This window comes from Melitaea cinxia, chromosome 10, assembly GCF_905220565.1.
Source record: "Melitaea cinxia chromosome 10, ilMelCinx1.1, whole genome shotgun sequence".
Taxonomy (NCBI): domain Eukaryota; kingdom Metazoa; phylum Arthropoda; class Insecta; order Lepidoptera; family Nymphalidae; genus Melitaea; species Melitaea cinxia.
Window position 1 is genome coordinate 8327070 of NC_059403.1, and position 62098 is coordinate 8389167.

At 35.2% G+C, this 62098-nt stretch overlaps 1 protein-coding gene across 1 annotated transcript; it reads left to right on the plus strand.

The window, feature by feature from the left end:
- The first annotated feature begins 26019 nt into the window (after nt 1-26019).
- LOC123657236 (transcription initiation factor TFIID subunit 1) lies at nt 26020-60564 on the plus strand. The gene is made up of 35 exons (XM_045592812.1): nt 26020-26404; nt 27209-27276; nt 28414-28550; nt 29569-29683; nt 31933-32111; nt 32257-32431; nt 32994-33179; nt 33426-33553; nt 34255-34499; nt 42191-42350; nt 43351-43585; nt 44274-44459; nt 46286-46458; nt 46927-47047; nt 47350-47507; nt 47940-48135; nt 48462-48725; nt 48932-49065; nt 49272-49440; nt 49749-49860; nt 50365-50567; nt 50942-51026; nt 51313-51449; nt 51736-51906; nt 52538-52774; nt 53859-54003; nt 54495-54625; nt 55073-55235; nt 55981-56123; nt 57271-57433; nt 57873-57929; nt 58067-58159; nt 58948-59093; nt 59511-59612; nt 60368-60564. The coding sequence occupies exons 1-35, from the start codon at nt 26185-26187 to the stop codon at nt 60440-60442; spliced, it is 5412 nt and encodes a 1803-aa protein (XP_045448768.1). The 5' UTR covers nt 26020-26184; the 3' UTR covers nt 60443-60564.
- Nucleotides 60565-62098: the final 1534 nt, after the last annotated feature.

Consider the following 62098-nt stretch of genomic DNA (forward strand, 5'->3'; position numbering starts at 1 on the left):
AAGAATGAAAAAAACTTCAAAAGGATGAATTAACGGAGCTTTGTGATACCTAAATCATTTTGTAATAAATTCATAATATCCGCGAATAGAATGAGATAAACCTGTTTCAATGCAAAGGGCCCTTTTTCGTAAAGAACAGTAAATTGGATGCTCAAAAACACCCTTGATACCGAGTCGCGATGAAACTGTAAGTTATTCACGAAGTCACGACAGACGTAGGTTTTTGTACCCTTAATAATTTACTGTTCGTTCCCCTAATGTGAATTACTGAAAATTATTCTACCGCCAGTCATTCAAAAACGTTAATATTTTAGTCCTTGATAATGAGAGTACTCTTGAGGGTATTTTGTATCACCACTTTAATTGTTTTAGCTTTAGTTACTGTTTATCGTTCTTGGGAGGAATAAAAAATTTACATTTTCACTCATATAATTTTTAATTCTAATTGTATTTATATTAAAAAAAAGTTGTGTATTAAGAAAAATCTTACAAAACTCTACAAAAAAATATTAGATTGAATTAAATCTTTGTTACAAAAACATACTTAGCCAACTACATCTGATAAATTGGTTTATTCGAACAAGAGAAAGTATAAGGAATATTGTAAAACTTATCTCAAATGCCTGCGAAGATAGTTTAGCCGCACATTAGATTAACTAAAGAGCATCATTTGGACCTTCGCCGCATGTGCTGAGTGTGAAGTTGGTGATAATAGCCCATGTGGGACCCATGTCATTTTGACTGAGGGCTCGGAAATTTCATCGCTTATTTCATAATATGTTTACTTTTCAACAGTGGAAACATTATTCGTATTAAATTGTTCAATATATTATAATCATTTTTTATTGAAATAAAATGTAATGAATATATTTAATCGTTATAATGTAATTAACTGGTCACTGAGTGGTTCACGATATTGTGAATATTTTCATATTTAATACGAGCTATAAATACGCTAATAGAACAAAAGGTTTATTTACGCAGTATGAAAGGACATTTGATGGAGATTAATTTATAACTCCCTATTATATAAGCACGATGACAATTTTTTGAATCTTTATACATTTTATATAGTGTACTGTACTTTTCGTTTCTAGTTTTTATACAAAATAATTGTTGTTAATTATATTTTTCTTCAATATTTCGCGATTAAGGACTTGATGACTTCTTAAACAAAGTAAGCTATTAAAAATTTAAAAACCGCTCTGGTGCGCCATGTACACGTCTTAAACCCACCTGTTTGCGAGTTATATTCTGGCTCGGGATAGATTTCTATTTGTACAGCCTTCTCCTACATAGAGAAAGAGGCCTATGTCCAGCAGTAGAATTTAACAGGCTGGATCGTGTTAAAAATACCCCATATATTTCATCATCATCATCACTTCAGCCTATCGCAGTCCACTACTGGACATAGGCCTCCCCAAGTTCGCGCCAGACATCCCGGTCTTCCGCAATTCTCATCCAGCCTACACCGGCAATCTTACGTAGATCGTCGGTCCAACGGGCCGGAGGACGTCCCACACTGCGTTTGCCAAGACGCGGTCTCCACTCTAGGACCCGTCTACTCCAACGGCTATCGATCCTGTGACACAGATGACCAGCCCACTCCCACTTCAACTTGCTAATTCTGTGGGCTATGTCGGTTACTTTCGTTCTCTCGGGGATAGTCTCATTTCTAATCCTATCTTTAAGAGAAACCCCAAGCATAGCCCGTTCCATTGCACGTTGAGCGACCCTAAACTTGTGGACCAGTCCCTTCGTCAGTGTCCACATCTTGACTGTGTTAGTTAACAAAGGCAGGACGCATTGGTCGAAGACTTTTGTCTTCAAGCATTGCGGAATCTTCGAAGTGAAGACTCGACGAAGCCTGCTAAACGCCGCCCAGCCCAACCGAATCCTCCTGTCGGCCTCCTTCTCGAAGTTGTTACGGCCTAGTTATATATTTACCCATAGTTAAACCACCATATGGATGAAATTCACGGGTTCTGTTCACTGGAGCATCCTTCTATTTTATGTATATGGCTACTCGAACTATAATCTCTGACCTTCAATTAAGTTGTTACAAATATTATACTCCGTGTTTAATTTTGGAAGCCCGCATTCGATCTCTATAGTTAGTCTCACTGACGATTGTTCCTCTTTAATTAAAATCCGATATAATCAATTAAGCACGAAGCACATAAGTAAATGTAATCTAAAATATTTGTGGATTAAGTACAGCTTGTATTTGACGCAAGTATGACTAAATTAATTATGATGACTGACAGTTTCTTTAAAAGTTTATCTCCATGTTCTCTGTATAATCGTTTTTTCCAAATCAGGCAGTAGTTCAACGTTAATCATAAATAAGTTATTAAGAACTTTTTTTTTATAAAATGACGTTCCATTTTCTTAATTTTTCTTAACGTCTCCAATTATTATTTAAATAAAATTATACTGTCTCCAGTTTTGTTACATATAATAAATCATTGAACTATTTCATTTCATTAGGATTTGTAGTTTGAGATCTGGGGGCACGGTAGTGCCCCCGCCAAGACGAGCGAAAAAAAAAAAAAAAAAAAAAAAAAAAACGAAAAGCACTACCTATCTTTTCTCGAAGCGCTTCGTCGTTTTTTTGAACCCTCATAACTTGGGTTTGGATTATACCAGATAAACAAAATTCTGGGGATATGATGTGAATAGCGGACTTATTAAACATATAAAGTTTCAATTGCATAGCTCTTATACTTTAGATTTTATTGATACCTACAAAAACCCCGATTTCGTCACTCACTGATGATCATCAAAATTCATAGAGTACTTCCTGAAGTCCCAGAAAGCTGAAATTTGGTACGTAAGCTAGTATTAGTACATAAACAACAAAAAAATTCTAAAACTTGGAACTTTTACCCCCCAACCCCTTAAACTAGGAGATGGAAGTTTGTATGAGACTTCCGCAAATTTTGATGCTAGAGGTCTGAAAATTGATATAGGGACTCCTTGTTATTAATAATAATAATAAAATACATAAAAAATAAAAATCGGTTATTAGTTTATGTCGAAAATTTACATTTTGTAATTTTGGTATTTAAGTTTTGGCGGAGGTCACCGTTTGCATATCAGTTCAACATAAAATCAAAAACAGCGTGCTTAAACCGAATATTGTGAAGATTGGATGATATTTATGGTATAAAATGTGTCGGAGGTAAAATGCAGCTATAATATTGTCATAAGCAACTTACAAAAAGAAGTGAAATCCCACCAAAAACATTTTCATGTAAAATGTTGCCAAGACGAGATCATATGGCTCGCACTGTCAAAAAGTTATCAGATCTCACGTAGAGCCAAGCTTCTAACTCTACACGCCCTAACTCTACAAGCCCTAATTTCACAAACTCTACACCTTAGTCAAAATATGTGGCTTGGCCGTTACCAACTTACCATCCATGCTGTCCCGCGACGGGGCCAAAATGAAGAGGCAGGGGGCAGAATTGCCAGCAGCAGTAGTCCACCTTACCAGCAGTTGTAATCTACAACAGCGGCCGGTAGTAACGAAATATATAATATACCAACAGTAAAAAACATAACCCCACTTTTGTGTTTCATCGCAGTCGGGTAATAATGTACAACAATGTACGTACCGTAACTGTGGCACAGTGGCAGTGGTAATTACATTAATTCCTAGCACGGGTGTACACGTAAATATTGTACAGTTGTCAGTTCGTTAGAAGTTGAGGCTATATATGGTGTTGTTTAAACTGTTGTAAATTGATATTATCCTTGAATGTTCGAAATAATTTAAACAACCTTCTTCTTAATTTACACAATCTTCTCTGGACGACCGCATCTAATACATTTTTTATATTATATTAAAAAAGTTGTGTAGTTACGGCAGTAAAGAGTAAAGTCGCCCCCTCTCTTCCCGTGGGTGTCGTAAGAGGCGACAAAAGAATAACATAGTTCCACTACCACCTTGGAACTTAAAAGGCCGACCGATGGCGGGATAGCTGTCCAACTGCTGGCTTTGAAATACACATGCCGAAGACGGGCAGCAGCGTCTTCGGTGCGACAAAGCCAGCCCTGCGGGCACCAACCCGCCTGCCCAACGTGGTAACTATGGGCAACACACTCATGTGTGTGGCGCTACAAGTTCGAACTTATGTTCACGCCATTTTTGGCGCGAACTTGTGAGGCTGTAGTGAGTGAGTGAGTGATATATGTTACTTTGGGGATCTATAAAAAAAATGTTACTTCAATAGCCGGACACTTATAACGGTTTTTACATCTTGTCAAACACATTGAAATTCCGCTGAAAGTAGCCTTCTTACTTATGGAGGCCTATGTCCAGCAGTTAACTGCGCTAGGCTGAAGGGATGAAAAATGTTAAAAAAGTAAACAATACGGTGTTCCTTTGATTTTTAAGTTATGTTTTCAATTATGTGTTCTAATGTTTTCACTTTTGTAATTTTTCATTTTGTAAGATTGAAAATAAAAATAAAAAACTTTTTGTCATTACACTAATACCAAACTTATAAAATATTTGAATGACAAACAAGGTATGTAGTATAATGAAAGGATTTTGAAAATTTATTCCCATAGAATTTTTAATAGGGGAATTTTGTATGAAAGCATAACATTTTCTATAATGGAGGCGTTACCTACGCTTACATCAAGTAATCCCATAGGGTTCATTACCTGCACCATGCGTACAGAAATTTTACAGCATAATTTTTGTTTAGTTTTACCTTTAAAATTTCTTAGCTATATAATTTGTAAAGTAAAGAACTTTTTTTAATTATTCTAATAAAATTTCTAATAAGCTACACGGTAACTAACAATCTCATTAGGAATGCGTTTTGAAGCTTAGGTATCTTGTAGGCTATAGAGTGTTAAAGATGATAATGTGAAGATTTTTCCTGCGTTAAGTAGGTCTTCTTCTCATGGTAAGTTAAAAATGTTGTAAAAATAATTAAAATAAATATAAACAAAAAAAAAAATCAATACTAATTTCAGTTTGAGAATATGAATTGTTCGGGAGTAATAAATATAATAAACTGTTTTTAAATCGCACTGCACACGATACATCTTTCACTTTCACGTGTTATATCAGTTACAACAATTACAAAGATAAACAATAAGTACAAAGATATTTATGAAAAACGGATTTTCTTTAACATACAACCTCCGGAGTAGAAATCAGGGTCACTGCGAACTGCGCCGACGGACTAAGCTAAAAATTCATTTTTAGAATTATTGTTGCTCTGTCTTTTTTTTTGGTGTATGTTTATTTCTGCACTACGCAGTTTGCTGCAGAAAATTGGATGCAACTTTCAAAGTTGAAATCCCTTAGATTAGATTGTATTTTTAAAACACGTGCTAGAAAAAAAAATGAGAAATTAAACTACGTTTTCTTTTTGGTCCTTACAGACTTATACAAGAACTTAACTTAGACAAGGAAAAGTTATTTCGTAAATTTTAAAATATTGCCTTACTAAATCATCAAGTATCAATTACAAGGCCTACAAAAGTGTGTAATAAGTTAGAAACAATCCCGATTTTGCGATTGTTCGAACGTCCCTCAAATAGCCAACTTCATTTATAATCGTTAAAGTCTATTGGATAAGCTTGTCTAAATTGAGACAGTAAATACGCATTTGATTTTACGATGTCGTTACCATTTTGCAATGACGGCACATTCAAAACGATTGTCGGCCACGAACATTGTTCTTGCGGGTCAATATTAATTAGTTCCAGTACTCGTTACTTTAAGCTTTAAGTTTTTTAAGTTTAGCTTTTAAAAAAAAAAGGATTTTCAAGAAAAAATATTTTTGTATAAATCCGTATAATTATATAATAAAACTTTAAGCAAATAAATAAAATACCTACATTAAAATCAACGGTTATAAATAAAAATGTATCATTGACATGCGTGTATGCCTAACAAATGCACCAAATTGCATGGTTCTTATTTTGTGTTCTTTATTGTCAGGATAGGGATTGTATAAAAAAATGAACTAGAAAATTTGAAAAAAAAAATAACAGTTAAAAGAACAGTGCTACGAGTACTCACACTTGGAAAATGATAAAATGTGACAGTTAAATAATGTAACTAGGTACTTAAGCCCTCAAAGAAGCAACGTGAAAAATAAAATAACAGTACAAAAGTAAATAATAACAATAGATAGCGTTACTAAAAATGTCAGACAAGTAGGTAACAATTCGTCTGTAAGCCTTGAACGTCTCCCGGACTCGACGCAGGAACTATTTATCGCCTAGTAGGGCTATAAAAATGTTGAAAACACGTATTAGTAAGACTGAAACAGAAACACGTGATCACATACTATATTTTAGTTCGTAAGTTGAGAAAATAAGCTTGTTTTCCAAAAAATTGAAATTTATTTTACAATATGGTAGTTTAAAAATAAAAACGCATCTGTAAATCGCGCTACCTGATATGATAAAACATACATACAGATCGAATATAAACTTTTCACTTATCTGTTGATTAAAATTAAAGATATTCCATTCTATGTTATTTAGCCAGATTTAAATATTTTATCCCATAATTTTTACAAAATATGTAATAACTATAAGTACTGTGTGGCTACGGTACTAAAGAATATAGCCACCCCCTCTCTTCCCGTGGGTGTCGTAAGAGGCGACTAAGGGATAACACAATTCCGCTACCACCTTGGAACTTAAAAAGCCGACTGGTGGCGGGATAACCATCTAGCTGCTGGCTTTGAAATACACAGGCCGAAGACGGGCAGCAGCGTCTTTGGTGCGACAAAGCCAGTACTGCGGTTACCAACCCCCCTGCCCAGCGTAGTGACTATAGGCAAAACACACGAGTTCACGTTATTTTTGGCGTAAACTTGCGGAGGCCTATGTCCAGCAGTGGACTGTATAGGCTGTATGATAATTTAAAATGTAATAATAATAAAAATAGTGCTATAAAATTTCATTAATTTTACTGAAAATAAAACAATTATTACAACGTAAGTTTTAATCTTACTCCTTTTATACTCATTCTGTTGCGCGTAAACGCGTAATTTATATTCGTGATTACGGCAATTCAAAGCTATTCTTAAAGGCTGAGTTTATACTTATATTGTAAATGTATTCTTTGTAGAGAAACTAAATCTGATTTTTTTTATGAATAAGACAATGATCTTCTTCAATAAATCATAAAAAAAAACTTTAAATTGAATATTTTAGTAAGTATCTTTACATAAAATAAATTAACAAAAAAAATAGCCTAAATTAACTCTGAGGTCTCGATGAAACACACTATGAGATAATACCTAAACCCATTTTGACATCATGTTACCCGACATACATACGAATAGATATTTAATATTGGGGACTACGGTTAAGGCACTCTCTCAATCTGCGGTCCACCAAATTACCTAACTAAATATATAACGCAATATACATATTATACAAGATAGGATAACGAACGAATTAATCTATTAACGTAACCGTAATGTAATAAGACTGTATAGTGAGTTGTAATTTATTTTTTAGGGAACACAAATCGAAAAGCGATGATACAATTCCCTTGATGTACCTACTTAATAGATGTGTATGAGCATAATTAAATGTGATTCTCAACTACAACTTTAAAAAAAAATGTAATAAGTAAAATTCTTGAATGCCTTGAACTATATTTATATGTGAATAAACTCTTAAAATTAATCTGGGCTGAATCCAGTGTAACCTACTTGAGTAAGTCTAAGAGTTCTCCATGTGAAAAGACAAACAATGCTAAAAAATTATCAAACCAACTTTCGTTTTAAATGTTCTAGCGAAACTAGAAAAACTAGGCTTTAGTGAAAGAGAAGTTTGTGAGCGAATATTTGTTGATAATACAAATGAAAAGCGAAATACATCGCGATGGATTTTAATTATAAGTCTTTCGTTTGATATAGAAAAAAAATTCTTATAACGAAAAACGTGGAAAGATTATTTGAATTACGTTATGTTAATAACGATGAATAAATTGCTTTTGTATACATTCCGTTGACCAGATGATGAAGATTCGCCCGGCCCTTCAAATTTTGTTTATTAAAAATATCCATATATTTATGTAAATGTTACAAAATTAACACAATATTATTTACAGCTTATATTAGTGTGCGTATTTCTAAGACACAAAAAGTGCGAAGTGTGGGAACTAATTTAATGCGCAAGTTACTAATGAGCTCTTCTCCCAATTGTCGATTTGATTGTTTAAATAGTTGTATGTGGATTTGTAGCTGAATAATATTTAATCTATTTTTATATAAATCAAACAAAAAATATAGTAAAATTCATACGAAATCACAATGAATTAATAATGTTGTCTGGTAACTGCTATAACGACCTTTCGTGAGCAGTACGTGATTAGATTGATGGTTTCGTAAAATAACAATGTGTAAACACGCTCGCATTAGGAAGTATATTGATGCTAGTCCAATGGTTTATTAGCGAATGGTTCAAATGGACAACATACACATAAAAAGCAACTTAAAACATTTAAAATTAAAATTGTAAGTCGCTTATATTCTGGTTATCTAACACATTAGTTATTATTTTAAAATTAGACAAGTCGTGTTATTCTCGAGCGAAAAAAAAACACATTTATATTTTTACACGAGAACAATACTTGTAATATATTTATTTAATACAATACTTGGCCGTAATTAATGCTTTGACCTTTGGCAGCTAATTTCGTCTTCGTAACGCGTTATAGTCCAAGATCTTTGAAATACACAGGCCAAAGACGGGCAGCAGCGTCTTCGGTGCGACAAAGCTAGCCCTGCGGTCACCAACCCGTCTGCCCAGCGTGGTGACTATGAGCAAAACACATGAGTTTACTTCATTTTTGGCGCGAACTTGTGAAAGCCCATGTCCAGCGGTGGACTGTAATAGGCTAAAATGATAAAAGAGTTGCTAAAATTTTTATACGGATTTTAAAATATAGTCTAATTAATTTCTGGCAATAAATGCTACCGACTGTACGTTCATTGAAAACTATAATAGTCTTAACAAATTCATTACCGAACTTCATATCACTAATTAACAAGAAAATGAACAAAGACACTTTTAAATTTTAAAAATAATAATTGTAATCATAAACGCTTCACACTCAATGGCCCCCAGTAAAATTTTTACTTGTGTCGGGGATCCGGAAACACACAATAAACACGTACAAACGCTGATATCTATATGACAATACAATACAAATGTTTGTCGTGAGAGAGGATCGAACCCGTAACTGCGAGAACAACAGCCAGTTGTTTTGCTTTTAAAACATTTATCTACCATCCACTTAATATAACGCCACAATTTGTACGACAAAAGCTTGTCTCTAGATTAATTTGTAATAAACAATACAATTAAATAATTCATCTGATTGAATATCATATCAAAAATTGACCGCTCCAGCGGGGATCAAACCCGCGTCTCCGACTGACCGTGTCGGCGCTCTAGCCAATTAAGCTATGGAACGATGTACCCGCTAGATCGAAATTTTTGATATGATAATTTTTATATTCGGTTTAAGCGAACCGTGGCGCCGTCTATAGTGTGATGTCTTTACAGAAACTTTAACTATTCAAAGTTTCATATTACAATGAAAATCTTTGACAGGAGACGACACCGTGCTCAAAAATGTTAAGAATTCCTAATGTGTGCGTAACACAAAAATAAAGTCGTAGGTATCATCTGATTGATTTTAATTTTTTAATTTTTTAAAACTAACTACTTAATCTCGATCTTATCAGTTATTTGTGACATAAGCCGGCACCAGTGACATTACTCTCTAAGGCAAAATGATAAAATCCACTACAGTAAAATGGAACAAAGAAAAGGAAAAAGATAGATATACGTTCAACTTCATTCAAAAAGAACCTAACATTTCTGAACATTATCAAAATATTTATACAGGAAATACGATGTTTTGCTTACATCGTTTATATTGTGATCTAACCTTTCGCTCATAAAAATATTTTCATAAAAGTCGTGAATAAATTTAAATATATTTAATATAGGTGCTATTTATTTCCCCTTCGGTGCTAAAATAAATTAGCGTGTACTATAACTATATAGTTATTTTAAGAGCGTGCCAAATAAACTTTTCGTGTTATTTTTACGGCAGTTCTATACAACTTTCTTGTTTATTAAAGTGTACTTTTCAACGGTATCTTTACAGTATATGTGCATCTGTGAATAATGGGTGGTGTTTTTAATACAAATATAATAGTAGTAAACTTTAGGTAGTTATTACAAAATTGTAAGAAAGTTTCTCGTTCCATTCTATACATACTTCTAAATATTGAAACATTGCTCCCATACTTGGTATTAATACAAATATCAAATCAACTTATTATTAGGTAACGACAGAAAAGAAACTTTGTATATCATATTTGCTTACTTACATTTTTATGGTGGTACATTGTACTGACCCTTCTGAAAAATCCAAATAATAATTGTGTTTGCAGGCAAACGAAAAAAACCGACTTCAATTACATCGACAAGTAATACAACATAGGTAGACGGAAAAATAGTCAAGTAAATATGCATTATCAAAGATTACTCCAAAAGTTGTAATCAGATATATCGATGAAATTTAAATGTGACCACATGATAAACATCGGCTTTCGATTAAATTAAAAATCATTTAAATCGGTACACCCAGTAAAAAGTTATGCGGATTTTCGAGAGTTTCCCTCGATTTCTCTGGGATCCCATTATCAGATCCTGGTTTCCTTATCATGGTACCAAACTAGGGATATCTCCTTTCCAACAAAAAGAGAATTATCAATATCGTTCATAAATGACGGAGTTATCCCCGAACATACATAAAAAAATATATATACAGTCGAATTGAGTAATCTCCTCTTTTTTTTTTGAAGTCAGTTAAAAAACGATGGATCCAGATAGCCCAGACAAAAAAAGATAGAAATTTTGTGAAAATTGTATGAAAATTACGAATCATCGTTTCTTATTTCGAATTTTCAGCAGGGAAGCAACATGTCTCATAAGATAAAACTCATGTACAAATAAAAATAAAAAATATTTATTTCAAGTACTTTAGATGATGAAATATGTTTTATTTTTCGATCGACGTTGAAAAAATATAAAATAACGAAACAATAAAATGAAAAAAAGTACACATAAAACATGTTCACGTGGCCCAATAACTTTGCTGATTTTGTTTGCTTGAAATTGTAGATTATATTTTGTATCAAAATATATTTACTCATACATACTTTTACAGAATTATTCATAACGAAAATATTTATCTCGACCGGAAATTAAATGCGTGACCTCTCGTAGTGACGGAATATTTACCGATGGACTTAAAATAACAGTAAAAAAGTATTTATTTTTACGTACGATGTTTTCACGTTAAATCAGAAAAACATGCATTTAAACCATTCATACTCATAATTTTCATTTTGTTGTTTTCTTTTTTAAAAAAACAATCAATGTGAAATTTTCGCACTCACTTTTCACGACAGAGGGCAAGAAGATAAATTAATTCTAGGAAAAGTTAACGTAAAATTGTCGGAGCGTTGGGAATAATTAAAAGAGTTAAGCTTAACAGATTCAGAGCCTATTTAGCTCTGTATATATTTTGTGAATTTGTAAGTAGTTAGATTATTCAGATGAGTTAAAATGTCGTGAAATTTACTTTCGTTAAAATTGCTTAAATCAAGTTATTTTGAAAGAGCAGCGACATGTTACATTCTATCATAGGAAGTTTTAGCCACTTTCTGTAATGTGATGTACTATTATCTTGAGCCTTAGAAGTTAGTAATAGTGTGTATTGGACCAAATACGTAATGTAATAAAATAGTCTTCATCACAATGTACTACGTTCCTATACATATAAAAGACGCATATGTTCATTCACTTACGAAAATACTATTTTTATGAATCTTTTAATGTCACAGTGACCAGTTTAATACATGGAATGGTTAGATAAGATTCCAGCAATTTTTCAGTGCTATATAATTAATAGTCAATGATGTAAAGACGAAATTTTTTTTTATCACGAACGTTTTATTAATGTCTAAAAACACATCTAAAAACAGATCAGCCAGTTGCTACGGCCACTGAAGGTACCAAAAGATTATAAGTGACTTTTTGAAGCGTAACATTGTTTATTATTGTTAGACCTCTATAAATAAACTGTATTATGCTTAAGTGATAAAAACAAGCAGGTTTTAGCTGAAATAAGCGCTTAATGATTTTGCCACAAAATTAAGCGACTGGGCTGAGTTTATCCTGTCAAACAAGTAAATTGCTGACGTCAACTTGATTTATTCGCGGATGGGAAACTTTTAGCTTTCAAAAGCATAATAGTAACGAGTCGCTATTGGATCGACTGATTTTGTTCCGTTGCTTATAAATTTTTTGTCTTTTTATTTGATTATGTTGTTAAAATTTTGTTTACGAAAATCTGTATGACAATTATTGTTTGTACAGGCCATTCGAATCCTAGTCGAGATTTAGGCGATTGTGATTGCTTGTTTTGTATGTTTTCGGACCCGTGAAACGACACACCGTAGGACATTAAATGTTATGTCATTAATATGAAACACCTGTAATATTTTGTCTTAGTAAATAAATATTTTTATTAAAAATGCTTAATAAAATTAAAAGAAAAATATTTTACACAAAAATCGCAATCCGACGTAAACCAGTCATCTCGTTTGTTTATCTGAAACTGTGAACCTCGCGTTAATTAAGACTAAGAACTTTAGACGAATTTGCTTAAGGATTTTGAAATAATTTCTTGTAAAATAATATTATTTATTTTAATTTTTTATTATTTTTTTTTTTTACATTATTTATTTGTCTAAATATAATGTATATGTTTAGGTAAAAGTGTCACCTAAACTGTCTACATATATACCATTTCCTTTACCCAAAGGTTGCCTGGAAGAGATCGCTCATTAGCGATAAGGCCGCCTTTTGTACTTACCTCCTGTTTTTATTTTTGTAATTTTGCTCACTCTTGGTGTACAAAAAAGAGTTTTTATTATTATTATTATCATGCCTTAAGAGTTACGTCACGAAATGCAAAATTTGAAACTAAGTTTAATATTATATATGTATTTGAAATCATTTCACAGTTTGGTTTATAATAGTTATCCATATTATATCCACAACACACACGACATATTATTACAGGCTGAAGCGTATTCGTACATGTGAACTAAACTTTATTATTTTTTTTATATTTAAATATGTATAGCAGTCGGCTGCTACTTTAAACATATGAATTGAGTTGCTAAACCTTATAAAGATAAAGAACGTATCTAGGTATAAAATAAAAACCAAAATAGCTTTGTCAAATAGGCTTCAAATAGCACCTTAGAATCGTCAATTTACAAATTAATCTTGATGTATCCCTAACAAAACTGTAGTATATCTGACTGAGAAGACTTTTTATATGTATGTTAACATATTTGTTATTTATTTTGCTTCATCGCATATAAATAAATTAGTAGATAAGAATAAATTTAAGATTTGAAATTTTATAAGTTGAAATGTAATCGCTTTTGTATAAAAGAACATTTTATACAAAATTAAATAAAACGTAATTTCAGACTGTTCCATATAGACAGGAAAATTATTTCATTCAGAAAATCACAAGAACTCTAATTTCCTGTAGATAAATGCTCAAAGCGACAAAGTTCTTTACGTAGTTCTGCATTTCAATACTGCAGTATTAAATATAAAGTATTTTCAATGAGTCGAAGGATTCTTACACATTCTTTAAAAATACAGGTAACTAATTTTTGTTTCATTGTACGTATAATGTTAAGATGCCACAAAAACCCATTCGAGTTTAACCGGACATCAGTAATGTCGACATTATCACTGGGTAATTACGTACATAATATATTCGACTTAATGTCGAAGTACATCATAATTAATGATGAAGTACATTTGAATTTTTAAAGTAACTAAACTTTAATTAAGACTTTGTTTCAATTTGAACACATATTCTGGTGGAGAATACTTTAGAAGTAATGACATTTTTTAAAATATTTCTAGTATGTACGCTTGTGAAAGAAAAAGCAAAAACAAATTTTCATCACACTAACTAATCAAACTTTAAGTTTTAATACGTCATAAGGTAATAATATCTTTCTTTTCTTTCTATTCATCCGTGAAATCTTTTTTTCCATACATACAACAAAAAGAGAATACTGCCTTTTTATTCTCGATTTCAATAACATATTCGAACCTCTTATCAACGGTTTCTTATGAACCTGTATAGGTAACAATCGTGATGATGCAATTGGTAGGTTCGTTGGCCGAGTGCTGGATGTCTCTACAACAGGGGCATAGCCTAATGGCCTGTGTTCGAAATGTTGGAGACAAAAGACAGAAGCAAGGTACATGAAGAAACAAAGGATTACGACATATTAAATGATAATAGTGTAGTAAATGTAATGACCATGTAAATAACTATATACATCCCTACCATAAAATTGTTAAGGTATGGAATGTTGTAACGTAGAAAGAGAAATAAATAAAAAAGGAAGGATGAAAAAATATATACGGTAGACTTATTTCTAGTCTGAAGTTCCACAATATTAAAAAAGATACGCGGATGAGCAATAAATTGCAAGATGTTGCAAAAAAGGGCAACTACGAACATGTGGATGTTGTGTAATTAAATAAAGAAAAAAAAAATATTTATGCGAGGGTATTTAACAGGATAAAGCTTTTAAGACCAGTTTACTTATTGTGATTAAATCATCACTTAGCACCATGTTTTCCTTCAGGTTTTAACTTGAGCTGAATTGTTTTTCTTCAGCATAATATCTATGTTATAGTCTTGTTTATGATTACTATAATTCTAGGACCTTTAGTCAAATTTTTTATAGATCTAGATGAAACGAAACTACGGTAGAAGGTGTATACGCGTTAATTCTGATAGATAAATTGATCTTCTATGAATTATGAACCAGCAAATACCATGCGAATAATTCGCACTAAATAAGTAAAAAATTTACCGACCGTCAATCATGTCGAAGTTGTTTCAAAATGAAAGCCGTCATATATGTAATTTTGGTAATGAATTAATTTACAAAAACAAAAGCAATAATAGTTTTTTTAGTTGTGCAAGAAATTATCTATAAAATAATATATAATTTATGTGGATTAATTGTGAGGGTTTTTCTAAAAAAGGAGGCAAACATCTTAACCTTATAGTGGTCGCCCAAAGGTCGAAATTCGACCATAATTAAAATTTTAAACTAAATAAAACCAAAAAATAATGATTTTTTTTAATTTTTCAATTTGCCTACAGACATTGACAATCAACAAAAAATAATATCTAATAAGCGTGTGTGAGTCAAATACGTGGTAGTTGTGTGTAATGTTTTTTTTATTGATTTAATCACAGACCATAGATACTTATACTACTCCGTGGAATTAATGTACTTTTTATGCATAATTTTAAAAAAGTATGAGCATTCTGCACTTCTCTATATAAACTATAAGTGTGCGAAACTTCATACTTGTCCGTCCGCGTAATTTTCGTAAAAAGAGGTACAAAGTTTTTGCTTCACGTATTAATATATATATATTTTTTTTATATGATGTTATCATCATATATATTAATATTGAAATGTAAATGTAAACGAGATGGTTTCACTGCACTAGTTAGTGCAACGAAATAGATTATTACTTGTCTTGAAATCGATAGGTACCTACCTATGTGCAATGGCTTGAGATGATTGGCATCGATTCTCAGTCTAGCTATGGTTACAGTTTATACCTATACAAGAATAATAAGACGACTATTAGCAGGATTGCCATGGTATTGGCGATTATTTTAGCTAATGTCTATAAAGAATCTACGTCATATTTATAACACTTAAGTAGTTTAACTGTCCGATGGTATCAGTTTTATTCTATGTGATGTAGTGTATTTGTAATTAATTTTATAAAACGTGTTCCTAATAGGTATGGACTGAAAGTGGCTTATTGATAGTCCAATTGATTTAAATTGGTTTAGTTTGATTGGTTTGATCTGATTGATTATAACGTTATTAGACTAAATTTAATTTATTTTTGTTTTGGTTTCGACTTAGCGGGTTTTTGGAGTTTACTCCTTAAAGCTGGCCATTGACGATCAGTTTTTCGTGTCAGTTTAACTGATCAGTTTTTCGCACTCTCCAAAATTTGATCGTTAGTGTAGAACCATCGCTCCAGAGTTTTAACTAACAACGCGCCACGAAAATCCAAACCGCGGCGTTGCACCGAACTGCCCGCGTCGTAGACAGAGTAAAACTATACTCTTTCTACGGCCCGCGTGTGTTTAATCGTCGTTCCAACCAATCGCGTCATTTTGCTCGCAGCGTCCGCGGTGATTGAGAGTGCACTATATAGTGTAGTTTTTGTTTAACCTTAAGAATCAGAAAAAATATAAAGAGTAAAATCTACTGAATGAATGATCTCGTTGCGTTTCTCGTAACTCCATCATCAGCGTTATTTGATTCAATTATCTACTATTTGATATGGTATAAATCTTTTCTTAGACTAGCAAGCCTTTTTTGTGCCTATTTAGACAGACGATTTGAAGGAGCAAACTCCTGTCATGCGTCGGAGCTGATACCACGGAATTATTATGCACTGCGTACAACTGGAAGGTTCACTCAGATTATAAACGCGAGCCGAAAGAGAGCTTTCAAAACTTCACCCGTCCTTGTCAAAGTAGGATAACCATATTTTATGTAATTTATGGGTACATCGGATTTTACTGGGCCACCTTATATAATTATCTATACACGCTCGTCGATCCTTGATGCTCTTTATGTTTACATGCCTTTCATCAGCACCTAGTAGCAGACATGTTCAATCGTAAAGGTATATTTTTAAAATTATGAAATATATATGCGATAGGTGATGGACCCAACTACCTATAGTATCTAACCCCAGATTCGCACCGGCAACAACACATGTTATAAACAGCTATCTATATCTATCACTCTTTGAGGGTTTGATTGCGCTAGGAACGTGTTTTACTAGCATGTTAGGAACGGAAGCATGTTGTAGGCATGTTGCAAGAATGTTTGTACGTTTTCAAATAAAATAATAGACAATATATAATACAATAATACACACGTATTATTTATTGAATGACAGAATTCAATATTAGGAGTACACACAATTAAATTTAATAATAAAGTTTACGGAAATAACTACGGAAATAAGAATTATTAATATTTGTAAGCAAAAATGTAACAATTTTGAAGAGGTGGTGTCTGTAATAAGCAATTGCCTATCAAATATGTACGAAAAGTTAAATACAAAAAAATCTGACAAAGGTGTGAGATTAAATGATGATGTAAAATCTTTTGCTCTCACTTTGTATTTTTATTCTGCAAAAGCATATAGACATCTAAGGAATTATGTGTGCATTCCTCATCCTTCTACATTGAGAAGGCAAAGAAGAAAATTATAAAGTATATTGTTTATTGGACCCACTCCACATGATCAAGCTAGCTCGAAATGTTTTTGCGGAAACTAAAATGAGTTCTGAAAAAGAAGATATTAATAAGAATAAGATCAAACCATTTGCTTCTTATTTCGGCATTCAAAGGCAATCTAGAAAAAAACTGTTTTGTTAGGTCCTGATTTTACATTTAGTGTGTTCACCCTATTTTTAAAGCTTATCACACATTTGACACACTTGACAACCATATTTACCGGTATTGCTAGTAATAAATTTATAATATTTACTAACTAGCTGCTGCCCGCGACGTCGTCTGCGTGAACGCTATACAGCACCAAAAATACCTACGAATATACCTTTTAAAATAACATTCATTTACCCGTTTCTTCTTTACATTTCATATCTACAGAAAAATCACATAGATGGCGCTGGTTTAAAATTGTCTTGTCTACTTATATTCATTTAATTATGTTTATCGGCTTAGTTACTTATATTGCGTGATTTTTATAGTGTGAAGCTAGCTTATATAGCATGGTTATTAACATAATAACAACAACATTCAAATATGCGTCGTTAGATTTCACGTTGTTACAGAATGCCTTGAAAAAATAAAGGTTCTCTGCTCGTTTCCCGTAGGTGATAGCGTGATAATATGTAGCCTATAATGTTGACCCGACTTCTTAATAATATTCGTGCCAAATTTAAAGTAAATCTATGCAGTACTTTTTGAGTTTATCCCGGACATACGTACAGACAAACAGACAAAAATTCTAAAAGCTATATTTTTGGTTTCGGTATCGATTGTAGATAACACCCCAAGTAAAATATATATATAATACTTGGGGTATATAGTTTAACTGAGGTAGGGCACAGCAGGAATTTCCTGCTCAAAATATGGAGCAGCCCGACTGGGGTAGTACCTCGACCTTACAGAAGATCACAGCAAAATAATACTGTTTTCAAGCAGTATTGTTTTCCTGTTGGTGAGTAAGGTGACCAGAGCTCCTGGGGAGATTGAGGATTGGGTCGGCAACGCGCTTGCGATGCTTCTGGTGTTTCAGGTGTCTATAAGCTACGGTAATCGCTTACCATCAGGTGAGCCGTACGCTTGTTTGCCGACCTAGTGACATAAAAAAAGTATTCTTTAAAAAAAAAAATATTCAATGTACAGTTTTGACTTTCCTACCATTTTATTATATGTATAGATTACCTACGGTGCTATTGTGAGAAATATCTTTGTTTTTAATAAGTAAGGTTTACTACTAAATTTCCTAAATACTTTTATGTACTTAATAAAAACCAATCAACAAAATAAAAAAAAAAAATCAAGAACTAGAAAATATATATAAAATTCAACATTTTTTTTTTCAAAATGTGTTGCTTCTATACTATCCGAAGGAACTTCGTTCCTACCTGGTGTCCCATGATACCACATAATTTTCGTTTTGCTCATTTTGGTCTATTATATTGATTATTTGATATTCATTAAAACTTTTTTAGGCAGAATATTTTTATTGTTATTATTTTGCTTAGGTGCCTTGTTTTAATTTATGGTAAATTTATATAATTTAATTTGATTTGGTTGACGTTGTGGGCAAATAATGACTTAATTTTGATTGACTGTGTTTAATTATTAATAATCTGCTGTGTGGTTACGCCAGTAAAGAATATAGTACCCCCCCCCCCCCTCCTCGTGTCGGATAACTCAGTTCCACTACTACCATTTGGAACTTAAAAAGCCTACCGATGGCGGGATAACCATCTAACTGCTGGCTTTGTTTTTGATTCGATGTTATTTAAGGTTTGTATATTAATTGGTATTATTTTTTTTTACGTTTTGTTTCAATTTACGACCATTTAATTCGATCTCGTTAATATAATGTGAGTTGGTTAGATTTTGTATGACTTAATATTTTCATTTATGTATATTTGTCGTGAATTTAATTTACATTTGACTTGTCTCCATGACAAACAATGTAATGTAATTGATTCATGACAATTTGGTCTTATTTGTATTAATTTATTTGGTAATATTATTCAATTTGTTTTTGATCATTGTTTGGTTGGATTAATTAATTCATATTAATATAATTTGTCTAGGCTTAGTTTGGTTTAATTTGAATTTATTGTATAAATTAAGTTTTATTAATGAATGCTATAGGTAGGTACTTTTATGGATTTGGTTTGGTAAAATACTAGCATAATTTAATTTCTGAATATTAATGTTGATATTATTTTATTTTTAATGTTATCTTTTGACAAAGTTTGATAAAGTTTTCTTATATTGTTTCCATCACAGGATAAACGACGTTGCATGTCGTGTTTTCACATTTTCACATTTTTTCATTTCATATTTGACGACGCGTTGGCGCAGCGGTCACAGTACTGATTGCTGCGCGGGCGGTCGCGGGCTAGATACCCTGTTCACGACAGATATTTGTATTGGCCATATAGATGTTTGTCGTGGTCTGGACGTTTGTGCATGTGTATTGTGTGTGTTTGTGTTTCCGGACCCCCAGGACACCCCCAGGGACAGGAGAAAATCCTACTGGGGACCGTTCAGTGTGAAGCGTTTATTTATTATTATTTATAATTGTCACTTCTATGTGTACACTTCCCTACCGCTTATCACTATGTTGTGTCCTATATGACCAAAGGTTGTCTGGAAGAGATCGCACTTCTAGCGATAAGACCGCCTTTGTACACTCTTCTTTATTTGTAATATGTTATTGTGTTGATTGTTGTTGTGTACAATAACGAATATTATTATTATTATTGGTAATTTTTCTCAGCCTTTGGCTGGTTTGTCTGTATTTACGGGTCAAAACCAAGTAAATGCCGCGTGTGGTCTGTTAAAATTATGTGTTGTGTGGAATTTCGTGTTCGTCAATTTGCAAGAACTTTCTTACAATTCGGCATGTATTTTAAATGGCGGCTTTTTGTAAGGTGATGTAAAGAGTTTCGTTTAATTCTAGTAGTTTGAGACTATGTACCTAACAGATTAGGATAACACCTGTGGTGGAAAGAGCTATTGGGATTATGTATACCTACTTTATTTTGGTTCCAAATTGTTGATTTTTTCAGAAACTGTTTTTGTAGGTTATGGGTGTTGGGAACAGCAATATCTATGAGATAGGTTATTTTATTTAATTTATCTTGGAGCGTTTTATCCGGTCTATTGTAGTGGATGGTTCTGTCTGTCAGTATTGCGCGATCATAATAGAACTTATGTGTATCATTTTTTATTATCATTTTCTTTCTTTTCAAGCCTGTTTGCGGCTTATATTTGTAATAAGGTGTGTTTGTGTTCTGTATGAGTTTGTGTTTGAGTGCTAATTTTGGTGAACGATGTTGACTACTTTGTTATGTCTATGTGTGTAATCTGTTTGTGTGAGTGTTGTACATGCCCCGGTAATGTGTTGGATGGTCTCTGGTTGAACGTTGCATTTGCGGCATTTATTGTTTGGTATTGAGGGGTTTTTGATTATGAATTTTCTGTAGTTTTTAGTGTTGACTATTTGATCCTGTATCGCTATTATAAATCCTTCGGTCTCTGGGAATAGGTTTCCTATTTTAAGCCATTTGTTTGAGGCGGCGGTGTTTATGTGGGGTTGTTCTAGATCGTGAGGATGACAGCCGTGTAATAATACTTTTGTTTCCAGCTATTTAGTTTTTGTATTTGAGGATCGTTACTTTGGGTATGTGGAGAGCTTATGTCTTCGTGTAAATTTAATGGAGTATAGTTAATTATTATTATGATTACTAAGCAAGCGGTTTCCTAATGTTATTTGAATAAAGACAAAACATTTTTACGGTGGTAAAAATAATAAAAAATATGAAAAACCTATTAGTCTCGCAGGTGAATATACTGAAAGTGAAAAATAATTATTGTTTTTGTTATTACTCGATATCCTCTATTCCGCGACTATGAAAACGCGCACTCGTAATTACGTTCCTTTAATTTTCAAAGCGAATAATAAACTAAATTTAAACAATAAGTATTTCTAATTTACACGAACAGTGAGTTTAGTTAATAAATTACGATTAGATAAAATAACTTTGGTCCTTGTTGTCTGTGATAACTGTTACACTAAAATGTCGGACTATAAATTGATTAGGATCTAATTTATGTAGGAGCTGTTTGTGGGTAGGTGACATATCGTGTCTAGTTCACATGTAGGTCGGATTTGACGAAGGGTTGTTACAGCTTTCGCACAACAAAATTAGGAACTTTGTTGCCTGCCAGTTAATTATGATGTCATTGATTTAACATTATGCAATCAATGATTTATTTTTTTATTTTGAAATATCAACGGAAAGTACATTAGACTTACTCAAAAATCAATAAAAAATATTTAAAGTGCCTTCCTAATAGATAATAATGAACAACTACAAGTTAATAATGTAAATTTTTGACCGACTGCCATAATGAAGGAGGTTCTCAATTCGACAGTATTTTATGTGTAACAAAACGATGTGTAACTAAATACATATCTTTTTACTAGGTGTACAGACTTTGATGATTATTTTTATATTCGGTAGGTAGCTAGCGCTTGTCATTTTTTTTTATTTAGAGCTTTTGGCTAGTATTTGACTTATCCCTAATAATTTAATAGACTTCAACTACGTCGATGATCTTTTCGTTTCAATACTTAGTTGTCGATTTAAATTAAAATCGTTTTTTTTAGAATAAACAGAATGATTTTTAATTTTTGACGTTAAGCGCAGTTTTTTTCTTTTCATTTTAAGTACTAAAAATTGTGATACTCTATAAAATTTGTTACTAAGAATAAATAAAGGTTTTTACGTGTTTTACTATACCCAAGAGCCCGAAAGGGCCAGACCTTCGTTATTTTATAAAGGCTGAAAGTAGTAGACGTAATGGCCAAATATGAAGTTAAACTGTCCCGTAAACGCTACTTTTGCTAGAAAAAACATTTAAAGCTTATATTAAAACCATTTGAAGCCTACGGCATATTATTCAGGCTTAGTTGCGCTGTAATTTATAAAGATGTTCTGGTTAGTGATGCTGTTTTAGTGTAAATTACAAAAGAATACAATGGGTTTGTGAAAACTTAAAAGTGTTTCTTATACTTTCGATTGAATTTTACTTATATATCTAGAAAACTAATAAGTGTTAAAATAATTATTATCACTTGCCAACAATAACTATTAAAAGAATAACGACAATTTTTACGTACTAGCTTTTACCCGCGGCTTCGCTTCCATTGAATTTTTTTATAAAAACGCATCCTGTGTTACTTCTAATACCTCCAAAAATATATGTACAAAGTTTCATGATGATCGGTTAAGTAGTATTCGCGTGAAAGCGTAGCAAACAAAGTTATATTCACATTTATAATATACATATATAATGACAGAAATAATTGTGTTTGCTCGCAAACGAAAAAAAAACCGACTTCAATTACATCGACAAGTAATACAACGTAGATCGACGAAAAAATAGTCAAGCAACTACGCGTTATCAAAGATTACTCAAAAAGTAGTTATCAGATCTCGCTAAAATTTATATGTGACCACATGATAAACATCAGCTTTCGATTAAATTAAAAATTATCAAAATCGGTACACCCAGTAAAAAGTTATTACGGATTTTCGAAAGTTTCCCTCGATTTATCTGGGATCCCATCATCAGATCCTTTCGAGAGTTTCCTTATCACGGTACCAAACTAGAGTTATCCCCTTTCCAACAAAAAAAGAATTATCAAAATCGGTACATCCAGTAGAAAGTTATGCGGTATAATACAACGTAGGTCGACGAAAAAAGCGTCGAGTAAAAACGCATTATTAGATATAACTCGAAAAGTAGTTGTTAGATCTCAAATAAATTTAAATGGGACCAATTGGCACACACCACCTTTCGATTAAAACAAAATTTGTCGAAATCGGTCTACCCGGTCAAAAGTTCTGATGTAACATACATTAAAAAAAAAAAAAAAAAAATACAGTCGAATTGAGAACCTCCTCCTTTTTTGGAAGTCGGTTAAAAATAACAATAAATATAGAAAAATCCCAAATAACTGAAATGATAGTCAATTGGATTGAATATTGACGTGACCGTCGATAATACAGTGCAACGGTATTACAGTATTCAGGGTTGGAACTTCATTACTGGACTGCTAGATGGCGTTGAAGTGGCTAGATCTTGAGATTTTTTTACAATTTTTTTTTTATTTTTAGTAAAAAATAAATATTTTTTTTCCTATAAAGTATCCTATGCTACTTCTAATACCTCCGAGAATATGTGTACAAAGTTTCATGATGACCGGTTGAGTAGTTTTTGCGTGAAAGCGTAACAAACAAACTTACATCGCATTTATAATATCAGTAGGGATTCATTGAATATACTAATCACAGCCACCACAGAGCCTTAGCCTTAGAGTTAGTTTAGAGCCTTAAAGTTCTGGAAGACGAAGTCCTTGTTATGAGATATTTAACTGAGGGGAATCCTACTGAGGGGAATTACCTTCCGTCTGACGCACGTTTTCAACGGGCACGGCTGCTTTGCTGACAACTTGTGTTGGACAGCCCGCAGGGAGCCCACGACTGGATGATACGATTGTGGCGCGGCAGTGGACTTGGCCCAGCACACCCTTGAGGTGTGCTCGAGATGGGCGGCGCTGTGTCGTGATTTGACGACATTCCTTGGAGTTGACTTGTCACTCCCGAGCGTCATCACCGCGATGCTTGGCGACGACGAGTCCTGGAAGGCGGTGGTCTCCTTCTGCGAGACAGTAATGTTCCAGAAGGAGAATGACGAGCGGGTGAGAGAGGAGGTCGCCGACGAGGCCTCCCTCCTCTGGTGACGAAAGAGGTGCGTAGGAGGCACTACTTAATGCGCCTCGAGTAATGCCCACGTGCCCATGTCGGGCCAGGGTGGGAACCCGGTCCTGCGGTCCGGTACGGCGTCATCGGGATTGTTCAGAGGTGAGCCGGACAGTCCCCATGGAGGAGAAGTCTGGCCTTTTCGCCAAGGCCAGCCTGTCGCTGGAGGGATCCTGTTACCTGCAGATCCGGGACCCTCCAATTAAAACGGTTGAACGCTCCCTGCAGGAATTTGGTGGTTATTGCATTATCAATTGCTGAAGCCGACATACGGCCTAGGTCTGCCTACCCGGGTGTTCTGGATATCAACCCTAAATGGATTCCCCTGCGATACCAAAAAAAGGATACAACAAGTGTACCATGCCAAGCCAGAGCCGAGACTGTTATTGCTCCTGACGTTTTATACACGTCAGAATGACTCGAGTAATAGAATTAGTGAGGGTAGGTGAGTATCGAACGATGTGCTAAGTGGCGTGATCGGTGCATCTGTTATTTATAAATCTATTGCTAATTTACCTACGACAGCACAAGTGCCGACATATACAAATCTTTTCTTTTTATACTATTATTATAGTTTCACTCACTCACTCACTTCAGCCTATCGCAGTCTACTGTTGGACATAGACCTCCACAAGTTTGCGCCAAAAAAATGGCGTAAATTAATGTGTGTTGCCCATTACCTACTAATGTATGTTACCACGTTGGGCAGACGGGTTGGTGACCGCAGGGCTGGCTTTTTCACACCGAAGACGCTGCTGTCCGTCCTTAGCCTGTGTATTCCAAAGTCAGTAGTTGGATGGTTATCCCGCCATCGGTCGGCTTTATAAGTTCCAAGGTGATAGTGGAACTGTGTTATCCCTTAGTCGCCTCATACGACACCCACGTTATCAAGTTAAGTAGTTATCATAGGCTATGAAAGCTTGCAACATTAGGATTACAAGGGTGTTGCACCACAGGAACACATAACAAACACTACTTGAAGTTAATTTATTTCTTTTCTTCATTTACAGATATACAAAATTCTCGAACACAAACTCATCAAAGCAAACAGTACCGGGGCCGGTTCTACTCAAAGCATTCGAACATTTACAAGATCCAGAAATAATAATGTCAGTAAAAAACACCAACTCCACATGCAATACAGATACAATAACCGGTCGGGGTACAGAAAGAATATAAGTTAATTACTTTAGCGGCCCCGGTTGAAGATATCAAGGAAGCAGTGAAAGGGTTTAAGTTTCTGCCGACTGAAATCAATCATTGGTTCAATAATTCTGTTTTGTAAATAAATTTTTGTTTGGTATTTGTGTTTTTTTTAGAGTGCATTGTCATAAAAGATGAGGGTGTATAGAGAAAGAGATGAGTGAGTGATAGCAAATAGAGAGAGAAAATATGAAGAGTAGATAATGAATGAACTGAGAAAGTGGATAGAATGAATATTATTTCGTGAGTTTTTGAGTAATTAACCCATAATTAACCGGTTAAAACTGGTAGCACCGTAATATTATGAGTACATTTAGCTAATTGTAAATAATTGTATGGTTTTTACCGAAACAGAAACAAATCGAATGTCGATTTTTAAAGGTAAAATATCGATTAACTCAAACGATTAGGTACAACATATCGATTTATTTGGTCTCGAAAATCGATTCTTCGATTAATCGATTTCAGATCGCAATGGCCCATGTCTATATGACAATTGATACCATAGATACTATACTCTGTAATTGATATTGATACTGTTACTGTGACACAATCATGGTTCAGACACAATCAAAACGACGCTTTACTGAAAGAAAGGTTATTTAGTACTAATGTTTATAGTTTCTTTTAGAAATAAATAATAGCATGAACTTTTTATTAATTGTGTTCAGCATATAAATTACAATATGTGTGATAGTGATGACCCTAATGACCATAGTCGTTCTGGTATGGATTTGACTGGTTTCTTGTTTGGGAACATCGACGAAACGGGTCAACTGGAAGACGATGGTCTCCTCGATGGAGACTCAAAGCGTATGTTATCATCACTCAACCGGTTGGGTCTTGGATCAATGTTATCAGAAGTATTGGAAGAAGAAGAAACGGTAAAAGACGACGAAGAAAAGGGTAACGCTGCTCATATGTTTAGAATTAGTTGTATCTTGGGCTATTATGAACAATATAGGTAGATTTTTTTATCGGAGGTTAAATTTTTGTTATTTCTGACTTTACCTTAATTCCGGTGCTGCGGTAAGTGTACTCATGCTCCGATCTGCGACTATCACGCGTTATTTTCGAAAAAATTTACGTAAAAACGATCTTTACTGCAAGATCAAAATACGATACGAACTTACCTTTAACGACTGACAAATCGACACTTTTAAACAAAAAAACAAAATAACGCGTCAGACATAATATTCTAATAAAAATTAGTAACATTGCGTGCTAGAATATAGGTTTAGAAATTCGAAAAATACCCAAAACCGAATCGGAGCACCCCACTGTCCACGTGGTCTTAGTCTGCCCTACCCCTAAAGTGTTTTTTTAAGCCGAAAGCGCGGAGGGAGGGCAGCCCTCGCCCGCCGTGCGAAAGCGCGCAAACGAATGCGGAACGGAGCATAAATGAGCGTTCTTTCGCACGCAAGGGTGGAAGGGCTGCACTTCCCGCAAGCGCTGGAGCCAAGCGTTACTCTAACCTTAAAGGTTACAGCGGGGTTTAACAAAAATTTAACCTCCGATAAAAAAAAAACTACTTATATGTACATCATAACCGTATCTTGTGTAATTTCAACAGTCTTTTTTTACTTGACTAAAGTTTTCTTGATATCTGGAAATCTTCACATTAAGTTTGAATACTAAACAACAACTGTCCATAACTTTTGTATTTGTAATTATGGATAGGCTGTAATCTATTCATATATATTTTTTCAGATTACACTCAGAAAAGTCCTTCTGCAGTAGATTTTTTTGATATTGACGATGCTGCAGAGGAAGAGAAGGTAAAAAAATAATGTGATTAAGTTATTACAGTTTTTTACACTTATTTGTGTCTTTTATTTATAAAAACCAACCATATAACCAATCAAATTTATTTTCTGTTCTCGTTTCTGTTATCCAATTCTAATTTACATATAGTTTTAATTTAAACATATGAAAATATGAATAATTTGCTTTGGCTTTGCACAGAATTCATGATTTTTTGTGTTCTCTTTTCTTCCATTTTAATATACCTTATGTCGCTCAGAGCTAAATTTAGCAGTCTTCCAGTGAAAGAATTTTTAAATTGGTCTGATAGTTCTAAAATATCCATTACTTACCAATAATGAAACTTTTCCTCTATATAATACTATAGCCAGTTTTTATGTCTCAATTTACTGGTCAGATTAAAATAAATCTTTTTGAGTTAAAAAAGATACAAATAATGTGCTACAGATAACATTATAGAAGCACAGTAAAAATAAAACTTAAAAGAACATACTAAAGTAATTAAAGTTCTCTGATTGGTACTAAATTCTATCTAAAAGTAATTTTTAAATAAAAAATGAATCTTGACTGATATTTTACATTTATTTCTACTGTTATTAAACAATTATTTTATGATTGATAAACTGATTGAATTAAAATTGTAAAAGTTAGTTGATCTTATAAGTTTTGTTAATGTAAAATGCTTATAAATAGGTAATTGCAATTTTAAAATATAAAATAGATAGTATAAAAAGAAATAATATTTTTCATAAGTATAGATGATTAACATTAGAAAAGTTATTTCATTAATTATCATCGATTTCATTGAGCTATCTTTTTAACTACATTGTTGACATGGTTTCACCCACATTAATTGTTGCTGTTCTGCATTTTAAAATAATGTTTAAGAGACGAGAGTTTTTTTTAAAATGTTTTCTAACACAAAGGTAATTCAAAGAATTGGCAGTTTGATCAATGATTGTATTTCTTTTTGACGTTTAATGTTTAGATAAGTTCATGTTATGTAAGAGTTAATGTTTAATTTTTTGTGTATTTAATTCATCATTAATTCATGGAAAAATTTAGTATTCCCTGTAAAATGATTAAACATTTTAGTATATGAACAAACATGTACTGTTTTATGATATTAATTTAGATTTTCCATAAAACAGAATGAGATTAAGGAGGAATCTGAAAAATGGAAAGTTGAAGGAAGCGAGAATGAGTCAGAACAACGAAATAACGATGAAGGATATGAAGGCGACATGGAGGGGGATGGTGGACTTATGCCGCCTCCATCAACTGTCCCGTATGTTTTAATATTCTATTAATGATTTTTCTATTGTATACCTAATTGTGCCATATAGTACGAGCATAGTTCCAGGTCCCATTATTATTATTATATAAGCTTTTTTTCATATCCATGACTTCATATATGTATATATATAGAAATCATGTATAGAAAACTAAGGTCAGGTCCCATAGGAATATTAAAGTAGCCTATGTACTTATATGGGTCTAATATTATGAGTTGTGATTTGTTTACTGGATATGTGTCAAGGAATAACAACAAACCATTTATGTATATTTTATTATTATTATTATTTTTTATCTGCCACCCCGCATTGGAGCAGCGTGGTGGATTAAGCTCTGATCATTCTCCTACATGGCGAAAGAGGCCTATAGGCCCAGCAGTGGGATATTACAGGCTAAAGCGATTTTTTTATTCAGGCATGCAGTTGAATAACTGATAAGTGCATCTATTCAAACACATCTATTAGTGTTTACAAGACAAATATTTTATTTTTTCATAAAGGCATCAAATTTGTTCTTGAGTTGATTTTTGTTTTTGGCTGTCACAATTTCCTCTAGTAGCTTATTCCACGTTTCCACCACTATTACTTAAGAAGTGCTTTGGTGGGTTATTATTTTTGTCTTTGTTATTTGTTATTTATATTGTATTGATCTTGTTTTTGTTATTTGTATAATAATGTATTAAAATTTATATGGTTCATATACCACAGTCTAATATTTTTTTACTTATAATCTAAAATATCTATTAATTATTTATTAGGTACATACATTATTAACAAATTTTAAATTTTCACTGACGTAAAATGGGATCATTACCATGTTTGTTGTTGGTCATTTTAAATTTTAGATATTTCGGCACTATTGCGCCTTAGTTAAATGTACATTAACATTGAGTGAAAATATCCTGTTTAACTCAGTATGATTATGCTGTAATTATGTTATAAAATAATCTGTTTTATTTGTATTATCAATAAAATATGTTTCATGCTTAATGTGATTTTATTTTGTTTTAGTAAACCAAAAACTGATAAACCTAAGAAATTGGAAACTCCATTAGCTGCAATGCTTCCATCTAAATACGCAAATGTGGACGTCACTGAGTTATTTCCTGATTTTAGACCTGATAAGGTAAAGAATTATTATATGTATATACTAGCTTGCCCGCGACTTCGCCCGCGTGGAATTTAACAAAAAAGTTGTTGTTCAATTGGCAGAGTTATAAAAGAAATAAATTTATGAAATAAAAGTAGCTCAAGTCACTCCTTATTAAGTACATCAGCTATCTGCCAGTTAAAGTCCCGTCAAAATTGGTCCAGCCGTTTCAGAGATTAGCCGGAACATACAGACAGACAGACAGACAAAAAACTGTAAAAAATGTTATTATTTTCATATTATAAACAGACAATCCAATTTTATTTATTTGTATCGATTTATGTTTTCTTTGTTTAGAAAGACTATTTCTATTTTTTTTTTTAATTTATACGAATAGAGGATTCAATTTCACTATGGGATTAAAAACCAGTTAATGTAAATTTTGCGTTGTTTGGTTCAGAAACAGTTGTTTAATTTTTTTAAATGTGATAACAAGTTTGTTGGTGCTATAGCGGTTGTAATATAGGCCGTATACCTATATGTTTATCTTGCTTGATATGATTCTTTGTATCGGTTATGTATTTGGATCTTTGGAAGTAGTGAGAAGTGTGAAGCATTTTATATTTAATAATAATAATAATAATTTACTCTTGATTGTACACATAAAAAGAAGTTTACAATTTATTAAACTATTCACAAAAAGAAATGTACAACAGGCGGTCTTATCACTAACAGCGATCTCTTCCAGACAACCAGCTTTGAGGAGATAATGTGAAAAAAGCGGAAAGGGTGAACAGACTTAAAATAAAAGAAAACAGGAAGAAAATCAAATATACACACATACATGCATATGCTATACTAAAAATTACAGAACATTTTACATAAAAATATATAAATACACTACACACATAAATACATATAAACATATACACATACAAACATACATACACATACAAACATATATACACATACAAACATACATACACATATACACATAATATTATATATAACTATTCCTCCTCTGGGTTTGTTCCTAGGCGATCAGTTGTCACCAACCTTCTTTCTTGCCTTGATAAATAGACATCAAACTGGAACAAAAACCATCCAACAGATACCATATACTTAGACTATGAGAAAGCTTTTGATCGGGTTCCTATTAAGATGTTGATAGCAAAACTGGAGCACTTCAGAATCTGAGGACAATTTCTCCAGTGGATATCAGACTTCTTGACAGAGAGAAAATTCAGGGTTAGAGTTGGAGATACTCTGTCAGAAACTCACAATGTTCATAGTGGCGTATCACAGGGGTCTGTGCTCGGACCAATCCTATTTGGAATTTTTATTACTGACCTAAAAAGTGTTGTCAAATCATATCTGTCTATTTTTGCTGATGATACTAAAATAATGGGAAACCCTCTCACCAGTCACAATGTTATACAGCAAGACCTAGACCACATTGTACAATGGACACAAGACTGGCTCATGTCATTAAATGCAGCAAAGTGTACAGTTTTACAAATAGTAGCAACAAACCCTAAAATGTCTTACAAAATAGGACCTGTACAACTAAAACCCGTGACCTACCAAAAAGATCTTGGGTTGAACATTACCCATAACCTAAAGTGGGATGTTCACTTCACAAATATAACAAAAAGGACTAACTCCATGCTCTATATAATAAGAAAAGTTTTTAACATTATTACAAAAGACTTGATTATCAAAATTTATAAAACTTACATCCGTCCACTTCTAGAATACGCTTTCCAAATCTGGAATCCATACTTTAAGAAAGACATAGAAATGCTGGAAAAAGTACAATGTAGAGCTACAAAAATGGTGACCTCACTAAGGCATAAGACAAATGATGAATGACTTTCTGAACTTCAATTAAGTACATTGGAACAACGTAGACAGAGGGGAAATCTCATTTAAAAATACAAAATTCTAACTGAACATTATAATGTCAAGAATATTGAAGACATGACTTTATATTATGAATCCAAATCCAAAATTGAGAGGACACTCTCAAAAACTTACAAGATCTCTTTGCCATAGCAACCCCAAATGGCACTTTTTGCCAAATCGCGACGTTACCCAATGGAACAAGCTGCCAGAATCAGTGATTGGTGTACCATCAGTAAACAAAAACAGACTGGATGAACATTTAAAAACTAAAGTAAAGAGAACATAAGTGCAGTGATATGCACGCATCAGCTCCAAGAGCTGCTAGTGCATTATATAATAATAATATTCAATTAATTAATTAATTTATTTTTATGTTATAGGTATTACTGTTTTCTCGGCTCTTTGGTCCTGGAAAATTGTCCAGCTTGCCGCAAATATGGCGTGGTGTGAAAAAACGTCGACGTCGTAAACGTAGTGGCAGTACCGGTAGCGACACCCCACCTCAACCCGAGTTGCAGGAAGTACAATATGCGAGTGACGATGAAGAAAAATTTCTTAAGTGAGTATTACTGATTGATTTGACTTGATTCTGCAAATTTGTCTAGTTTGCTGTAAAAATTGGTGTGTTCTTGGTGATGGAACATAACTTTGCTTTATGATATCCTATATTTATTTTAACAGACTATACTATTTCTATTCTATAGGCCAATGGAGGAAAGCCAACAAACTTCACAGCCAGAGAACAATTCTCAGTCATCAGGGGATAAGTCTCAGAAACCTACACCAGCTCACTGGCGGTTTGGTCCCGCTCAGGCATGGTACGATATGCTAAACGTGCCTGAAACAGGCGAGGGATTTGATTATGGTTTTAAAGTTAAGGTAAGATTTTAATTAAAAATTTGTAGCTAGGCATCACGGGGTCGCGGTAAATGTTAAATACCGAGACATTAAATGTATGAAATATACTTTATTTTACACCAATAAATACAACCACAAAAAAAAAAGAAATAACTGCTCTGGTGTAATGGTGTGTGTGCCGTGTCGGCGGCGCCTAAACACTGACGGTCGCGGGTTTAATTCCTGCTTGGAGTGGATATTTGTGTTTTTACAAATATTTATTTCCGGTCTGGTTGTAAGTCTTTGTGGGTCTCCCCATCGTGCCTCGGGATATCACAGGCTGAAGCGTAAATAAAACAAGAAATATATTAAAATAACTCAACAAATCAACTTAATTCTAATTTTTTTTAGTGGATATCTATTTACTTGCTTACAATTATTAGTATGTGTTTAAAATTTATTTCCATTTCATAACAGTAATTAAATATACGTTATAAAAATAATACTATACATTTTTAAATTTTAAATGATTTTTAAATTATATGAGATATTACGTCATATTTCAACAATTGTAAATAACGTGTTTAAAATTATTTTATATCAGGCACCGTCACCAGAACGGGATGAAAAAGCAAAAGAAAAACCTGCTGAAGAAACAGTTTGTATTGCAAACGAAAACAAAGATATTGATAGTCCAGACAGTGGTTTCCCTGATGACGCATTTCTAATGGTTTCTCAGTTGCAATGGGAAGATGATGTCATATGGGATGGCAGTGAAATTAAACATAAGGTATAGTGCCAACTATAAGTCTCACTTGTAAATAAAGGTTTTCATATTCTAACTTGTATTTTGTTTTTATTATTTAGTAATATTGCACAATGTTATATATTGTATAAAGTTTTATTATGCTTTTTGCATAGCGATTGACAACACTAGATTTTTTTGAAAAAACTTTAGCTACATGATCCTTAAGATAATTTTATTATTAAAAAACTAAATTTAATATTTTTTTAAGAATATGTTTAATGTTAACAGGTGTTAGCAAGATTAAATAGTAAAAGTAATGCGGCAGGTTGGGTGCCCACTTCTGTTAGCCGTACCGCCCAACAGTTCTCTCATCCTAGACCACAGGCACCCGCGCCTTTGCAGCAAAAACCACCCACGTAAGTATTAATTATATTATAATCAGACTAGTAATGGGGAATTTTAAACATATGTGGCTTAATAAATAGAATAATTTACATATAAAAATATTGCTCGGTAGGAAAGCCAAAAATTTTTTTAAACCTACATGTCTTAGATGAAATTTTGTAATACCTACAGAATATTCATGAATGTACATTTCAACAATTTACAGTAGAATTTTTGTATACAAAACCTTCTTTCTATATTTTTAATTATTCATTGAGTAATCAAGTTAAAAAAAAGTATTCTAATTTTTATTTTGTGTGCTTTGAAAAAAGATAAAATATTTTTGAATATTCAAAAATGTTTAGAATTCCTAATGTGTGGGTAACACAAAAATAAAATCGTAGATATTAAGATAAAATATGTTTTATATTAGCATTGGTTTAGTAGAATTGTTATGTTATTTATAAATAATAATAATTATTTAATATAATTATGTTGTAATAAATTATCTGATATTATTATAAATTCAGAATGGCTTTCTACTTATAATTTTATTGGTAAGCTCTTTTTGAGAAACTTTTATTAAATGATCGATTGATGCTATGATATTATTATTTAAATAAACATGAATAAAAATTAATAAAGCATTAGCGCCTAAGGTCCTTCTGAGTGAGTCATAAAAATATTTTGATTAAAGTATAATTATTTTATAATACGATTATTATTGTACTAGATCAACATCGTTGACGTCAAACAATCCAGGAGCAAATTCAGCGGACGGAGAAGATAACACATGGTACAGTATTTTCCCTGTCGAAAATGAGGAACTTGTCTATGGAACTTGGGAGGACGAAGTAATATGGGACGCAGAGTGTATGCCTAAAATACCTAAACCAAAAATATTGACATTAGACCCCAATGATGAAAATATTATCCTTGGAATACCAGACGATGTGGACCCATCAAAAATTACTAGAGGTAAGGGCAAAAATATTAAGTTACCTTAGTATCGAAGTAAATTTCTAGTATTCTTAAATTTCTCAGCAAACTCAACATTACGTTGAAATTGTCTTTGTAATTTAGATTAAAAAAAAAAAAAAAACTTTAAAATCCTTTAAAAAAAAAAAACAAAAACGAATGTGCTTTAGACCACACGACTGAAGTAAAACTTACGAAACGTTACTCTCTCTCTCTCTCTTAACTCAACTTTCGTTGCCTCGCTCTATCACACTTTTCGTAATGCTCTTTTCACGTGCGTACAGAAGTTTTACTTCAAATTTTTTTTAGTTAAAGTAAATACGGCGATGTGGTTCGCCACGCATCACGTCTCGTTTCTCGCGGGGGCGAAAAGTGGCCCATGGAGAGCCGTTTCGCTACGTTGAATGTAAGAGGAGGAATGGATGGTAAGGTAGATGAAGTATGTCAGATGATGGATGAACGATGTATAGATATTCTGTGTGTGAAACCAGACTAAGAGGAAGGGATGTGACACCACAGTTCATGGTCCTTACACGGCGTACTGGTCGGGAGTCCCCCAAACCAGCCGAGGCTGTCAGGGAGTGTGTGATGGAGCATGAATCTGTACGCCTAAGACTCGGCTAAAAGTCGGACTCACTCGCCTTTTTATCCTTGGGGTCTATGTACCGACAGAGCTGCGCGGAGGGGGGTCAAAAGCCAACAAGAGAGAGAGAGCAGTTTTGGGATAGTATGAGAGATGTCTTGAATAAGTGTGGAGAAAATGAACGGATCGTGATGTTACGGGACTTTAATAGATGGGTTGGAGTGAAGCGTGATGGGTATGAAAGATTCCACTCACTTCCACACACTCTCTCGTCCCCAAACGTACCCAGAACGGGTACGTATGGGGACGAGAGAGTGACAATGGGAGAAGCCTGCTTGAAGTATGCTTGGAATGGAATGTTTGACCACAAAAAGATCCATTTGTATACAAGAGATGAGGGTGAGTCTAGAAGTATGATTGATTTTGTAATAGTGGATGAAAGACTGAGGAAGAAAGACTCGGGCATACCGCGGTGTAGGCCTCGACACAGAACACTTCCTGGTCGTAGCCCGAATGCGTAGCCTCTTTAAACGGTGGCGACACCGAAGGGCCGAGCCTATGAGTGTTTTGGACAGAGTGGAAGTGGAAAACCTACAAGAAAAGGAAAAGAAAGACGAGTATGTAAAGAAACTGAATTGAATATTTGTGGGATACATTTAAGAAAGGGGTCGTGAATGTTGCTATTGAGGTATGCGGGGTAGCTAAAAGAAGGAAAGGAAGAAAGAACAATAATGTGTGGATGGATAAAGATGTACAAAAGGCTGTGCAAGAAAAAGAAAGCGTGGTTGAATTGGTTAGCGACAAAAGCTAACCAAAAAGTTCAAAAGGCAACGGATGACGAGACAAAAGAAGCAAGAACGAAGTATAAAAGATTGAAATTAGCGGCGAAAGAAGTTGTGTCTAGAAAGAAAGAAGAACGAAAGGATGATTTTGATAAAAGGCTCACTGAAGATTTTCAGTCAAACATCAAGTTTTTCTGGAAATCCATCAAACAGCCAGAGGAGAAACTTCTATCTCGGAACTGAGTACAATCAGGAGGATAAATGTTGATGAAAGTGAGATAAGCATGGATGAAATAGTGAAAGCGTTGAAAAGTATGAAATTAGGTAAGGCTGCAGGGTATGACAGGATTACCGTCGAAATGCTTAATGCTGGACACGGCATAGTGGCTAGCCAGCTGTACCGCCTTTTCAATTTGTGCTGGCGAAACGGGCAAGTACCGGGAGACTGGTGTAAAGCCGTAATCGTCCCATTGTACAAGGGAAAAGGGCCGCGGCAGGACTGCAGGAATTACCGCGGTATAAGTCTCCTCAGCGTCGTCGGTAAATTGTATGCAAAAGTGTAGATTGAGAGGGTTGTGAATGAAACAGATGATACAGTATGGGATGCACAAGCGGGATTTAGAAAGGTAATGGGATGTACGGATCAGGTTTTTTCTTTGCGGCGCATAGCCGAAAAGTGTTTGGCAAAAAACAAAAATGTCTATTACGCGTTCGTGGATTTGGAAAAGGCCTATGATAGAGTGATGAGGAATGAATTGTGGTCAGCATTGTCTGAATGCTGTGAGCGGTGTCCTCATACGAGTATTGCAATCTCTTGATAGGGATTCTAGTGCTTGTGTGAGTGTAGTGAGTGTAGCGTCACCGTGGCTGTTTAAACTATTCATGGACAATTGTTTGACAGAGTTAAAAGAGAATGAAAATGGGTTGAGAATGAATGAGTTACTCGTCAAATGTCTTCTCTATGCTGATGATCAAGTACTACTTGCGTCTTCGCCCGAGAAGTTGCAGGAGATGGTAACTGATATGAGTGGAGCCTTTGTAAGAAAGGGAATGAAGATGAATGTAAAGAAGACGAAAGTGATGGTGTTTGAAAGAGATGAGGCAGTGACAGACTGCAATATCGTGATTGGAGATGAACAAATTGAACAGGTGAATGAGTTTGTGTATCTGGGTTCAAAGTTTACAAGAGATGGAAAGTGTGAGAGTAATATTGAAAGAAGAGTGAATGCAGGAAACAGGGTGAATGGAGCTTTGCACTCATTTATGAGCAGTCGGAAGGTGTCTAACAAGGCTCGTTTGGCTGTGCATGAGGGGATGTGGGTTCCGACACTCATATACAAAAGTGAAAGTTGGGTATGGCAGAAGAAACATGAAAGCAGAATAAATGCAGTTGAGATGAGAGCGTTGAGAAGTATGATAGGAGTTAAACTGAGTGACAGGATAAGAAATAGTGAGATAAGGAAACGTTGTGGTCTGAAAGAAGATGTAGTGACAAAAATTGGGAAAGGTATGCTCCGATGGTTTGGTCATGTCGAGAAAATGAGTGAAAAACGATTGACGAAAAAAGTGTATAAGGCGAGTGTGGATGGAAGGGTTGGAAGGAGTAGACCTAGGTGGACGTTCCGAGACCAAATAAGGGACGTCTTGAAAAAAGGCCAGGTCAAGAGTACCCTAAACCGAAGAGCATGTATGAAAGGAATAATGAAAGTGGACGAAGCGAAAGAAGTATGTAAGGATCGTAGCAAGTGGAAAGAAGTGGTCTCTGCCTACCCCTAAGGGAAAGAGGCGTGATTATATGTATGTATGTATGTTAAAGTAAATATTTATATTTATACTCAGTTCGGTCTGACACGCGCTAGCGGACGGTCGCTAATTGCCGATCTACGTGACATTTCTTTTTTAAATCAAAATGTCAACAACTGTAAAATGTGTGTCTTGTAATATTGTAATCAATGAAGTGCTTGTCTTCATTTGTAATAAAATGGACATTATGGATGAGGAGAGTATCAGCCGTATATGTGTCACGGCGTTCTCTCAAAGTGATATTGTGACTGCGAAACGGTTACTGTATGAATCGTTATCGAAGCAGATAAAGATCAGAAAACGTGATGGAAAGACTGTAAGAGATATTGATGACATCCTCTGTACGCCGAGAGAAGCTGATCCAGAAGTTCTACCGATCTTCGTCGCACGGGAGTTGCAAAAACTATCTCCAGTTCTTTTCGACCATGTCGATGTAACACAAATTCTCAAAGACAGTGAAGATGCGCCAGGATCTCAACAATATTTCTCAGTACTATGCAAGTAAGGAGGATTTAAATATACTGAAATATGACATTGAAACGCTGAAAGTTGCCTCGGTTGTAAATAATCTCTCTAAAAACATAAATCCGAAGAGGGGAGCTTGTATGTTACAAAGTTTCGAATGTAACAGTGGTCCTATGGGGTTGCAGCCTTTCAGCAATGAGAAAGACATTTGTGACCCTGCTCATTATCACCGAGCAGAAAAAACCGTTATAAAAATCAACATCCCGAAGAGGGTAGTATTGAAAACAAATCATCGACCGAACAAATGAATAACGGTGTGTCACCGGCTGACTTCGTCGAGTCAGCTGTGAGAGGATCGCTCGAAGAGGTGAACAAATCAAAGCTAGCGTCGAGCGAGCGCATGACTCATGCGTTGAATGTTTCTGCGCCTACAATACCGTCAGACGGGCCGTTCTACAATCACCGCAAGCCGCAGGATAGAAAATCTTACACTAAAGTTTTGGAACAGGGTGAATGGAAGCCTCAAGAAGAAAATAAGCAATGGATATTGGTACAAAAAATAAAGATTGAAAAATCGATTTGTTCGTAACAAAGGGAAAGCCGTTGTCGAATCAAATGTAAATTTTAAAGCGGCGGATATACGAATACCGTTGTATATTTAAAATATAGCGAAAGATGTGACGAAAGACGATATTTAAAATTATGTAAAAAATAAGACTGAAGTCTCTGTTGATTTGGAGAAAGTTATTATGAAAATCCCAAAAATTATGATGCATACAAAGTCTATGTGCCTAAATGTAAAATAGCATATTTTTTATAAGATGAATTTTGGCCGGAAGGAGTGGCATTTAGACGCTTTATAGACTTCAAAGGAAGACACCGAAGTGGTCAAATGCCCAGGACTACCTTTAATCAATAATGGATGTTACAACTAAAATAATTAGTTTCAACTGTAAGAATGTACAGCGGTCTGTTACTTCTGTGAGGTCTCTCTGCCGGGATGCTGACATAATTGCTTTACAAGAGACATGGCTCCTACACCACATGATCTTCACTTTCTGGGAAATATTGATGAGGACTTCGCGTTTACTGGAAAATCAGCGGTAGACACTTCGCAGGGTATTCTCCGTGGAAGACCGTACGGTGGGGTGGCACTATTGTGGAGGAAGTCTGCGTTCCCGCGTGTGTCGGTAGTTGAGTGTCATAGTGTGCGTTTAGCGGCTGTTAAAATACACCTCGACAGTGGTAAGTCAATGCTAGTGATTACTGTGTATATGCCTACGGACTCGGCGGTGAACCTTGTTGATTTCACGGACTGTATGGGTGAAATAAGTGCCTTAGTGGAGACAAACAGCATCGAATCTGTTTTTATACTTGGGGACTTCAACGCACACCCCGGTGAGCAGTTTTTACTAGAACTTTTAAATTTTTGTAACGAAAACATCTGGTCGTGGGTAGATATGGAACTATTACCTAGTAATACCTATACATATGTTAGTGACTCACACCGCTCTCGCAGATGGCTCGTGACGTGATGCACTGAATGTTGATGTGTTCAATGTTGAATGCGTTCAAATGTCGATCATAAAATTAAAATAACAGCTATTTATAATAATATTGTATGTATTCTGAGGGAGTCGGCAGCATGTAGCTATATCGATAAAAAAGTGACGAGGCATAATTGCATAGCGGGCTGGAATATGCACGTTAGTAGCGCTCACAAGGAGGCTCGGTTTTGGTATCAGTCTTGGTTATTGTATGGTAAACCGGACACTGGTTTTATTTATGATAAGATGCGTGACTCGAAAAAATTATTTAAAGCTAAGTTAAAATATTGTTAAAATAATAAAAAACAAATAAAATTAGATTCACGCCGCGTTGGCGCAACGGTTACAGCCATGGATTGTACCTGTTGCGCTGGTGTTTGCGGGTTCGATCCCCGCACGTGACAAACATTTGTATTGGTCATTCAAGTGTTTGCCGTGGTCTGGGTTTTTGTGCAGTCCTTGTGGGTCTCCCCACCGTGCCTCGGAGAGCACGTTAAGCCGTCGGTCCCGGTTGTACACCTGATAGCGATCGTTACTCATAGTAGGGAATATATCCGTCAAACCGCATTGGAGCAGCGTGGTGGATTAAGCTCTGATCCTTCTCCTACATGGGGAAAGAGGCCTATTCCCAGTAGTGGGATATTACTATATAATATATTACAGGCTGAAGCGTAAATAAAATTAGATATTATTGCTCAAATTCATGCTGATAATATTTTCAATAAATTTTGGAAAAATAATAATAAGCTTAATCCAAAATCGAGCCTCCCCGTGAGTGTAGATGTAAGTTTGATCCGACTGACATAGCAAATGCCTTCCGTAAACACTTTCAAGTGGAGTCTTCCCTCCCTATAGAGTCGCAGGTGTTCGATGTTGGGTGTCGCGACGGGGACTTTACTGTTAGGTTTTCTGAAGGTGAGGTCGCCACGGTTATTAAAGGAATGGTCAGAGGTAAGTCTCCCGGTCACGACGATCTCAGTATCGAGCACCTGAAGTACGCGGGGGTGCACTTGCCTCGAGTTCTGGCCAGGTTTTTTTTATTTATGAATAAGCCATTGCTACCTACCAAATGAATTAATGTATACTGTTGTTGTGCTTATAATAAAGAATAGAACGGGGGATACCTCCGACTTGTCCAATTACAGGCCTATATCTCTGGCTACGGTTATAGCCAAGGTGCTGGATGGTTTGCTTGACAGAAGACTAGCCGAAAATATTAAAATCCACGATTTACAGTTTAGTTTTAAGCCTGGCTTGTCCACAGACAGTGCCATTTTCTATCTCAAGCAGACTGTGCAGTACTACACGGCTCGAAAAATCCCAGTCTTTGCTTGCTTTTTGGACTTTTCGAAGGCATTCGATTTAGTATCATACAATTTGTTGTGGAGAAAACTACGGTGTGAAAGCAGTCTACCTCTTGATGTCATATCAATATTTAAATATTGGTATGACAACCAGAGGAATTGCGTCAAATGGGCTGGCTCGCGATCGGATGAGTACGGGCTGGAATGTTGGATGAGGCAGGGGGGGTTGACCCCACCCAAGCTTTTTAACTTGTATATTAATAAGCTGATCGAGGAGCTCAGCAGCACCTACATAGGATGCCATGTAGACGGGACTTGCATCAATAACATCAGCTACGCAGACGATATGGTGCTGCTGAGCCCGTCGATCGGCGCCTTGACTAAGTTGCTTCACATGTGTGAAGAATACGCAGTGGCTCATGGGCTCAGATATAACGCGTTAAAAAGCGAGTTCATGGTTTTTCGGGCGACGGACGCGAGGAGACAACGGAGAGTAACTTGTGTTACTCTAGGGGGCTCTCAGTTCTCTCAGTTGAAAAGAGTTGACCGATTTAAATATCTGGGTCACTGGGGCTTGACAGACACAGTGGATATTGAAAGAGAGCGTAGGGCGCTGTCTGTTCGCTGTAACATGTTGATTCACAGATTTGCGCGCTGTAGTAAACAAGTCAAAATAATACTTTTCAAAGCCTACTGTCAATAGTTCTACACGTGCAGTCTGTGGGTCGATTTCACGCAGCGAGCATACGGTGCACTCCGTGTCCAGTACAACAACGGATTCAGGATGTTGTTTGGTTTGCCGCGCTTCTGTAGCGCGTCGTCTATGTTCGCCGAGGCGCGCACCGACTGCTTCCACGCGATTATTAGAAAGCGATGCGCCTCGTTGTGGGCACGAGTACGCGGAGCATCGAATACCATCCTGAACGTCTTGGCCGACCGATGGGACTCCCCATTATTTTGTCGATGGGTACAGCTAGATGCTCCTTCTGCTAACTATAATCTTTAGCACAGGGGTCTCATAGGAAGAGAATATTATATTACATTTATAAGTGTTACTAACTTAGTTGTAAGTTTAGTTCTAAGTTTTATGTACCTAACAAGTAGATTATTATTAAAATGTATTTAGTTTATACTTTGTAATTGTACTAACATTAGGGCTAGTTCCGAAATGAATATATTATTATTATTATTATTATACAAATTGCAGAACGCGGACCGGCGCCAAAAGTGAAGATTCCACACCCGCACGTGAAGAAGTCTAAGATACTGCTCGGTAAAGCGGGCGTCATTAATGTGTTGCAAGAGGACGCGCCGCCGCCGCCGCCCAAGTCGCCCGATCGGGATCCGTTCAATATTTCGAACGATGTGTAAGTTTGGATACCACTTTAGATTATGATATCTTCGAAATTATATCAAATCGTTCTTTTTTTAAGTAAAAACTTCTTTTGGCAGACTGAACATACATTTTTTCGTAGGTAGTAAGTTAGGCTGATCCGCCACGATCTGAGGTGAAAAGCTCGATCGGGTGAACTCGGGACTGTATCCGAGCGAGAAGGATACTGTAAGCTGCTCTTCGCTGTTGTGTCGCTGTGCTTAGTATATTCACAATGAAGTTTTCACTTCTGCTATGCGGTCTTAAGCACTTACTCCTATAAAATTTTATGTAGGAACCGACAAGAAATTTGATTCCAAATTAAATGGTACATTATTGTGTTTGCTATCAAATGAAAAAAACCGCCTTCAGTTCCATCGACAATATATAAATAAACGCTTAAATAAAGAAACGCTTCACACTCAACGACCCCCAATAAGATTTAATTCTGTGTGGGGGTGACGCCGCGTTGCCGCAACGGTTACAGCTATGGATTGTGCCCGTTGCGCTGGCTGATGCGGGTTCGATCCCCGCACATGACAAACATTTGTATTGGCCATACAGGTGTTTGCCGTGGTCTGGGTGACCACGACAGACATCTGTATGGCCAATACAAACGTCTCCCGTGACCGAGGATTGAACTCGGGACCGCCAGCGTTGTGACCGCTGCGCCGACGCGTCGTCAAATACAACGTAAGTAGACAAAAAATAAATAAATTAACAAACGCATTAGACGTCACTACGATTTTCAGAGGTTCCCCTCGATTTCTCTGAGATGCGATCATCGGATACTGGTTTCCTTATCATAGTATTACCTTGGGATATCTCCCATCCAACAAAAAAAAGAAACATCAAAATCAGTTCACAAACGGCGAAGTTATCCGCAAACACATATAAAATATATACGGTCGAATTGAAAAACCTCTTCCTTTTTTTGAAGTCGGTTAAAAAAATGATTTCGCACATACTCGTACTAAAGGATTTCGCGTCGACAGCTACTACCAGCCCAAGTCGCAGAACCCGCGGCTGAAGGTGGGCGGCGGGCAGCTGATCCAGCACAGCACGCCCGTGGTGGAGCTGCGCGCGCCCTTCATCCAGACGCACATGGGCCCGGCGCGCCTGCGCGCCTTCCACCGGCCCGCGCTGCGCAAGCTGGCCTACGGCGCGCTGGCGCCGCCCGGCCCGCACCCCGTGCAGCCGCTGCTCAAGCACATCCGCAAGAAGGCCAAGGTGAGCGACCTCTCCGCGCATCATTACAGCCTATACAGTCCACCGCTGGACTTAGGCCTCCACAAGTTTACGCTAAAAATGGCGTGAACTCATGTGTTTAGCACATAGTCACCACGCTGGGCAGGCGGGTTGGTGACCGCAGGGTTGACTTTGTCGCACCGAAGACGCTGCTGCCCGTCTTCGGCCTGTGTATTTCAAAGCCAGCAGTTGGATGGTTATCCCGCCACCGGTCGGCTTTGTAAGATCCAAGGTGGTAGTGGAACTGTGTTATCCCTTAGTCGCCTCTTACGACACCCACGGGAAGAGAGGGGGTGGCTATATTCTTTAGTACCGTAGCCACACAGTACACTCTCCGCTCACCTCACAAGAAAAACAGAAAGACACGGCTAAAGAGAGTCCCACTGCATCATTGAAATCCAAATTATTTTTAACCATGATTATTAAATGGTTAAATAAATAAATAAACGTTGGGGCCTAAACCTAATTGGCACTTATTACGAAATGCTTTTATTTTTAAATTTGTCTTGTAGTCGGTGATGAAGGAATACTTCGGGAAACCACCATGTCTGGAATAGGTTTTAGAATATTGTAGTGAAGTGCAAAGATGATGTGTGATGTATGTTATGATATTCTAGTTTGAAAATCATTTCATATTATTCTTATTGAAAATAATAATTTATTTAAATAGCAACGTGAAGCCGAACGACTGGCATCGGGCGGTGGTGACGTTTTCTTTATGAGGACGCCAGAAGACTTGAGCGGTAGAGATGGTGAACTCATTCTAGTAGAGTTCTGCGAAGAACATCCGCCGCTTATCAGCCAAGTTGGAATGTGTACGAAAATCAAAAACTATTACAAGAGAACTGCTACAAAGGTAATGTTTAATTTTAATGTTTAATTTTTTAAATGGTTATTTCTTTTTCAATATTTAACCTTCCTATACTCGCGCGTTGGTCTGTGAGACCGACGAAACACATATTCGTAATTATTTTTATGCACAAATATCCTAAGAAGTAGAGTTCCTTGCTAGCTGCCGGATTTGCATCTAGCTTTATTTTAGTGCACGCCGCGTGTTCGTGCGAAGCTCACATGTTGTAGCATTTGGCGCCAATTGGTCCGAGAGACCGATGCGAGTATAGGTGCAATTTTTTGTGTAAGTATTAATGTAATATATTTAGTGTCTTTATATATTTTTTACAAACTTTGAATACTTCATGACATATGTATACTAATATATATGTATGTTTGTTGCTCTGTATTATAATTTGACCATTTTTTATTCTTTTTAGATTATAATTTATATCAAAATGGACAATGATCGAATCAAATTGCTGCTGGATGAATTTAGTTCTGATTAAAACCTAACTTCACAAGAGAAAGAGACTGTACCGATAGAAACAACATTGTAATGGAAGCTTTTTTAGACATTTTAGTTACTGTTTGCTGGAATAAAAAAAAAAAAAAAAACGGTCGTCTAAATGCTAAAGTTTTTTTTAAAACAAATGTGTCGTATAGATGGCCAATGGTTACACCAGTCTTATAGTCTAACGAATTTAGCGGGTATAAATACGTTTACAATAGACCTAAACAACAACCCTACCAAGAAAATTAGCCGTAGGATCTTTCTTAAAGGCTTAGCATACGATCTGATCAATCCGAAACTTAGACGTCGGGCTCTCACTACATCCTTGTCGAGAACCATAAGGCTCAGGCTCGCCGTAATATGTAAATTAGAAAGACCTGAGTCTTCAGCAACATCTAACAATAATAAAATTGGTCGTTGTGGATATTGCTCATCCAAAACAAAACGCAAGATATGATACAACTGCGCCACCTGCAAAAAATACTTTTGTTTGGAACATGCTCTAATCGTATGCCCTGATTGTTATTGTGAGAGTCAAAACTAAGTCAAACATAGATCAATATGTCCTTTGATATGTTGTTTACTATTATTAAAATGTTTATTTTGTTTTTAAAAAGAAGTACAGATTTTATTTTTGTTTTCCTAGTACTTAAGAAAAATATCTCAAATTCGAAGACTAATTTGTGATAGACTGAAAGTCAGTAAAATAATGAATAAATTAAGTATTATTCATACTATTTTGTTTCATTATATCCTAAACTTTAAAATATTAATAGTACTTTTTTTAGCTCCATAGCAAAAAAAATATTGTAGGCGTAGAACTATCGGTCTGTGACACCGTGCGCGAGTATAGGAAGTTACAAAAATTGGCGCGAGTATAGGAAGGTTAATTATTTGCGCCCATTAAACAAATGTTGATGTCGTATAGTGTAAGGAAAAATAAGTAAGATCTTTAAGAATGGGTATGGTAGTGCAATAAAAACTTATCATAAAAACGTTGTAATAAAGAGTTTTAAGCTGGCCCTGTGGACTAAACAAGTGAAGCCCAATTGGTGTCCCCCATGGCATTCAACGTGTTAACTACACTATAAAATCATTTTTGCTTTTGTGGTCTTATTATTTTTTATTCAACTGTTTGCCTTCTTGCGTACGAGTAGTGTATTACTTAGTCATGTTTATTATTTATTCGAGTTTTATGAGGTGTACTGTTAAATCTAATATAAATGTAGTACATCTGCTTTTAAAAATAATGGACTCACACATTGGACTGTGGTATTTTTTAAATTGTAAAGTGTAAAAGTGCATGTAGGTATTTAAAAAAAAATGAACTCTTTCAGGACAACGGACCAAAACCAATGAAATATGGTGAAATAGCCTACGCCCACACATCGCCGTTCCTTGGCATCTTAGCTCCCGGCGCAACGCAGTCCGTAGTCGAGAACAACATGTACCGAGCGCCCATATACGAACATACGGTTAATCAGACTGACTTCCTGATTATACGGACCAAGTATGTTATTATACGCGGAAATGTACTTAATAATTAACCCGGTATTGAGTTATGATGATGGCATCAGGAAATATCACTGCTCAAAATCTGGAGCAGCCTGGCTGGGGAAGAACTTCAACCTTATAGACAGTCACAAAAAATAAACAATTGTTGGTCACAACCTAAAAAAAAATAACTTCATTTTATCACTAAAATTCTTATAAAATGTATAAACAAAGTATTGCGAAAAATCACTAGAAAAATTAAGGAATTAGTAATCATTCATTCGCTAATCATATTAATTACTTATTTTTATTACTGTAATTGTCGATTTGTGAGATTGTTTCAAATATTATTATTAATTAAAAAAATATATAAAATTCGTGTGATCAAAGACAGTGAAACTATAGTATTTTACAGTATAGTAAAAAATATACCAGTTTGTGTTTATTAGTCAATTTTTTATCTTTAATTTAATCCGTTTTTCAGACAAGCGTATTATATACGTGAGATAGATGCTTTATTCGTGGCTGGTCAAGAGTGCCCCTTGTATGAAGTCCCAGGACCAAATTCAAAACGTGCTAATAATTTCGTTAGAGATTTCTTGCAGGTAATTATGCTATATTATATTTTTCTATTAAATAATTCTACATTATTTGTCTGCATTTGAAAAACTTTTTTGTGACAAAACACTTGATAGCTATCGCTCTTCAAAATAACTTACCCAAAAATAGCTACAGAAGTACTTTCCAAACTAAAAAAAAATTAATAAAATGAAATTAGGCTATAAACTGTCACTCTGTATCTCATAATATTAAAACAGTAATGATAAATATCAAAGCAGTGTCTACAAATTTGCTATTGTATAACTTTATTCATTATAATTTTTTCTTATTTTTTCGACATCTCCAGGTATTCATATACAGACTCTTTTGGAAGTCACCTGACAATCCGCGTCGTATAAAAATGGACGATATCAAACGAGCTTTTCCTTCACATTCAGAGAGTTCAATTCGAAAACGTCTAAAACTTTGTGCAGATTTCAAACGAACAGGATGTGACTCCAACTGGTATGTTTTTGCATTTACAGACTAAAAGTCAGACAGTAAGCATATTGAAATTGTTACATTAAAGTGTGCCATTTTTTTAATTCGTGTGTAATGCGGCTTGTGACACGTCAGTTTTTAATATCATTAGCACTATTTACACATGTTTTATGTTCATTTTGTATGGACATATCGTGCAGAGCTTAAGTATAAACCCGCGTACACATTAAAAAAGAGTAAAAGGTTGCTTTATTATCATACTCACTAATTTAACAAGTAGTCAGATACAATTGGAATACGAAACGCGCGAAAATATTAGAAGAATTATTGTATATAAGCTTTAACTCATCATTAATACATATTTATATCTTACTTTGATCATTGTGAAATAATATACCATAATTTTTTATCAAATACGATGTGATAGAAATGTACTAACTTGCGTCGCTTATTTAGGTGGGTTATAAAACCAGATTTTCGACTGCCGTCTGAAGAAGAGATACGCGCCATGGTGTCGCCGGAACAATGCTGTGCGTACTTTAGTATGGCAGCCGCGGAGCAGAGGCTCAAGGACGCGGGCTACGGAGAGAAGTTCATCTTCACCCCGCAAGAAGATGATGATGAAGAAATGCAATTGAAGATGGATGATGAGGTACACTTTGAAGGAATTGAATTTTCCAAATTTAATTTGTTTTTGTTGTTATTAATTGATAGTTATTTGGAGTATGTTATATTATTATTTCTTTGTGATTCTAATTGATCTGCGATTTATGGATGATCTAGTCTAATATGATGCATGATTTTAGATGACTTACCTAGAAATTCATCATTGCAAAATTTCGAAAATCTCTGTCACATCAATAGTTCCAAAGCTGTAGTTTGCTTACTAAAAATTTGCCTTTTCATCGTTCATTGTATAGGATATGAAGAATTCTAATCACATTTATTAATTATCATTATTGTTTTGTTTAATTTTAGGTTAAAGTGGCCCCGTGGAACACAACACGCGCGTATATTCAAGCAATGCGAGGCAAATGTCTGCTACAGCTGACGGGCCCGGCCGACCCGACGGGTTGCGGGGAAGGCTTCTCCTACGTCAGGGTTCCCAACAAACCAACGCAGCAACCGAATGAGGAACAGCAACCGAAACGAACCGTAACTGGTACAGATGCGGATTTGAGGAGACTCAGTTTGAACAATGCTAAGGCTTTGTTGAGAAAGTTTGGTGTTCCTGAAGAGGAGGTGAGATCAAAAGCGTGTAAAAAATAGTTTTATTTCATTAATTATTAGGAAAAAAATATATTTGTAACCTAAAGTTAATTATAAAAGTGGTTTTTTTTTAACAAGCTTAAGTGATTCTTAAAGATATATAAGTTTTTAATTTCTTAGATATTATATACTGTTTATTTTTTGAGGGTAGTAACAAGATAATGTTTTATTTTTTACAGATTAAAAAACTGTCTCGATGGGAAGTTATTGATGTCGTAAGAACTTTGTCAACGGAAAAGGCAAAGGCCGGTGAAGAGGGTATGACAAAATTCTCGAGAGGTAACAGATTCTCCATTGCTGAACACCAAGAAAGGTAAAATTTGAATTTTAACACAACGTTGTGAGGTCTTTTAAATATACAAGTAGTCGATTACATCGTAATATTAATTATGTTGTATAAATAATTAAAGGAAAGTAAAATAATTTATTTCAAAGAAAATGTTTTAATAGTAGTTGAGAATTCAATATAATTTACAAAAATCCTATAATGTATTTAATAAACACAATGTACTTTTGTAGATATAAAGAGGAATGCCAGCGTATATTTGAACTACAGAACCGCGTGTTAACTAGCACAGAAGTATTAAGTACAGACGAAGCCGAGAGTTCCGTGAGTGAGGAGTCCGATCTGGAGGAGATGGGCAAGAATCTTGAAAACATGCTTGCAAACAAAAAAACAACTGAACAGGTAAACTTTTTTAAACTCAGTATTCTAACCATATGTAAAAATTAGTAGTGCTAATGTCTGTAAAACGATGTATTTAATAAAAAGTTATATAATAAATATTTATGAAGTATTTGGGTACAACGTTTTGTCCTAACAAAGTGGTGTCTATCTAAGTGAAGTTATTATAAATACGTAATTTCGTTTTGAACATATAGAGGTTTTACATACAAATATTTAAATATAATTAAAGTCTTAACGATTTTACTAACGAACGACCAAATTTCATTGTGATGATATTTCGTTTGAATAAAATACCTCCTTTTTTGTAGTTGACAATGGAAAGAGAAGAAGCTGAAAGAGCTGAACTGAGAAAGATGATTATGGGACAGTCTGAAAAGAAACCCCAAATCAATCAAAACGACCAGCAACAGGCGAATCAAGGTAGTCATAAATTTTTAATAAACTATTAGCATCGTTTATAGGCTAACATTCGGAAACACTAGTAAAGTATAAATAAGTAATATATATATATATTTTTAAATGTTATTTTATATAAACCTTTTTTGGCCTATAACGAATACAAAAAGGATTACTTGATTTGGTGCAGTTGTTTGGAAGTTATGCGCGTACACACATTTTGGCGATTTTTTTTTATTTTTGTCAACCTATATAAATGAAATAGCACTACGGCGTCGACAGCAGTCCGGCGCATTCTGTCTGCGCCGGGAGTCCCACACTCCCGTCGCCTAAGGGCGGCGGGTCAGCGTGTAAAAGCATTTTCCAGCGTAAAAAAAGGACTGCTACGTTTTTGTCTTTTATGTTTAAGAGAGAAAACTATTTATTTGAAATTAATATATAACAGAACGAACTCATCAATAATATTAAATCATAAAAAATGCTAAAAATATTATATAAACTATTCACCTGTTCTATAATTATTGGCAGCAGGTAAAGTTCTTCGTATAGTGCGTACGTTCCGCAACGCGTCCGGTCAGCGGTACACGCGCGTGGAGTTGGTCCGTAAGGCCGCGGTCATAGAGGCGTATACCAAGATACGTTCTACTAAAGATGACGCCTTCATACGGCAGTTTGCTACAATGGACGAAACGCAAAAGGAGGAAATGAAAAGAGAAAAACGAAGAATTCAGGTATTTGGATTATATTACATACGAATGAGATTAGTTGAGGTAGGATCCGTCTAAAAATAACTTGCTCATAATCTTGAGCAGCCCGACTGGGAAAATACTTCAACTTTATAGATGATCAGCCTATTAATACGAGTCTCAAGTAGGGTTGCATTCTTGTTAATAAAGTAGCCAGTTTCTTTTTTTTTGGCAACATGTCTGGTGATATTAGGCGTCCATAGCGAGCTATAAGCTAAGGTAACTATCAAGTGTACCGTGTGACTGTTTGTCACCCTAGGCCCTAGTGGTATAAAAGAAATACGTACATCGGAATCGAACATTCGAACAGCAAAATAATAACAGTTCTTTCACTAAACTTATCTCTTTCTTTTTCAAAGGAACAATTAAGGCGTATAAAGAGAAACCAAGAAAGAGAAAGATTAGCAGGAAATGTATCTACACCATCAACTTCTGTACCAGGAAGTAAGTTCATACATAAATATTTAGATTTATAATACAACTGAAATTTTTTCTAAGTTAACATACAGGCTATATTCTCTGCCCCTATTTGTTAATTATGTTATATTATCTGGTAATTTAAAGGCTAAAATATTCTTCAATAAATATGCTTCGTAATGCAAGTTTTTTTTAATGAGCTCTAGGTATTTGATGATTAAATAAAAAAAAAAATGTAAAACAATGTTATTTTATATTACTTAAAACTATATAATATATTTATATATTGTTGACAATATTCAAGCATTTTCAGGCATAACAATGACAACGCCGTCCGATCTAAATCCTACGTCACCTGGACTGATTCCTTTGGGCCAGATCAAACAGGAACCTGATCTCCACACGCCGTCGAGACGACGTGCTAAACTAAAACCGGATTTGAAGTTGAAGGTACTTTATAACTATAGAACTATATTGTCTTTTTAGAGCGCGTTCTGAAATCATAGATTTAGGATCCTTAATATGTTAAAAAGTCTTTAATATGTCTAGTTTTTACAATCATCCCTTTCGTACTTTCATTCAAGAAATAACTTCTTTCTTTCATACACCATCATTCACGCTCCGAGTGCCCAACCATGTAGGGCCTCTTCTATTGTAGTATAAGTAGCCAGTTGTCGGGTAACGCCCGCCACCCCACCGCTAACTAACACACACTAACAGCCCGCTCTGTGCGCAGTGCGGCGCGTGCGGCCAGGTGGGCCACATGCGCACCAACAAGGCGTGCCCGCTGTACACGGGGGGCGGCGCCGCCTCGCCCGAGCAGGACGAGCCCGCGCCCGAGCCCGACGAGCTGGACCTCGGCTACGTCGAGGGGACGAAGCTCACCCTGCCGTCGAAACTCATTAAGGTGATTCCGGCTCGAAGGACCAATTTTTCTATATCAATAAGTACAATTTTACTGAAGTCGAATTAGGGTTTTTAACATATTCCAAATAAGAACGAGGTTTTCCATCCGATTGTTATTTTCTATGTATGTTACCTTTCAACTTTTGACTGGGTGGACCGGTTTCGATGATTTTTGCTTTAATCAAAATGCGGTTAATGTAGGTTCCATTTAAATTTAATTGCGATCTAACAAGTACTTTTTGAGTTACATGTAGTAAATGCATATTTACTTGATTATACTTGGACGACATACGTTGTACTATACCGCACAACTTTTCACTGAGTATACCGATTTTATTTATTCTTATTATATTCGAAGACTGATACTTGTATTGTACTCCAATTTAAATTTTATTGTGATCTGATCACCACTTTTTTTGCAAGCAAACATTATTATGGCATGTCTGTCTGTTATATAATATAACGTAATTATTGATTAGAGCTTAATAATACTACTCTCGTGTATTGTTGCTTTTCTGTGGTGTATAATGTCACATGCGTCTATAGTCTACGTACGAGACGGCGAGAGAGATAAATAATTCTGAAAAATATTCCTAATCTGACTGTTGTAAAAAATTAAAAATATTTCCCAGCAAACGGCGGACGATTTCAAGCGGCGCAGTGGCAGCCGACGCGGCGAGGTCCGCGCGGCGGGCCGCAGCCGCCGGCGCGGGACGGCGAGCGAGTCCTGCGACTACTTGGTCAAGCGGCCGGCGGAGCGGCGCCGCACCGACCCGCTCGTCACCTTGTCGTCGCTGCTGGAGGACGTGTTGAACCATATGAGACACTTGCCAGATGTCCAGCCTTTCCTGTTTCCGGTCAACCCTAAGGTAGGCTGTGTGATCGCGCCTCAGCCTGGAATATACCACTACATAAGCCTCTTTCCCCATGTAGGAGAAGGATCAGAGCTTAATCCACCACGCTGCTTTAATGCAGGTTGGCGGATATATATTTTTTTTATTTTTATTATATCACTCTGAACCTACTTACTATTAAAAATTATGTATGTTATCTTTTGTAGAATATAATGTAACTTTATAATCTATAATGTAACTCTGAACTCTGAACAACTCGTGGCAAACTAATGAAAAGTAAAAATTGTAGAATTCTTGGGAGGAAAATCGCTTCTCCTTAATACAGATAGCTCAGCTACCTAGCTAGGAGAAGTAGAGATCATAATAGTAATTGCTTTCAAATTACACCTAGAAACTGATTGTTCCTTTTTTGTCACTTGTTACTTGAATATGTTGTGTAAGTACGGAAATAAATAAATATTACCTACTATGAGTAGCGATTGCTATCAGGTTTACATAATAATAATCGGGACCGACAGCTTAACGTGCACCGTGGGGATACCGAGGCACGGTGGGGATACATACAATTTATTTGCTCGTAATTAGCTTTGAAATTAGTCAATCAAGCAACTCCAAAATCAATCTCTTGATTGCCTTCTCATCATTAATAAAAGACAGTTTAACCATAATATAATATATACATCAGTTTATAAAAAAAAAAAATTAGCTTTGAAATTTGTCAATCAAGCGACTCCAAAATCAATCTCTTGATTGCCTTCTCATCATTAATAAAAGACAGTTTAACCATAATATAATATATACATCAGTTTATAAAAAAAAAAAAATAATATTTCATAAGATGCATATCTCGTAAGATGGTATAAGATTATTATTTAATATAGATGGCAAAAATTATTGTGTCATAAGGTTACTTCAGTTTAATATTTGATTGATTGATGATTGATTGTGTCAACCAGAGCATTAAGTTTTAAGTTTAGGAAAGTTGGATGTATTATGTGATTCTATGCGGCGTCCAATGAATTAATAAATAAAATAGTCCTCTAAAAATTATAGCACAAAATTACATTTTTATTTGATTACTTATTTTTTTTTTTTGCAGTTGGTAGCGGATTATTACAGAATAATATCTCGACCGATGGATCTCCAGACGATCAGAGACAACTTACGGCAGAAGCACTATCAGAGCCGGGAAGAATTTCTTGCTGATGTCAACCAGATTGTAGAGAATTCTACTCTTTATAATGGTATTTTTCTTTGTCCTTGTTTGTACTTACTGTTACAGAGTACCTAGAATGTAGTTATAGCGATTCAGCTACAAAAAGTTAATGTCACTCTGAATTTAAAATTAGGCTCAATATATAAGTGAAACCACCAGAAAAACAGCATCAAAACGTGGTTTTTGAAAACAAACAGAGTAATACTAATATAAATTTTTTAGTCTTCTACTAAAAATGGCATTAATAAAGATCCCTAATACTCTTGTTTTTAATATCAGTTACGTACACGTTTTACAGACGGTCAATTTATTTATTGTGTGTTTATTTTTTTATAGATATCAACACACAAATCGCAAATATCCCAATTAGCACTCTGACGAAAGGCAGTCCTTTATTTTTATATTTCAACATTACTTACTTCCCTAATTTTAGGTTTTGAATCAATGCGTACATTTGTTTAAAAATATGTAAATTTATTTAATAAATACGGTGTATATATATGTTGTAAACGTTTGTAGGTCCTACGAGTAGTTTGACAGTCGCTGCTCAGCGTATGATGCAGCGTTGCTTCGAAAAATTAGCAGAAAAAGAGGAGCAATTTATGAAGTTGGAAAAACAGATCAATCCTTTACTTGATGATAACGATCAGGTAAGCTTTTAATTTTACTAGCTGTGTGTTGCTGGTTTACTCTTGTAAAATGTCAGACAGATAATCCTTATTTGCTACTTCAACTGTCTACACGTCAAACCTCATATCAAACCTTTAAGTAGTTTAAGGGCGGAAGAATCACAAATACTTGTATATTTTTTTTTTAAATAATAGCTTAATAGCTCGCCCGTTTTGCTTGATCCCTTATAGATGAGAGGCAAAGGCCTCATAACATATCAAAATAACACATAATATATTCTATATCTATCAGTCATATAATTTATTACACTATGAATAAAAGAAACTATTTTTCAGCGAAAACAGAGTCCTATTGAATAACAAAAGATTATAAAACCAACTAGGAATAATATACCATTTGATCTATTGATGACATACCTTTTTGGTGGCTTATTTTCTATTGTCAATAAAACTGTTTATTTTGAACAGGTCGCCCTGTCGTTTATCTTCGAGAATCTTTTGACCACGAAATTGAAAGTGATGCCGGAGGCGTGGCCATTCTTGAAGCCGGTCAACAAGAAACAAGTGAAGGACTATTACAACGTTATCAAGAAGCCTATTGATATGGAGACAATCGGCAAGAAGATTCAAGGTTACTAACTACTTATTAATTTTTTTTGCGAAATTTGCTTTTAAAATACCTACGTTTGGTCACTAGTTTTAACAATTGGAAACAGCCAGCTGAAATTTACAGCAACCGTCTGCTAGAAACTAATTGATTTCAATTTACAATACACGCAACAAACAGCGCGTAAAACAACCACTCTGGTATAGTGGTGCGTTCGCCATGTACGCGCCTAAACGCTGGGTTCGATTCCCGCTCGGGATGGATATTTCTATTTATACAAATATTTCTCTCCGGTTTGAATGTCTGTAGTTGTGGGTCTCCCCATATTGTTGTTACCACATATTTCTGACAGCGATCGTTACTCATAGTAGGGAATATATTCGCCAACCCGCAGTAGATCAGCGTGGTAGGTTAAGCTCGGGGTTCTTCTCCTACATAAAGATAGAGGCAATGGGATGCTCCGAAAATGTAAACGGTTGTGTTTATTAAAGTTGTTAATTATGCGTAAAAGTAAAAGAGGTTTACAAGCCGAATGAAACAGAATGAACTGAATTGTTTCAAAAATTAATAAAATCTTCTACTTGTAATTAATAAATATTAAGACGAAACGAACGAAGCCATCGTGTATATATTGTTGTATGCCAAAATTTTAGTTATAATATTAATAAAATGTAGTTTAAATAAGATAATTATTAGATTTACAGTTTTTATCGCAAAGATGTAACTTTTTTAACAAGCGATTAAAATGTTTTTTTTGTTTTTCGTTTAGCACATAAATATCACAGTCGAGAAGAGTTTTTACGAGACATACAGTTATTGGTTGACAACTGTCGCGCGTACAATGGAATCAATTCGCAGTTTACACGACAAGCTGAAGCCGTACTCAAAGTAACCCAGGAGGCGTTGGAACAAGTAATTTTCTTGTTATATTTAATAAAAATAAAATGTTATACATACAATAAAATTTCTTCAGCCGTGGACTTTCAGGATATAAATAATACAACTAGGTCGGCAAACAAGCGCACGGCTCACCTGATGGTAAGCGATTACGGTAGTTTATAAACTTTTACAACACTAGAAGGATCGCAAGCGCATTGCCGACAGTAAGCCCAAACCCCTCAGGAGCTCTGGTCACCGTACTCAGGAACACAACACTGCTTGAAAGCAGTAGTTTTTAGCTATTGGCTTTGTGATCTTCTGTAAGGTCGAGGTACTTCACCAATCGGCCTGCTCCAGATTTTGAACAGGATATTTTCAGGAATTTCAGGAGTTAGAGCAGACTTATAAAATAATTTTAACCTACTCATTACGTGTCATTTGCAATTTTAAAGCGTAACTTAGATTTTAGCTACGGGCCATATATATTGAACTATTGGTATACACAAATATCGATGTTAGTGTCTATCAAAAATTTCGTGTCCGTTTTAAATTGGTCGCCATCACTGACTGCCTGAATTGTTTTCCGAAGTCCATCTTTGCCCATTTGTTGGCCTCAATACCATTCTTAAAATAATACCAAGAAGTCGGATGTTGACCATAGTTTGACTGATTTTGATTCCAAAAGCGTGATGATTATATTTTTTGCTCAGCTTTATTTTCTGTAATTATTATTACTATTCATTTTTCCAAAAACAGTGACATTTTTTTGCCCAAAATCTTTTTGAATAAACAGGTTTCCACAATATATAATTATACAAAATAAATCGGATACAACAATTCCCAAGTTTACTCACGTCATTTTATCCACTTCAGACTATTCCAAACTTGCGCCAAATATATCGGTTCTTCTCAGTCTTGATGAGAAATTTGGCAATGCGTTCGCGTAACGCTCACAGTACTGGCTTCAGACCGTTGCGTTGGCGTTTGCGGGCTCAATCTCCGTACTTGGCAAAAATTTGTATTGACCATAAAGATGTGCGCTTTGGTCTGAGCGTTCCACAGGCTATTTTGCTGTAATACTTATCCGCATAGTCTCATTTCTGACCCTATCTCCGAGAAAGACTCCAAGCATAGCCTGTTTCATAGCACGCCGAGTGACTTGAAACTTGTTATGTAACAGTTCGACGAGCACGTGAGCCAGCTGGAGGCCAACATCGCCCGCGTGCAGCAGAAGATGCTGGAGGACGCCGAGCAGTCCGACCTGGACGACGAGCCGCCGCAGGCCGACGAGAAGCGCGGGCGCGGCCGGCCGCGCAAGCAGAGGGCGCTCGCCTCCGCCGACGGTGAGCTCTTGTGTATGCTGTGGGTATATTGTACGACAGGGGTTCTCAAACTTACTTTGTCTACTGCCCACTAAGAGAACAAACTATTTTATAATGCCCCCTTTGAGCAATCTTTTAATGAATATTATTTGATGTTCACCAGTTGTACTCGAGAGTCCTTATAGATTAAAGCCCCCCCCCAAGCCTCTACGCAACGCCACCATTTTTCTCTCTTTCCTCTACCCTTCAGTACTGCAGTCTGTCTCTTACCTCTACCCTTTAGTACTGCAGTGCCCACAAGGGGGCGTTATCGCCCACTTTGGGAAACACTGATGTACGATCACGACGAATTTTTAAAAAGTTCGCAGGTCGCAGGTAATATTTTTTACTGTCATAATTTGTGTATTTTTTAAATTTCAGTTGTATTGCGTATATTTATTTTAATGTTTTTTTACTTCAGAGGCGACACCCAGGAAGCGCGGAAGACCAAAGAAGGATCAAAACAGTCTAGTCGATGGTACGATTACATTACTACATTCTAACCTACCTCTTGTGGTAAAACTATCTCATTCCTATCATCATAATCTTCAACAAATAAAATCAAAGATAGTTAATAAATATTACTTTTATATCAAATGTAAACTTTTGTTATAGACCTACAATACTCAGATAGCGGTAGTTCTGGACTCGAAGAGGTGGAACAGAAATACGCGGCTGAAGCTATGGTACAACTTTCCGTACGTCCTGGTAAGTTCATGTTAAATACTTATTACACGTTTCATTAACGTTTACCATTACTGTTCCAGTCCGATGAGTCATAGAATGTTGTTTAAAAGCCTATAACCTTATAGGGTCACTAGAATGTCTAATTAATAAAACTGCTTCTATTAGAAATGAAATCGAATCATGAGAAAATAAGTAAATGTATTTATCTTACTTATTTTCTTTTTTAATTATATTTTATATAATATTTCAAATAGTTAGTAGCTTGTTACATTTCTTCGGCAATCTTTATTTTACATGCCACGATGTATAACGTGTAGGATAATTTTATTTTTTAATCTTTTCAGCATAAATTTGTTCTCTTTGTAAAATTTTGTGCTACATAATTAGTAATTAAATATATGAATTTAACAAATTTATATATAATATATATAATGTCCAAGGAAATACCTAAATATTTTCTATTATACTATGCACATAATACACGAATAATACACCTATATAGTATTTTAATGATGATACTTTATTTTAATAGCGTATTAGCATCATGTTTCTAATTGCTAAGTTTTTAATATATCATTTAGTTGCATATATATGTTAATATTACTTAAATAATTTATTTATTTATTTATATGTAAAGGACAAAATTTACATGACTTAATCAGATCCTGAAGTTAAATAGGCCATAAAAATATCACTCTATTAATCAAAAGTTTGAGAAATATTAACTATAATATCAGTGCAATTTAAACAGGAACGAACTATTGATGTGTAATATAATTGGAACATAATTGTAACATTTCTTTTTGCAGATGAAGATCTAAAAAGCGAGCAAACCTTCGATACATCAGAGTTTCTCATCAAACGCGAAGTGCCGGACGAGCCTCCGCAGATGTCTGATGATCTCGTTGACTTGGACCAGCACAGTAGAGATTATATATACCCTGCCGTTGTAAAGGTAAAAACTTTATAGAACTATAATGTTTCATTTATATAATCACTAAACATATCATCTAAAATAAATGTTTTCGTTTGTGTTTTAATTTATTTTTGGACTATCGCTCTTTCTCATGTTAACTTAATTAAAAAATGTAACGTAAACTTTTTATTTAATAGAAAGTCATAGCACTGTTAGCACTAGTCAGTCACTAGTAGTGACAACGTTTGTCATAATGCTGTTAAAAATTGTATCGTTCATTTCAGTTTGTGCCAAAGTACAAAAGTATCACAAACTGCTCGTAGGGCTAAAACCGTTAAGATCCGGTGAAAAGAAAATGCCTTTTTTAATAAATTACAAATGTGACACCTTGCTTAGTCTGATACGTCTATGCCTATATTATTGAAAAATTACACTTAAATCAATTTTTCCCCGTAGGAGGAGCCAATCGAACCAGACATGAATATTGAGGTGCCGTTGTTAGACAGTGTTCCTGGTGAGCATCCGCAGTTCAAAGAAGAACCGCTCGAGAACTGGCAGGTGCGTTATTATATCATTATTTATTTGTTTTATACTCATACAACAACGACGAGTAGTAACAAGATTACATATACATATATAGATTTATACAGACAACAAACAAACCATGGGCACCGTTCCCTAATACATACCTATGATAGGCGATATGGGGGAATTTAACACGAAATATAGGTCCATTGACTTGTTTAGCAACAGTCTAGGTGGATTTAAAACAAAAAAAAAAGATTGCTTTTTGATGGTAAAGTATGTATAGTCTGTATCGAACTCTATTGGTATTGTTGTTTTGTAACGTGTATTTGTTATTGTTGAATTGGTCTTACAAGATATAAAAATAAATTAAAATTAAACTTACTGCCTTAATTTGTCTAATAATAAATGTAAACGTATATGTTTAATTGTTATCGTATAAAAAATATACTAGATGTGAAATATTACTACGTGAAGCAAAAACTTTTTACCCCTTGGTCGAAAATTACGTGGACGAAGGAGTATGAAATTTAGCACACTTATAGTTTGTTATAAAGAAGTAGTGCAGAATGCTAATATTTTTCAAAATTGTGCATAAAAATACATTAAATCAATAAAAAAAAAAAATTACACACACTACCATGTATCTTTTGTTTATTATGATAGAAGTATAGTTTTTGAGAACAGAGAACTTTAATAATGTTCAAACTTATTATTTAAATTATTTATAGTCGAATTTCGACCACTGGGCGACCACTAGTCTGTATTAATGCGTGACTCTTTTCCAGCCGGAACCTGCGATACAAGACGACTTGCAAGTTACTGATAGTGAAGAAGAAGCGGAAGACGGACTTTGGTTCTGATTAAAATATAAAATTTATTATTTGTTGTACAAATTGTTACTTATTTTATGTATCAATGAAAAATGATTATGGTGTCGATAACGCAATAATTTTAAGAGCATAAAATAAACTGATTTATAATATATTTGTGTTTCTTTGTGCTAAAACTTCTGCTACATCTAAGTTACGTCTGTCCCATACCGAGACCTGCTCGTTGGTCTAGATTTCAGACCCAAATTGTAATCTGTCCCTCACTCCCACCTCGGGGATATTAGCCGGTAGCTTAAAAGGCGTCCCCCGTACTGTCTTCATTATAGAAACTAATATTTCTGGTTTCTAAATGCTTACTGATCACAGGAACATGACTTGAGAACAGTATTATTTCGCTGTGATCTTCAGTAAACTTGAGGTAATTACCCAGTCGGAGTTCTCCAAAATTTGAGCAGGATATTTCCTAATATACGCTACCTCGATAAAGCTTTGTTTTGTTAGTATTTACAGTCACCCGTTGAAACACGTTTTATGTAATGGAGTCCTACTTCCCATCCCCAGATACAGTCTCTTAATAAGACTAATTTTTTTCACAGTTTCTTTCTCATACATCACAAGCTAAAAGCTAGGTGGTAATTTCTCTCCAGTATTCTGTATACTTACAACAGGAGCATAACACTACTTGAGATCAGTATTATTTACGCTTCAGCCTGTAATATTCTACTGCTGGACATAGGCCTCTTTCCCCATGTAGGAGAAGGATCAGAGCTTAATCCATCACGCTGCTCCAATGCGGTTTGGCGGATATATTCCCTACTGTAGTAATGGTCGCTATCAGGTGTACATGATAACAACTGGGACCGACGGCTTAACGTGCTCTCCGAGGCACGGTGGGGAGACCCACAAGGACTGCACAAACACCCAGACCACGGCAAACACCTGTATGGCCAATACAAATGTTTGTCATATGCGAGGATCGAACCCGCAACCGGCACAATCCATGGCTGTGACCGTTGCGCCAACGCGGCGACATTATTTAGCTGTGATATTTTGTAAGGTTAAGCTATTTCCCCAGACAAGCTGCTCCAGATTTTGAGCAGGAAATATACTGCTGTGACCTAGCTTAATATTACACTACACTTTATTCTGCATATCGTTAATATGAAGAAGAAGCACTGTAGGCGAGAACTGACTCTTAAAAGACTAAGCATTAATGGGCCTGGTTTCCATGTAGACTCCGTTGCTAATAGATAACCTCGATTCTACACCTAACAAAAAAAAAACTTGTTACTCAAGTGCATATTAATCTCTCGACGAGACGGCAAGATGGTAACTTCGTAAAAAGAACTTTATGCCAGACGCGATCAAAAGGTTACGCCCTAACTATAAAAAGCTTACTGCCACAGCTTCCCCTTACTTTCTGTGGTTGCCCAACGAGAGCTTATAAGTCAAGTCTGTATTAGTTTGTATCACACTATTGCTGAGCCTCTCTCCTCCTAAGTCCTCTTTCTCCATCTAGGAAAAGGTTCGGAGTTTAATCTATCACACTGCTCCACTGTGGGTTCCGGATTAATTCATTATATAAAAGTAACGATCGTCTTCAGGTTTCTACAATAACAACAGTTACCAGTGGGGAGATCAACAAAGACAGACATTCAGACCGGAAACAAATATTTACACTAATAA

Excerpts from the sequence above, each read along its gene's own strand:
- LOC123657236 (XM_045592812.1), top strand. The coding sequence starts at position 26,185 with ATGTGTGATAGTGATGACCCTAATGACCATAGTCGTTCTGGTATGGAT. Across the intron at positions 44,460-46,285 it reads ACAAGAGAACTGCTACAAAG|GACAACGGACCAAAACCAAT; the intron begins GTAATGTTTAAT and ends GAACTCTTTCAG. Across the intron at positions 46,459-46,926 it reads TTCCTGATTATACGGACCAA|ACAAGCGTATTATATACGTG; the intron begins GTATGTTATTAT and ends TCCGTTTTTCAG.